This window comes from Lampetra fluviatilis, chromosome 71, assembly GCF_964198595.1.
Source record: "Lampetra fluviatilis chromosome 71, kcLamFluv1.1, whole genome shotgun sequence".
Lineage (NCBI taxonomy): Eukaryota > Metazoa > Chordata > Hyperoartia > Petromyzontiformes > Petromyzontidae > Lampetra > Lampetra fluviatilis.
In genome coordinates, this window is record NC_136345.1 from 2,995,990 (window position 1) to 3,068,078 (window position 72,089).

The following is a 72,089-nucleotide window of genomic DNA, read 5'->3' on the forward strand; positions in this document are numbered from 1 at the left end:
GACTCATCACCACACAGAGACCCATAGACTCACCACCACACAGAGACCCATAGACACCACCATACAGAGACCCACAGACTCACCACCACACAGAGACCCATAGACTCACCACACAGAGACCCATAGACTCACCACCACACAGAGACCCATAGACTCACCACCACATAGAGACCCATAGACTCACCACCACACAGAGACCCATAGACTCACCACCACACAGAGACCCACAGACTCATCACCACACAGAGACCCATAGACTCACCACCACACAGAGACCCATAGACTCACCACCACACAGAGACCCACAGACTCACCACCACACAGAGACCCATAGACTCACCACACAGAGACCCATAGACTCACCACCACACAGAGACCCATAGACTCACCACCACATAGAGACCCATAGACTCACCACCACACAGAGACCCATAGACTCACCACCACACAGAGACCCACACACTCATCACCACACAGAGACCCATAGACTCACCACCACACAGAGACCCATAGACTCACCACCACACAGAGACCCACAGACTCACCACCACACAGAGACCCATAGACTCACCACACAGAGACCCATAGACTCACCACCACACAGAGACCCATAGACTCACCACCACACAGAGACCCACAGACTCATCACCACACAGAGACCCATAGACTCACCACCACACAGAGACCCATAGACTCACCACCACACAGAGACCCACAGACTCACCACCACACAGAGACCCATAGACTCACCACACAGAGACCCATAGACTCACCACCACACAGAGACCCATAGACTCACCACCACATAGAGACCCATAGACTCACCACCACACAGAGACCCATAGACTCACCACCACACAGAGACCCACAGACTCATCACCACACAGACACCCACAGACTCACCACCACATAGAGACCTATAGACTCATCACCACACAGAGACCCATAGACTCACCACCACACAGAGACCTATAGACTCATCACCACACAGAGACCCATAGACTCACCACCACACAGAGACCCATAGACTCACCACCACACAGAGACCCATAGACTCATCACCACACAGAGACCCACAGACTCACCACCACACAGAGACCCATAGACTCACCACCACACAGAGACCCATAGACTCACCACCACACAGAGACCCACAGACTCACCACAACACAGAGACCCATAGACTCACCACCACACAGAGACCCACAGACTCACCACCACACAGAGACCCATAGACTCACCACCACACAGAGACCCATAGACTCACCACCACACAGAGACCCACAGACTCACCACAACACAGAGACCCATAGACTCACCACCACACAAAGACCCATAGACTCACCACCACACAGAGACCCACAGACTCACCACAACACAGAGACCCACAGACTCACCACCACACAGAGACCCATAGACTCACCACCACACAGAGACCCATAGACTCACCACACAGAGACCCATAGACTCACCACCACACAGAGACCCATAGACTCACCACCACACAGAGACCCATAGACTCACCACCACACAGAGACCCATAGACTCACCACCACACAGAGACCCATAGACTCACCACCACACAGAGACCCACAGACTCACCACCACACAGAGACCCACAGACTCACCACCACACAGAGACCCATAGACTCATCACCACACAGAGACCCATAGACTCACCACCACACAGAGACCCATAGACTCACCACCACACAGAGACCCATAGACTCACCACCACACAGAGACCCATAGACTCACCACCACACAGAGACCCATAGACTCATCACCACACAGAGACCCATAGACTCACCACCACACAGAGACCCATAGACTCACCACCACACAGAGACCCACAGACTCACCACCACACAGAGACCCATAGACTCACCACCACACAGAGACCCACAGACTCATCACCACACAGAGACCCACAGACTCACCACCACACAGAGACCCATAGACTCACCACCACACAGAGACCCATAGACTCACCACCACACAGAGACCCATAGACTCACCACCACACAGAGACCCATAGACTCACCACCACACAGAGACCCATAGACTCACCACCACACAGAGACCCATAGACTCACCACCACACAGAGACCCATAGACTCATCACACAGAGACCCATAGACTCACCACCACACAGAGACCCATAGACTCACCACCACACAGAGACCCATAGACTCATCACACAGAGACCCATAGACTCACCACCACACAGAGACCCATAGACTCACCACCACACAGAGACCCATAGACTCACCACCACACAGAGACCCATAGACTCATCACACAGAGACCCATAGACTCACCACCACACAGAGACCCATAGACTCACCACCACACAGAGACCCACAGACTCACCACCACACAGAGACCCATAGACTCACCACCACACAGAGACCCATAGACTCACCACCACACAGAGACCCATAGACTCACCACCACACAGAGACCCAAGAACTCAAAGACCATATCTAGCTACTTTCATTCTTTATTTAAGCAGAGGTTGTGGTTGTTCTGGTGGTTGTTGGCGTGGTTGTTGTGGTTGTTGTGGTGTTATTGTGATTGTTGTTGTTGTGGTGGTTGTTGTTGTGGTTGTAGTGTTGTTGTGATGTTGTTGTCGTGGTTGTTGTTGTTGTGGTTGTTGTCGTGGTTGTTGTCGTGGTTGTTGTGGTGTTGTTGTGATGTTGTTGTGGTGGTTGTGGTGGTTGTTGTGGTGGTTGTCTTGGTTGTTGTTGTGGTTGTTGTGATGTTGTTGTTGTGATGGTTGTCGTGGTTGTTGTTGTGGTTGTTGTGGTGTTATTATGATTGTTGTTGTTGTGGTGGTTGTCGTGGTTGTTGTGGTGTTATTATGATTGTTGTTGTTGTTGTGGTGGTTGTCGTGGTTGTTGTCGTGGTTGTTGTGGTGTTATTATGATTGTTGTTGTTGTTGTGGTGGTTGTCGTGGTTGTTGTTGTGGTTGTTGTGGTGTTATTATGATTGGTGTTGTTGTTGTGGTGGTTGTCGTGGTTGTTGTTGTGGTTGTTGTGGTGTTATTATGATTGTTGTTGTTGTGGTGGTTGTCGTGGTTGTTGTTGTGGTTGTTGTGGTGTTGTTGTGATTGTTGTTGTTGTGGTGGTTGTTGTGGTTGTTGTTTTGGTTGTTGTGGTGTTATTGTGATGTTGTTGTTGTTGTGGTTGTTGTGGTGTTGTTGTGATTGTTGTTGTTGTTGTGGTTGTCGTGGTTGTTGTTGTGGTTGTTGTGGTGTTATTATGATTGTTGTTGTTGTGGTTGTCTTGGTTGTTGTGGTGGTTGTTGTGGTGTTATTGTGATGTTGTTGTTGTGGTGGTTGTTGTGGTGGTTGTCGTGGTTGTTGTCGTGGTTGTCGTTGTGGTTGTTGTGGTGTTATTGTGATGTTGTTGTTGTGATTGTTGTTGTTGTGGTGGTTGTCGTGGTTGTTGTTGTGGTTGTTGTGGTGTTGTTGTGATTGTTGTTGTTGTGGTGGTTGTTGTGGTTGTTGTTGTGGTTGTTGTGGTGTTATTGTGATGTTGTTGTTGTGGTTGTCGTGGTTGTTGTTGTGGTTGTTGTGGTGTTATTGTGATGTTGTTGTTGTGGTTGTTGTGCTGTTATGGTTGCTGTTTTGTTGTTGCGTGGTTGTGTGTTTGTTGATTGGTTGTTGTTAATGGATGTTGTTGTTGTTGTGGTGGTTGTTGATAATTGTTGTTGTGGTGGTGGTGGTCAGGACTCCAGTTTGAGTTCCTCCATCGCCTCCTTCAGAACCAACTCCGGATTCTGCAACTCCAACTTCAACAACAACGGCAACAACATTAACAACAACAACAACAACCACAATAACAACAACCACAATAACAACAACCACATCAAAAACAACCACAACATTAACAACAACATTAACAACAACCACAACATTAACAACAACCACAACAACATTAACAACAACCACAACAACAACCACAACAATCCCACTCTCCCACTCCTCAGTCACTCAGTCACTCAGTCACTTACTCACTCACTCACCAACTCTCCCACTCACTCACCCACCAACTCACCCACTCACTCACCCACCAACCCACTCACCCACTCACTCACCCACTCACTCACCCACCAACTCTCCCACTCACTCACCCACTCGCTCGCTCTCCCACTCACCCACCCACTCTCCCACTCACTCACTTTCTCACCCACTCACTCACCCACCAACTCACCCACTCACTCACCCACCAACCCACTCACCCACTCACTCACCCACTCACTCACCCACCAACTCTCCCACTCACTCACCCACTCGCTCGCTCTCCCACTCACCCACCCACTCTCCCACTCACTCACTTTCTCACCCACTCACTCACCCACCAACTCACCCACTCACTCACCCACCAACCCACTCACCCACTCACTCACCCACTCACTCACTCACCAACTCTCCCACTCACTCACACACTCACCAACTCTCCCACTCACTCACTCAGTCACCCACTCACTCACTTTCTCACCCACTCACTCACCCACCAACTCACCCACTCACTCACCCACCAACCCACTCACCCACTCACTCACCCACTCACTCACTCACCAACTCTCCCACTCACTCACACACTCACCAACTCTCCCACTCACTCACTCAGTCACCCACTCACTCACTTTCTCACCCACTCACTCACCCACCCACTCACCCACTCACTCACCCACCAACTCTCCCACTCACTCACCCACTCACTCTCCCACTCACTCACTTTCTCACCCACCCACTCACCCACTCACTCACCCACTCACTCACCCACCAACTCTCCCACTCACTCACTCAGTCACTCTCCCACTCACTCACTCTCCCACTCACTCACTCACTCACTCGCTCTCCCACTCACCCACCCACTCCTCACTCTCCCACTCACTCACTCAGTCACTCTCCCACTCACTCACTCTCCCACTCACTCACTCACTCACTCGCTCTCCCACTCACCCACCCACTCACCCACTCACTCACTCACCAACTCTCCCACTCACTCACACACTCACCAACTCTCCCACTCACTCACTCAGTCACCCACTCACTCACTTTCTCACCCACTCACTCACCCACCCACTCACCCACTCACTCACCCACTCACTCACTCACAAACTCTCCCACTCACTCACTCAGTCACCCACTCACTCACTTTCTCACCCACTCACTCACCCACCCACCCACTCACCCACTCACTCACCCACTCACTCACCCACCAACTCTCCCACTCACTCACTCAGTCACTCTCCCACTCACTCACTCTCCCACTCACTCACTCACTCGCTCTCCCACTCACCCACCCACTCCTCACTCTCCCACTCACTCACTCACTCACTCACTCTCCCACTCACTCACTCACTCACTCACTCGCTCGCTCTCCCACTCACCCACCCACTCCTCACTCTCCCACTCACTCACTCAGTCACTCTCCCACTCACTCACTCTCCCACTCACTCACTCACTCACTCGCTCGCTCTCCCACTCACCCACCCACTCCTCACTCTCCCACTCACTCACCCACTCACTCACCCACCAACTCTCCCACTCACTCAGTCACTCTCCCACTCACTCACTCTCCCACTCACTCACTCGCTCGCTCTCCCACTCACCCACCGACTCCTCACTCTCCCACCCACTCACTCTCCTACTCTCTTACCCACTCTACCACTCTTCCATTCACTCACTCACTCACTCACCCACTCTCCCACTCACTCTCCCACTCACTCACCCACGCTCTCACGATCTCACTCACCCACTCACTTTCTCACCCACTCACTCACCCACACACTCACCCACTCACTCACCCACCAACTCTCCCACTCACTCTCCCACTCACTCACTCACCCACTCTCCCACTCACTCTCCCACTCACTCACCCACGCTCTCACTATCTCACTCACCCACTCACTTTCTCACCCACTCACTCACCCACCAACTCTCCCACCCACTCTTCCACTCTCTAACTCACTCGCTCGCTCGCTCCCCCACTCACTCTCCCACTCACTCACCCACTCACTCACCCACCAACTCTCCCACTCACTCACTCAGTCACTCTCCCACTCACTCACTCTCCCACTCACTCACTCACTCACTCTCCCACTCACTCTCCCACTCACTCTCCCACTCACTCTCCCACTCACTCACTATTTCACTCTCCCACTCACTCTCCCACTCACTCACCCACTCACTCTCCCACTCACTCACTATTTCACTCTCCCACTCACTCTCCCACTCACTCACCCACTCACTCACTATTTCACTCTCCCACTCACTCTCCCACTCACTCTCCCACTCACTCACTATTTCACTCACCCACTCACTCTCCCACTCACTCACCCACTCACCAACTCACTCTCCCACTCACCCACCCACTCAGCCACTCACTCCCCAACTCACTCTCCCACTCACTCACCCACTCTCTCACTATCTCACTCACCCACTCACTCACCCACTCACCAACTCACTCTCCCACTCACCCACCCACTCAGCCACTCACTCACCAACTCACTCTCCCACTCACTCACTCACCCACTCTCTCACTATCTCACTCACCCACCCACTCACTCACCCACCCACTCACTCAGTCACTCTCCCACTCACTCACTCGCTCACTCTCCCACTCACCCACCCACTCTCCCACTCACTCACCCACTCTCTCACTATCTCACTCACTCTCCCACTCACCCACTCACTCTCCCACTCTCCCACTATCTCACTCTCCCACTCACTCACCCACTCACTCACCCACCCACTCACTCACTCAGTCACTCTCCCACTCATTCACTCTCCCACTCACTCTCCCACTCACTCTCCCACTCACTCTCCCACTCACTCTTCCAATCACTCACCCAATCACCCACCCACTCACTCACTCAGTCACTCTCCCACTCACTCACTCGCTTACTCTCCCACTCACTCTCCCACTCACTCACCCACGCTCTCACTATCTCACTCACCCACTCACTTTCTCACCCACTCACTCACCCACCAACTCTCCCACTCACTCACCCACTCACTCTCCCACCCACTCTTCCACTCTCTAACTCACTCGCTCGCTCGCTCCCCCACTCACTCTCCCACTCACTCACCCACTCACTCACCCACCAACTCTCCCACTCACTCACTCAGTCACTCTCCCACTCACTCACTCTCCCACTCACTCACTCACTCACTCACTCTCCCACTCACTCTCCCACTCACTCTCCCACTCACTCTCCCACTCACTCACTATTTCACTCTCCCACTCACTCTCCCACTCACTCACCCACTCACTCTCCCACTCACTCACTATTTCACTCTCCCACTCACTCTCCCACTCACTCACCCACTCACTCACTATTTCACTCTCCCACTCACTCTCCCACTCACTCTCCCACTCACTCACTATTTCACTCACCCACTCACTCTCCCACTCACTCACCCACTCACCAACTCACTCTCCCACTCACCCACCCACTCAGCCACTCACTCCCCAACTCACTCTCCCACTCACTCACCCACTCTCTCACTATCTCACTCACCCACTCACTCACCCACTCACCAACTCACTCTCCCACTCACCCACCCACTCAGCCACTCACTCACCAACTCACTCTCCCACTCACTCACTCACCCACTCTCTCACTATCTCACTCACCCACCCACTCACTCACCCACCCACTCACTCAGTCACTCTCCCACTCACTCACTCGCTCACTCTCCCACTCACCCACCCACTCTCCCACTCACCCACCCACTCACTCACTCAGTCACTCTCCCACTCATTCACTCTCCCACTCACTCTCCCACTCACTCTCCCACTCACTCTCCCACTCACTCTTCCAATCACTCACCCAATCACCCACCCACTCACTCACTCAGTCACTCTCCCACTCACTCACTCGCTTACTCTCCCACTCACTCACTCACCCACTCACTCTCCCACTCACCCACCCACTCTCTCACTATCTCACTATCTCACTCTCCCACTCACTCTCCCACTCACTCACCCACTCACTCACCCACTCACTCACCCACTCACTCACTCGCTTACTCTCCCACTCACTCACCCACTCACTCTCCCACTCACCCACCCACTCTCCCACTCTCTCACTATCTCACTCTCCCACTCACTCTCCCACTCACTCACCCACTCACTCACCCACTCACTCACTCGCTTACTCTCCCACTCACTCACCCACTCACTCTCCCACTCACCCACCCACTCTCCCACTCTCTCACTCACTCACTCTCCCACTCACTCTCCCACTCACCCACCCACTCTCCCATTCACTCACCCACTCTCTCACTATCTCACTCACTCTCCCACTCACCCACTCACTCTCCCACTCACTCACCCACTCACTCACCCACTCTCTCTCCCACTCACTCACTCACTCTCCCACTCTCTCACTATCTCACTCTCCCACTCACTCACCCACTCACTCACCCACTCACTCACTCTCCCACTCACTCTCCCACTCACCCACCCACTCTCCCATTCACTCACCCACTCTCTCACTATCTCACTCACTCTCCCACTCACCCACTCACTCTCCCACTCACTCACTCACCCACTCACTCTCCCACTCACTCACTCACCCACTCACTCTCCCACTCTCTCACTATCTCACTCTCCCACTCACTCACCCACTCTCTCTCCCACTCACTCACTCTCCCACTCACCCACCCACCGACCCACCCACTCTCCCACTCACCCACCCACCGACCCACCCACTCTCCCATTCACTCACCCACTCTCTCACTATCTCACTCACTCTCCCACTCACCCACTATCTCACTCTCCCACTCACTCACCCACTCACTCACCCACCCACTCACTCACTCAGTCACTCTCCCACTCACTCACTCTCCCACTCACTCACTCTCCCACTCACTCTCCCACTCACTCTCCCACTCACTCTTCCAATCACTCACCCAATCACCCACCCACTCACTCACTCAGTCACTCTCCCACTCACTCACTCTCCCACTCACTCACTCTCCCACTCACTCTCCCACTCACTCTCCCACTCACTCTTCCAATCACTCACCCAATCACCCACCCACTCACTCACTCAGTCACTCTCCCACTCACTCACTCGCTTACTCTCCCACTCACTCACCCACTCACTCTCCCACTCACCCACCCACTCTCCCACTCTCTCACTATCTCACTCTCCCACTCACTCACCCACTCACTCACCCACTCACTCACTCTCCCACTCACTCTCCCACTCACCCACCCACTCTCCCATTCACTCACCCACTCTCTCACTATCTCACTCACTCTCCCACTCACCCACTCACTCTCCCATTCACTCTCCCACTCACCCACCCACTCTCCCATTCACTCACCCACTCTCTCACTATCTCACTCACTCTCCCACTCACCCACCCACTCTCCCATTCACTCACCCACTCACTCACTCTCCCACTCACTCTCCCACTCACCCACTCACTCTCCCACTCTCTCACTATCTCACTCTCCCACTCACTCACCCACTCACTCTCCCACTCTCTCACTATCTCACTCTCCCATTCACTCACCCACTCTCTCACCCACCCACTCACTCACTCAGTCACTCTCCCACTCACTCACTCTCCCACTCACTCTCCCACTCACCCACCCACTCTCCCATTCACTCACCCACTCTCTCACTATCTCACTCACTCTCCCACTCACCCACTCACTCTCCCACTCACTCACCCACTCACCCACTCACTCACCCACTCTCTCTCCCACTCACTCACTCTCCCACTCACCCACCCACCGACCCACTCTCTCAGTGTGCGCTGTGGGCACCGTCAGTGAGCGGAGCGAGCGGGCAGAGAACAACACACCGTGAACACACAGAGAACACACCAGGAACACACAGAGAACACACAGAGAACACACAGAGAACACACAGAGAACACACCAGGAACACACAGAGAACACACAGAGAACACACAGAGAACACGCAGAGAACACACCAGGAACACACAGAGAACACACCAGGAACACACAGAGAACACGCAGAGAACACGCAGAGAACACGCAGAGAACACACAGAGAACACACAGAGAACACGCAGAGAACACGCAGAGAACACGCAGAGAACACGCAGAGAACACGCAGAGAACACGCAGAGAACACGCAGAGAACACGCAGAGAACACGCAGAGAACACGCAGAGAACACGCAGAGAACACGCAGAGAACACGCAGAGAACACACAGAGAACACGCAGAGAACACACAGAGAACACGCAGAGAACACACAGAGAACACGCAGAGAACACACCAGGAACACACAGAGAACACACCAGGAACACACCAGGAACACACAGAGAACACACAGAGAACACACCAGGAACACACAGAGAACACACAGAGAACACACCAGGAACACACCAGGAACACACAGAGAACACGCCAGGAACACACAGAGAACACACCAGGAACACACCGAGAACACACAGAGAACACACCAGGAACACACAGAGAACACACCAAGAACACACAGAGAACACGCAGAGAACACACAGAGAACACACAGAGAACACGCCAGGAACACACAGAGAACACACCAGGAACACACAGAGAACACACAGAGAACACACCAGGAACACACAGAGAACACGCAGAGAACACACAGAAAACACACCAGGAACACACAGAGAACACACAGAGAACACACCAGGAACACACAGAGAACACGCAGAGAACACGCAGAGAACACACCAGGAACACACAGAGAACACACAGAGAACACACCAGGAACACACAGAGAACACGCAGAGAACACACAGAGAACACACCAGGAACACACAGAGAACACACCAGGAACACACAGAGAACACACCAGGAACACACAGAGAACACGCAGAGAACACACAGAGAACACACAGAGAACACACCAGGAACACACAGAGAACACACAGAGAACACACCAGGAACACACAGAGAACACACAGAGAACACACCAGGAACACACAGAGAACACACAGAGAACACACAGAGAACACACAGAGAACACACAGAGAACACACAGAGAACACGCAGAGAACACACAGAGAACACGCAGAGAACACACCAGGAACACACAGAGAACACACAGAGAACACGCAGAGAACACACCAGGAACACACAGAGAACACGCAGAGAACACACAAAGAACACGCAGAGAACACACAGAGAACACACCAGGAACACACAGAGAACACGCAGAGAACACACCAGGAACACACAGAGAACACACAGAGAACACGCAGAGAACACACCAGGAACACACAGAGAACACACAGAGAACACGCAGAGAACACACCAGGAACACACAGAGAACACACCGAGAACACACAGAGAACACGCAGAGAACACACAGAGAACACACCAGGAACACACAGAGAACACACAGAGAACACGCCTGGAACACACAGAGAACACGCAGAGAACACACAGAGAACACGCAGAGAACACACAGAGAACACACCAGGAACACACAGAGAACACACAGAGAACACACCAGGAACACACAGAGAACACGCAGAGAACACGCCTGGAACACACAGAGAACACGCAGAGAACACACAGAGAACACGCAGAGAACACACCGTGAACACACCGTGAACACACCAGGAACACACAGAGAACACACAGAGAACACACCAGGAACACACAGAGAACACGCAGAGAACACGCCTGGAACACACAGAGAACACACAGAGAACACGCAGAGAACACGCAGAGAACACGCAGAGAACACACAGAGAACACACAGAGAACACGCAGAGAACACACAGAGAACACACAGAGAACACACAGAGAACACGCAGAGAACACGCAGAGAACACGCAGAGAACACACAGAGAACACACAGAGAACAGGCAGAGAACACACAGAGAACACACAGAGAACACACAGAGAACACACAGAGAACACGCAGAGAACACACAGAGAACACGCAGAGAACACACCAGGAACACACAGAGAACACACAGAGAACACACCGAGAACACACAGAGAACACACAGAGAACACACCGAGAACACACCAGGAACACACAGAGAACACGCAGAGAACACACCGAAAACACACCAGGAACACACAGAGAACACACAGAGAACACACCAGGAACACACAGAGAACACGCAGAGAACACACAGAGAACACGCAGAGAACACACGAGGAACACACAGAGAACACGCAGAGAACACACCAGGAACACACAGAGAACACACAGAGAACACACCAGGAACACACAGAGAACACGCAGAGAACACGCAGAGAACACACAGAGAACACGCAGAGAACACACAGAGAACACACAGAGAACACACCAGGAACACACAGAGAACACGCAGAGAACACACAGAGAACACGCAGAGAACACACCAGAAACACACCAGGAACACACAGAGAACACACAGAGAACACGCAGAGAACACACAGTGAACACACAGAGAACACACAGAGAACACACCAGGAACACACAGAGAACACGCAGAGAACACGCAGAGAACACGCAGAGAACACACCAGAAACACACCAGGAACACACAGAGAACACACAGTGAACACACAGAGAACACACCAGGAACACACCAGGAACACACAGAGAACACGCAGAGAACACACAGAGAACACGCAGAGAACACACAGAGAACACACAGAGAACACACAGAGAACACACAGAGAACACGCAGAGAACACACAGAGAACACACCAGGAACACACAGAGAACACACCAGGAACACACCAGGAACACACAGAGAACACACCAGGAACACACCTGGAACACGCAGAGAACACACCAGGAACACACAGAGAACACGCAGAGAACACGCAGAGAACACACCGAGAACACACCAGGAACACACAGAGAACACACCAGGAACACACAGAGAACACGCAGAGAACACGCAGAGAACACACAGAGAACACACAGAGAACACACCAGGAACACACCAGGAACACACAGAGAACACACAGAGAACACACAGAGAACACACAGAGAACACACAGAGAACACACCAGGAACACACCAGGAACACACAGAGAACACACAGAGAACACACCAGGAACACACAGAGAACACACAGAGAACACGCAGAGAACACGCAGAGAACACACAGAGAACACACCAGGAACACACCAGGAACACGCAGAGAACACGCAAAGAACACGCAGAGAACACACAGAGAACACACAGAGAACACACCAGGAACACACAGAGAACACACAGAGAACACACCAGGAACACACAGAGAACACACAGAGAACACGCAGAGAACACGCAGAGAACACACAGAGAACACACCAGGAACACACCAGGAACACACAGAGAACACGCAGAGAACACACAGAGAACACGCAGAGAACACACAGAGAACACGCAGAGAACACACCAGGAACACACAGAGAACACACAGAGAACACACCAGGAACACACAGAGAACACACCGAGAACACGCAGAGAACACACCAGGAACACACAGAGAACACACAGAGAACACGCAGAGAACACACAGAGAACACGCAGAGAACACACAGAGAACACGCAGAGAACACACAGAGAACACACCAGGAACACACAGAGAACACGCCTGGAACACAGAGAACACACCAGGAACACACAGAGAACACACCAGGAACACACAGAGAACACACCAGGAACACACAGAGAACACACAGAGAACACACAGAGAACACACAGAGAACACACAGAGAACACACCAGGAACACACAGAGAACACGCAGAGAACACACAGAGAACACACCAGGAACACACAGAGAACACGCCAGGAACACACAGAGAACACGCCTGGAACACACAGAGAACACACCAGGAACACACAGAGAACACACCAGGAACACACAGAGAACACACCAGGAACACACAGAGAACACACAGAGAACACACAGAGAACACACCAGGAACACACAGAGAACACGCCAGGAACACACAGAGAACACACCAGGAACACGCAGAGAACACACCAGGAACACACAGAGAACACACAGAGAACACACAGAGAACACACAGAGAACACACAGAGAACACGCAGAGAACACACCAGGAACACACAGAGAACACACCAGGAACACGCAGAGAACACACCAGGAACACACAGAGAACACACAGAGAACACACCAGGAACACACAGAGAACACGCCAGGAACACACAGAGAACACACCAGGAACACGCAGAGAACACACCAGGAACACACAGAGAACACACAGAGAACACACCAGGAACACACAGAGAACAAACAGAGAACACACAGAGAACACACCAGGAACACACAGAGAACACGCCAGGAACACACAGAGAACACACCAGGAACACGCAGAGAACACACCAGGAACACACAGAGAACACACAGAGAACACACCAGGAACACACCAGGAACACACCAGGAACACACAGAGAACACGCCACGAACACACCAGGAACACACAGAGAACACGCCACGAACACACCAGGAACACACAGAGAACACACCAGGAACACACCAGGAACACACAGAGAACACACCAGGAACACACCAGGAACACACAGAGAACACACAGAGAACACACAGAGAACACGCCTGGAACACGCCTGGAACACGCCACGAACACGCCACGAACACGCTTGGAACACGCCTGGAACACACCAGAAACACACAGAGAACACACAGAGAACACACAGAGAACATGCCGTAAACACGCCTGGAACACGCCTGGAACACGCCTGGAACACGCCTGGAACACACAGAGAACACACAGGGAACACACCAGGAACACACCAGGAACACACCAGGAACACACAGAGAACACACAGAGAACACACCAGGAACACACCAGGAACACACAGAGAACACACCAGGAACACACCAGAAACACACAGAGAACACACAGAGAACACACCAGGAACACACCAGGAACACACAGAGAACACACCAGGAACACACAGAGAACACGCAGAGAACACACAGAGAACACACAGAGAACACACCAGGAACACACAGAGAACACGCAGAGAACACACCAGGAACACACAGAGAACACACCAGGAACACACAGAGAACACACAGAGAACACACAGAGAACACGCAGAGAACACACCAGGAACACACAGAGAACACACCAGGAACACGCAGAGAACACACCAGGAACACGCAGAGAACACACCAGGAACACACAGAGAACACACAGAGAACACACCAGGAACACACAGAGAACACACAGAGAACACACAGAGAACACACCAGGAACACACAGAGAACACGCCAGGAACACACAGAGAACACACCAGGAACACGCAGAGAACACACCAGGAACACACAGAGAACACACAGAGAACACACCAGGAACACACAGAGAACAAACAGAGAACACACAGAGAACACACCAGGAACACACAGAGAACACGCCAGGAACACACAGAGAACACACCAGGAACACGCAGAGAACACACCAGGAACACACAGAGAACACACAGAGAACACACCAGGAACACACCAGGAACACACCAGGAACACACAGAGAACACGCCACGAACACACCAGGAACACACAGAGAACACGCCACGAACACACCAGGAACACACAGAGAACACACCAGGAACACACCAGGAACACACAGAGAACACACCAGGAACACACCAGGAACACACAGAGAACACACAGAGAACACACAGAGAACACGCCTGGAACACGCCTGGAACACGCCACGAACACGCCACGAACACGCTTGGAACACGCCTGGAACACACCAGAAACACACAGAGAACACACAGAGAACACACAGAGAACATGCCGTAAACACGCCTGGAACACGCCTGGAACACGCCTGGAACACGCCTGGAACACGCCTGGAACACACAGAGAACACACAGGGAACACGCCAGAAACACACAGAGAACACACAGAGAACACACCAGGAACACACCAGGAACACACAGAGAACACACCAGGAACACACAGAGAACACGCAGAGAACACACAGAGAACACACAGAGAACACACCAGGAACACACAGAGAACACGCAGAGAACACACCAGGAACACACCAGGAACACACAGAGAACACACAGAGAACACGCAGAGAACACACCAGGAACACACCAGGAACACACCAGGAACACACAGAGAACACACCAGGAACACACAGAGAACACACCTGGAACACACAGAGAACACACCTGGAACACACAGAGAACACACCAGGAACACACAGAGAACACACCAGGAACACACAGAGAACACACAGAGAACACACCAGGAACACACCAGGAACACACCAGGAACACGCAGAGAACACACAGAGAACACGCCACGAACACACCAGGAACACACAGAGAACACGCCACGAACACACCAGGAACACACAGAGAACACACCAGGAACACACAGAGAACACACCTGGAACACACAGAGAACACACCTGGAACACACAGAGAACACACCAGGAACACACAGAGAACACACCAGGAACACACAGAGAACACACAGAGAACACACCAGGAACACACCAGGAACACACCAGGAACACGCAGAGAACACACAGAGAACACACCACGAACACACCAGGAACACACAGAGAACACACAGAGAACACACAGAGAACACACAGAGAACACACCAGGAACACACAGAGAACACACAGAGAACACACAGAGAACACACAGAGAACACACAGAGAACACACCAGGAACACACAGAGAACACACAGAGAACACGCAGAGAACACACAGAGAACACACAGAGAACACACCAGGAACACACAGAGAACACACAGAGAACACACAGAGAACACACAGAGAACACGCAGAGAACACACAGAGAACACACAGAGAACACACCAGGAACACACAGAGAACACACCAGGAACACACAGAGAACACGCAGAGAACACACAGAGAACACGCAGAGAACACACAGAGAACACACCAGGAACACACAGAGAACACACAGAGAACACACAGAGAACACACCAGGAACACACAGAGAACACGCAGAGAACACACCGAGAACACACCAGGAACACACAGAGAACACACAGAGAACACACCAGGAACACACAGAGAACACGCAGAGAACACACAAAGAACACGCAGAGAACACACCAGGAACACACAGAGAACACACAGAGAACACACCAGGAACACACAGAAAACACACAGAGAACACGCAGAGAACACACCAGGAACACACAGAGAACACGCAGAGAACACACAGAGAACACACAGAGAACACGCAGAGAACACACAGAGAACACGCAGAGAACACACCAGGAACACACAGAGAACACGCAGAGAACACACAGAGAACACGCAGAGAACACACAGAGAACACACCAGGAACACACAGAGAACACGCAGAGAACACACCAGGAACACACAGAGAACACACAGAGAACACGCAGAGAACACACCAGGAACACACAGAGAACACGCAGAGAACACACAGAGAACACGCAGAGAACACACAGAGAACACACCAGGAACACACAGAGAACACGCAGAGAACACACCAGGAACACACAGAGAACACACAGAGAACACGCAGAGAACACACCAGGAACACACAGAGAACACACCGAGAACACACAGAGAACACGCAGAGAACACACAGAGAACACACCAGGAACACACAGAGAACACACAGAGAACACACCAGGAACACACAGAGAACACGCAGAGAACACGCCTGGAACACACAGAGAACACGCAGAGAACACACAGAGAACACGCAGAGAACACACCGTGAACACACCGTGAACACACCAGGAACACACAGAGAACACACAGAGAACACACCAGGAACACACAGAGAACACGCAGAGAACACGCCTGGAACACACAGAGAACACGCAGAGAACACACAGAGAACACACAGAGAACACGCAGAGAACACGCAGAGAACACACAGAGAACACACAGAGAACACGCAGAGAACACACAGAGAACACACAGAGAACACACAGAGAACACACAGAGAACACGCAGAGAACACACAGAGAACACGCAGAGAACACACCAGGAACACACAGAGAACACACAGAGAACACACCGAGAACACACAGAGAACACACAGAGAACACACCGAGAACACACCAGGAACACACAGAGAACACGCAGAGAACACACCGAAAACACACCAGGAACACACAGAGAACACACAGAGAACACACCAGGAACACACAGAGAACACGCAGAGAACACACAGAGAACACGCAGAGAACACACCAGGAACACACAGAGAACACGCAGAGAACACACCAGGAACACACAGAGAACACACAGAGAACACACAAGGAACACACAGAGAACACGCAGAGAACACGCAGAGAACACACAGAGAACACGCAGAGAACACACAGAGAACACACAGAGAACACGCAGAGAACACACAGAGAACACACAGAGAACACACCAGGAACACACAGAGAACACGCAGAGAACACACCAGAAACACACCAGGAACACACAGAGAACACACAGAGAACACGCAGAGAACACACAGTGAACACACAGAGAACACACAGAGAACACACCAGGAACACACAGAGAACACGCAGAGAACACACAGAGAACACGCAGAGAACACACCAGAAACACACCAGGAACACACAGAGAACACACAGTGAACACACAGAGAACACACCAGGAACACACCAGGAACACACAGAGAACACGCAGAGAACACACAGAGAACACGCAGAGAACACACAGAGAACACACAGAGAACACGCAGAGAACACACAGAGAACACACAGAGAACACACAGAGAACACGCAGAGAACACACAGAGAACACACCAGGAACACACAGAGAACACACAGAGAACACACAGAGAACACGCAGAGAACACACAGAGAACACACAGAGAACACACCAGGAACACACAGAGAACACACCAGGAACACACAGAGAACACACCAGGAACACACCAGGAACACACAGAGAACACACCAGGAACACACCTGGAACACGCAGAGAACACACCAGGAACACACAGAGAACACGCAGAGAACACGCAGAGAACACACCGAGAACACACCAGGAACACACAGAGAACACACCAGGAACACACAGAGAACACGCAGAGAACACACAGAGAACACACAGAGAACACGCAGAGAACACACAGAGAACACACCAGGAACACACAGAGAACACGCAGAGAACACACAGAGAACACGCAGAGAACACACAGAGAACACACCAGGAACACACCAGGAACACACAGAGAACACACAGAGAACACACCAGGAACACACAGAGAACACACAGAGAACACACAGAGAACACACAGAGAACACACAGAGAACACACAGAGAACACACCAGGAACACACCAGGAACACACAGAGAACACACAGAGAACACACCAGGAACACACAGAGAACACACAGAGAACACACAGAGAACACGCAGAGAACACGCAGAGAACACACAGAGAACACACCAGGAACACACCAGGAACACGCAGAGAACACGCAGAGAACACGCAGAGAACACACAGAGAACACACAGAGAACACACCAGGAACACACAGAGAACACACAGAGAACACACCAGGAACACACAGAGAACACACAGAGAACACGCAGAGAACACGCAGAGAACACACAGAGAACACACCAGGAACACACCAGGAACACGCAGAGAACACGCAGAGAACACACAGAGAACACACAGAGAACACGCAGAGAACACACAGAGAACACGCAGAGAACACACAGAGAACACGCAGAGAACACACCAGGAACACACAGAGAACACACAGAGAACACACCAGGAACACACAGAGAACACACCGAGAACACGCAGAGAACACACCAGGAACACACAGAGAACACACAGAGAACACGCAGAGAACACACAGAGAACACGCAGAGAACACACAGAGAACACACAGAGAACACGCAGAGAACACACCAGGAACACACAGAGAACACGCAGAGAACACACAGAGAACACACCAGGAACACACAGAGAACACGCCAGGAACACACAGAGAACACGCCTGGAACACACAGAGAACACACCAGGAACACACAGAGAACACACCAGGAACACACAGAGAACACACCAGGAACACACAGAGAACACACAGAGAACACACAGAGAACACACAGAGAACACACAGAGAACACACCAGGAACACACAGAAAACACGCAGAGAACACACAGAGAACACACCAGGAACACACAGAGAACACGCCAGGAACACACAGAGAACACGCCTGGAACACACAGAGAACACACCAGGAACACACAGAGAACACACCAGGAACACACAGAGAACACACCAGGAACACACAGAGAACACACAGAGAACACACAGAGAACACACCAGGAACACACAGAGAACACGCCAGGAACACACAGAGAACACACCAGGAACACGCAGAGAACACACCAGGAACACACAGAGAACACACAGAGAACACACAGAGAACACACAGAGAACACGCAGAGAACACGCAGAGAACACACAGAGAACACGCAGAGAACACACAGAGAACACACAGAGAACACGCAGAGAACACACAGAGAACACACAGAGAACACACAGAGAACACACCAGGAACACACAGAGAACACGCAGAGAACACACCAGAAACACACCAGGAACACACAGAGAACACACAGAGAACACGCAGAGAACACACAGTGAACACACAGAGAACACACAGAGAACACACCAGGAACACACAGAGAACACGCAGAGAACACACAGAGAACACACCAGGAACACACCAGGAACACACAGAGAACACACAGTGAACACACAGAGAACACACCAGGAACACACCAGGAACACACAGAGAACACACAGTGAACACACAGAGAACACACAGAGAACACACCAGGAACACACAGAGAACACGCAGAGAACACGCAGAGAACACACCAGGAACACACAGAGAACACACAGAGAACACACCAGGAACACACAGAGAACACACAGAGAACACGCAGAGAACACGCAGAGAACACACAGAGAACACACCAGGAACACACCAGGAACACACAGAGAACACGCAGAGAACACACAGAGAACACGCAGAGAACACACAGAGAACACGCAGAGAACACACCAGGAACACACAGAGAACACACAGAGAACACACCAGGAACACACAGAGAACACACCGAGAACACGCAGAGAACACACCAGGAACACACAGAGAACACACAGAGAACACGCAGAGAACACACAGAGAACACGCAGAGAACACACAGAGAACACGCAGAGAACACACAGAGAACACACCAGGAACACACAGAGAACACGCCTGGAACACAGAGAACACACCAGGAACACACAGAGAACACACCAGGAACACACAGAGAACACACCAGGAACACACAGAGAACACACAGAGAACACACAGAGAACACACAGAGAACACACAGAGAACACACCAGGAACACACAGAGAACACGCAGAGAACACACAGAGAACACACCAGGAACACACAGAGAACACGCCAGGAACACACAGAGAACACGCCTGGAACACACAGAGAACACACCAGGAACACACAGAGAACACACCAGGAACACACAGAGAACACACCAGGAACACACAGAGAACACACAGAGAACACACAGAGAACACACCAGGAACACACAGAGAACACGCCAGGAACACACAGAGAACACACCAGGAACACGCAGAGAACACACCAGGAACACACAGAGAACACACAGAGAACACACAGAGAACACACAGAGAACACACAGAGAACACGCAGAGAACACACCAGGAACACACAGAGAACACACCAGGAACACGCAGAGAACACACCAGGAACACACAGAGAACACACAGAGAACACACCAGGAACACACAGAGAACACGCCAGGAACACACAGAGAACACACCAGGAACACGCAGAGAACACACCAGGAACACACAGAGAACACACAGAGAACACACCAGGAACACACAGAGAACAAACAGAGAACACACAGAGAACACACCAGGAACACACAGAGAACACGCCAGGAACACACAGAGAACACACCAGGAACACGCAGAGAACACACCAGGAACACACAGAGAACACACAGAGAACACACCAGGAACACACCAGGAACACACCAGGAACACACAGAGAACACGCCACGAACACACCAGGAACACACAGAGAACACGCCACGAACACACCAGGAACACACAGAGAACACACCAGGAACACACCAGGAACACACAGAGAACACACCAGGAACACACCAGGAACACACAGAGAACACACAGAGAACACACAGAGAACACGCCTGGAACACGCCTGGAACACGCCACGAACACGCCACGAACACGCTTGGAACACGCCTGGAACACACCAGAAACACACAGAGAACACACAGAGAACACACAAAGAACATGCCGTAAACACGCCTGGAACACGCCTGGAACACGCCTGGAACACGCCTGGAACACGCCTGGAACACACAGAGAACACACAGGGAACACACCAGGAACACACCAGGAACACACCAGGAACACACAGAGAACACACAGAGAACACACCAGGAACACACCAGGAACACACAGAGAACACACCAGGAACACACCAGAAACACACAGAGAACACACAGAGAACACACCAGGAACACACCAGGAACACACAGAGAACACACCAGGAACACACAGAGAACACGCAGAGAACACACAGAGAACACACAGAGAACACACCAGGAACACACAGAGAACACGCAGAGAACACACCAGGAACACACAGAGAACACACCAGGAACACACAGAGAACACACAGAGAACACACAGAGAACACGCAGAGAACACACCAGGAACACACAGAGAACACACCAGGAACACGCAGAGAACACACCAGGAACACGCAGAGAACACACCAGGAACACACAGAGAACACACAGAGAACACACCAGGAACACACAGAGAACACACAGAGAACACACAGAGAACACACCAGGAACACACAGAGAACACGCCAGGAACACACAGAGAACACACCAGGAACACGCAGAGAACACACCAGGAACACACAGAGAACACACAGAGAACACACCAGGAACACACAGAGAACAAACAGAGAACACACAGAGAACACACCAGGAACACACAGAGAACACGCCAGGAACACACAGAGAACACACCAGGAACACGCAGAGAACACACCAGGAACACACAGAGAACACACAGAGAACACACCAGGAACACACCAGGAACACACCAGGAACACACAGAGAACACGCCACGAACACACCAGGAACACACAGAGAACACGCCACGAACACACCAGGAACACACAGAGAACACACCAGGAACACACCAGGAACACACAGAGAACACACCAGGAACACACCAGGAACACACAGAGAACACACAGAGAACACACAGAGAACACGCCTGGAACACGCCTGGAACACGCCACGAACACGCCACGAACACGCTTGGAACACGCCTGGAACACACCAGAAACACACAGAGAACACACAGAGAACACACAGAGAACATGCCGTAAACACGCCTGGAACACGCCTGGAACACGCCTGGAACACGCCTGGAACACGCCTGGAACACACAGAGAACACACAGGGAACACGCCAGAAACACACAGAGAACACACAGAGAACACACCAGGAACACACCAGGAACACACAGAGAACACACCAGGAACACACAGAGAACACGCAGAGAACACACAGAGAACACACAGAGAACACACCAGGAACACACAGAGAACACGCAGAGAACACACCAGGAACACACCAGGAACACACAGAGAACACACAGAGAACACGCAGAGAACACACCAGGAACACACCAGGAACACACCAGGAACACACAGAGAACACACCAGGAACACACAGAGAACACACCTGGAACACACAGAGAACACACCTGGAACACACAGAGAACACACCAGGAACACACAGAGAACACACCAGGAACACACAGAGAACACACAGAGAACACACCAGGAACACACCAGGAACACACCAGGAACACGCAGAGAACACACAGAGAACACGCCACGAACACACCAGGAACACACAGAGAACACGCCACGAACACACCAGGAACACACAGAGAACACACCAGGAACACACAGAGAACACACCTGGAACACACAGAGAACACACCTGGAACACACAGAGAACACACCAGGAACACACAGAGAACACACCAGGAACACACAGAGAACACACAGAGAACACACCAGGAACACACCAGGAACACACCAGGAACACGCAGAGAACACACAGAGAACACACCACGAACACACCAGGAACACACAGAGAACACACAGAGAACACACAGAGAACACACAGAGAACACACCAGGAACACACAGAGAACACACAGAGAACACACAGAGAACACACAGAGAACACACCAGGAACACACAGAGAACACACAGAGAACACGCAGAGAACACACAGAGAACACACAGAGAACACACCAGGAACACACAGAGAACACACAGAGAACACACAGAGAACACACAGAGAACACGCAGAGAACACACAGAGAACACACAGAGAACACACCAGGAACACACAGAGAACACACCAGGAACACACAGAGAACACGCAGAGAACACACAGAGAACACGCAGAGAACACACAGAGAACACACCAGGAACACACAGAGAACACACAGAGAACACACAGAGAACACACCAGGAACACACAGAGAACACGCAGAGAACACACCGAGAACACACCAGGAACACACAGAGAACACACAGAGAACACACCAGGAACACACAGAGAACACGCAGAGAACACACAAAGAACACGCAGAGAACACACCAGGAACACACAGAGAACACACAGAGAACACACCAGGAACACACAGAAAACACACAGAGAACACGCAGAGAACACACCAGGAACACACAGAGAACACGCAGAGAACACACAGAGAACACACAGAGAACACGCAGAGAACACACAGAGAACACGCAGAGAACACACCAGGAACACACAGAGAACACGCAGAGAACACACAGAGAACACGCAGAGAACACACAGAGAACACACCAGGAACACACAGAGAACACGCAGAGAACACACCAGGAACACACAGAGAACACACAGAGAACACGCAGAGAACACACCAGGAACACACAGAGAACACGCAGAGAACACACAGAGAACACGCAGAGAACACACAGAGAACACACCAGGAACACACAGAGAACACGCAGAGAACACACCAGGAACACACAGAGAACACACAGAGAACACGCAGAGAACACACCAGGAACACACAGAGAACACACCGAGAACACACAGAGAACACGCAGAGAACACACAGAGAACACACCAGGAACACACAGAGAACACACAGAGAACACACCAGGAACACACAGAGAACACGCAGAGAACACGCCTGGAACACACAGAGAACACGCAGAGAACACACAGAGAACACGCAGAGAACACACCGTGAACACACCGTGAACACACCAGGAACACACAGAGAACACACAGAGAACACACCAGGAACACACAGAGAACACGCAGAGAACACGCCTGGAACACACAGAGAACACGCAGAGAACACACAGAGAACACACAGAGAACACGCAGAGAACACGCAGAGAACACACAGAGAACACACAGAGAACACGCAGAGAACACACAGAGAACACACAGAGAACACACAGAGAACACACAGAGAACACGCAGAGAACACACAGAGAACACGCAGAGAACACACCAGGAACACACAGAGAACACACAGAGAACACACCGAGAACACACAGAGAACACACAGAGAACACACCGAGAACACACCAGGAACACACAGAGAACACGCAGAGAACACACCGAAAACACACCAGGAACACACAGAGAACACACAGAGAACACACCAGGAACACACAGAGAACACGCAGAGAACACACAGAGAACACGCAGAGAACACACCAGGAACACACAGAGAACACGCAGAGAACACACCAGGAACACACAGAGAACACACAGAGAACACACAAGGAACACACAGAGAACACGCAGAGAACACGCAGAGAACACACAGAGAACACGCAGAGAACACACAGAGAACACACAGAGAACACGCAGAGAACACACAGAGAACACACAGAGAACACACCAGGAACACACAGAGAACACGCAGAGAACACACCAGAAACACACCAGGAACACACAGAGAACACACAGAGAACACGCAGAGAACACACAGTGAACACACAGAGAACACACAGAGAACACACCAGGAACACACAGAGAACACGCAGAGAACACACAGAGAACACGCAGAGAACACACCAGAAACACACCAGGAACACACAGAGAACACACAGTGAACACACAGAGAACACACCAGGAACACACCAGGAACACACAGAGAACACGCAGAGAACACACAGAGAACACGCAGAGAACACACAGAGAACACACAGAGAACACGCAGAGAACACACAGAGAACACACAGAGAACACACAGAGAACACGCAGAGAACACACAGAGAACACACCAGGAACACACAGAGAACACACAGAGAACACACAGAGAACACGCAGAGAACACACAGAGAACACACAGAGAACACACCAGGAACACACAGAGAACACACCAGGAACACACAGAGAACACACCAGGAACACACCAGGAACACACAGAGAACACACCAGGAACACACCTGGAACACGCAGAGAACACACCAGGAACACACAGAGAACACGCAGAGAACACGCAGAGAACACACCGAGAACACACCAGGAACACACAGAGAACACACCAGGAACACACAGAGAACACGCAGAGAACACACAGAGAACACACAGAGAACACGCAGAGAACACACAGAGAACACACCAGGAACACACAGAGAACACGCAGAGAACACACAGAGAACACGCAGAGAACACACAGAGAACACACCAGGAACACACCAGGAACACACAGAGAACACACAGAGAACACACCAGGAACACACAGAGAACACACAGAGAACACACAGAGAACACACAGAGAACACACCAGGAACACACCAGGAACACACAGAGAACACACAGAGAACACACCAGGAACACACAGAGAACACACAGAGAACACACAGAGAACACGCAGAGAACACGCAGAGAACACACAGAGAACACACCAGGAACACACCAGGAACACGCAGAGAACACGCAGAGAACACGCAGAGAACACACAGAGAACACACAGAGAACACACCAGGAACACACAGAGAACACACAGAGAACACACCAGGAACACACAGAGAACACACAGAGAACACGCAGAGAACACGCAGAGAACACACAGAGAACACACCAGGAACACACCAGGAACACGCAGAGAACACGCAGAGAACACACAGAGAACACACAGAGAACACGCAGAGAACACACAGAGAACACGCAGAGAACACACAGAGAACACGCAGAGAACACACCAGGAACACACAGAGAACACACAGAGAACACACCAGGAACACACAGAGAACACACCGAGAACACGCAGAGAACACACCAGGAACACACAGAGAACACACAGAGAACACGCAGAGAACACACAGAGAACACGCAGAGAACACACAGAGAACACACAGAGAACACGCAGAGAACACACCAGGAACACACAGAGAACACGCAGAGAACACACAGAGAACACACCAGGAACACACAGAGAACACGCCAGGAACACACAGAGAACACGCCTGGAACACACAGAGAACACACCAGGAACACACAGAGAACACACCAGGAACACACAGAGAACACACCAGGAACACACAGAGAACACACAGAGAACACACAGAGAACACACAGAGAACACACAGAGAACACACCAGGAACACACAGAAAACACGCAGAGAACACACAGAGAACACACCAGGAACACACAGAGAACACGCCAGGAACACACAGAGAACACGCCTGGAACACACAGAGAACACACCAGGAACACACAGAGAACACACCAGGAACACACAGAGAACACACCAGGAACACACAGAGAACACACAGAGAACACACAGAGAACACACCAGGAACACACAGAGAACACGCCAGGAACACACAGAGAACACACCAGGAACACGCAGAGAACACACCAGGAACACACAGAGAACACACAGAGAACACACAGAGAACACACAGAGAACACGCAGAGAACACGCAGAGAACACACAGAGAACACGCAGAGAACACACAGAGAACACACAGAGAACACGCAGAGAACACACAGAGAACACACAGAGAACACACAGAGAACACACCAGGAACACACAGAGAACACGCAGAGAACACACCAGAAACACACCAGGAACACACAGAGAACACACAGAGAACACGCAGAGAACACACAGTGAACACACAGAGAACACACAGAGAACACACCAGGAACACACAGAGAACACGCAGAGAACACACAGAGAACACACCAGGAACACACCAGGAACACACAGAGAACACACAGTGAACACACAGAGAACACACCAGGAACACACCAGGAACACACAGAGAACACACAGTGAACACACAGAGAACACACAGAGAACACACCAGGAACACACAGAGAACACGCAGAGAACACGCAGAGAACACACCAGAAACACACCAGGAACACACAGAGAACACACAGTGAACACACAGAGAACACACCAGGAACACACCAGGAACACACAGAGAACACGCAGAGAACACACAGAGAACACGCAGAGAACACACAGAGAACACGCAGAGAACACACAGAGAACACACAGAGAACACGCAGAGAACACACAGAGAACACACAGAGAACACACAGAGAACACGCAGAGAACACACAGAGAACACACCAGGAACACACAGAGAACACACAGAGAACACACAGAGAACACGCAGAGAACACACAGAGAACACACAGAGAACACACCAGGAACACACAGAGAACACACCAGGAACACACAGAGAACACACCAGGAACACACCAGGAACACACAGAGAACACACCAGGAACACACCTGGAACACGCAGAGAACACACCAGGAACACACAGAGAACACGCAGAGAACACGCAGAGAACACACCGAGAACACACCAGGAACACACAGAGAACACACCAGGAACACACAGAGAACACGCAGAGAACACACAGAGAACACGCAGAGAACACACAGAGAACACACCAGGAACACACCAGGAACACACAGAGAACACACAGAGAACACACCAGGAACACACAGAGAACACACAGAGAACACACAGAGAACACACAGAGAACACACAGAGAACACACAGAGAACACACCAGGAACACACCAGGAACACACAGAGAACACACAGAGAACACACCAGGAACACACAGAGAACACACAGAGAACACACAGAGAACACGCAGAGAACACGCAGAGAACACACAGAGAACACACCAGGAACACACCAGGAACACGCAGAGAACACGCAGAGAACACGCAGAGAACACACAGAGAACACACAGAGAACACACCAGGAACACACAGAGAACACACAGAGAACACACCAGGAACACACAGAGAACACACAGAGAACACGCAGAGAACACGCAGAGAACACACAGAGAACACACCAGGAACACACCAGGAACACGCAGAGAACACGCAGAGAACACACAGAGAACACACAGAGAACACGCAGAGAACACACAGAGAACACGCAGAGAACACACAGAGAACACGCAGAGAACACACCAGGAACACACAGAGAACACACAGAGAACACACCAGGAACACACAGAGAACACACCGAGAACACGCAGAGAACACACCAGGAACACACAGAGAACACACAGAGAACACGCAGAGAACACACAGAGAACACGCAGAGAACACACAGAGAACACACAGAGAACACGCAGAGAACACACCAGGAACACACAGAGAACACGCAGAGAACACACAGAGAACACACCAGGAACACACAGAGAACACGCCAGGAACACACAGAGAACACGCCTGGAACACACAGAGAACACACCAGGAACACACAGAGAACACACCAGGAACACACAGAGAACACACCAGGAACACACAGAGAACACACAGAGAACACACAGAGAACACACAGAGAACACACAGAGAACACACCAGGAACACACAGAGAACACGCAGAGAACACACAGAGAACACACCAGGAACACACAGAGAACACGCCAGGAACACACAGAGAACACGCCTGGAACACACAGAGAACACACCAGGAACACACCAGGAACACACCAGGAACACACAGAGAACACACCAGGAACACACAGAGAACACACAGAGAACACACAGAGAACACACCAGGAACACACAGAGAACACGCCAGGAACACACAGAGAACACACCAGGAACACGCAGAGAACACACCAGGAACACACAGAGAACACACAGAGAACACACAGAGAACACACAGAGAACACGCAGAGAACACACCAGGAACACACAGAGAACACACCAGGAACACGCAGAGAACACACCAGGAACACGCAGAGAACACACCAGGAACACACAGAGAACACACAGAGAACACACCAGGAACAAGGAACACACAGAGAACACACAGAGAACACACAGAGAACACACCAGGAACACACAGAGAACACGCCAGGAACACACAGAGAACACACCAGGAACACGCAGAGAACACACCAGGAACACACAGAGAACGCACAGAGAACACACCAGGAACACACAGAGAACAAACAGAGAACACACAGAGAACACACCAGGAACACACAGAGAACACGCCAGGAACACACAGAGAACACACCAGGAACACGCAGAGAACACACCAGGAACACACAGAGAACACACAGAGAACACACCAGGAACACACCAGGAACACACCAGGAACACACAGAGAACACGCCACGAACACACCAGGAACACACAGAGAACACGCCACGAACACACCAGGAACACACAGAGAACACACCAGGAACACACCAGGAACACACAGAGAACACACCAGGAACACACCAGGAACACACAGAGAACACACAGAGAACACACAGAGAACACGCCTGGAACACGCCTGGAACACGCCACGAACACGCCACGAACACGCTTGGAACACGCCTGGAACACACCAGAAACACACAGAGAACACACAGAGAACACACAGAGAACATGCCGTAAACACGCCTGGAACACGCCTGGAACACGCCTGGAACACGCCTGGAACACGCCTGGAACACACAGAGAACACACAGGGAACACGCCAGAAACACACAGAGAACACACAGAGAACACACCAGGAACACACCAGGAACACACAGAGAACACACCAGGAACACACAGAGAACACGCAGAGAACACACAGAGAACACACAGAGAACACACCAGGAACACACAGAGAACACGCAGAGAACACACCAGGAACACACAGAGAACACACCAGGAACACACAGAGAACACACAGAGAACACACAGAGAACACGCAGAGAACACACCAGGAACACACAGAGAACACACCAGGAACACGCAGAGAACACACCAGGAACACGCAGAGAACACACCAGGAACACACAGAGAACACACAGAGAACACACCAGGAACACACAGAGAACACACAGAGAACACACAGAGAACACACCAGGAACACACAGAGAACACGCCAGGAACACACAGAGAACACACCAGGAACACGCAGAGAACACACCAGGAACACACAGAGAACACACAGAGAACACACCAGGAACACACAGAGAACAAACAGAGAACACACAGAGAACACACCAGGAACACACAGAGAACACGCCAGGAACACACAGAGAACACACCAGGAACACGCAGAGAACACACCAGGAACACACAGAGAACACACAGAGAACACACCAGGAACACACCAGGAACACACCAGGAACACACAGAGAACACGCCACGAACACACCAGGAACACACAGAGAACACGCCACGAACACACCAGGAACACACAGAGAACACACCAGGAACACACCAGGAACACACAGAGAACACACCAGGAACACACCAGGAACACACAGAGAACACACAGAGAACACACAGAGAACACGCCTGGAACACGCCTGGAACACGCCACGAACACGCCACGAACACGCTTGGAACACGCCTGGAACACACCAGAAACACACAGAGAACACACAGAGAACACACAGAGAACATGCCGTAAACACGCCTGGAACACGCCTGGAACACGCCTGGAACACGCCTGGAACACGCCTGGAACACACAGAGAACACACAGGGAACACGCCAGAAACACACAGAGAACACACAGAGAACACACCAGGAACACACCAGGAACACACAGAGAACACACCAGGAACACACAGAGAACACGCAGAGAACACACAGAGAACACACAGAGAACACACCAGGAACACACAGAGAACACGCAGAGAACACACCAGGAACACACCAGGAACACACAGAGAACACACAGAGAACACGCAGAGAACACACCAGGAACACACCAGGAACACACCAGGAACACACAGAGAACACACCAGGAACACACAGAGAACACACCTGGAACACACAGAGAACACACCTGGAACACACAGAGAACACACCAGGAACACACAGAGAACACACCAGGAACACACAGAGAACACACAGAGAACACACCAGGAACACACCAGGAACACACCAGGAACACGCAGAGAACACACAGAGAACACGCCACGAACACACCAGGAACACACAGAGAACACGCCACGAACACACCAGGAACACACAGAGAACACACCAGGAACACACAGAGAACACACCTGGAACACACAGAGAACACACCTGGAACACACAGAGAACACACCAGGAACACACAGAGAACACACCAGGAACACACAGAGAACACACAGAGAACACACCAGGAACACACCAGGAACACACCAGGAACACGCAGAGAACACACAGAGAACACGCCACGAACACACCAGGAACACACAGAGAACACGCCACGAACACACCAGGAACACACAGAGAACACACCAGGAACACACAGAGAACACACCAGGAACACACCAGGAACACACAGAGAACACACAGAGAACACACAGAGAACACGCCTGGAACACGCCTGGAACACGCCACGAACACGCCACGAACACGCTTGGAACACGCCTGGAACACACCAGAAACACACAGAGAACACACAGAGAACACACAGAGAACATGCCGTAAACACGCCTGGAACACGCCTGGAACACGCCTGGAACACGCCTGGAACACGCCTGGAACACACAGAGAACACACAGAGAACACACAGAGAACACGCCTGGAACACGCCTGGAAAACACCAGGAACACGCTAGCAACACTCCGTAAACGCGCCGGTCATGAGTGTCAAGCGTCGCGTCTCACTGTGGGCATAGCGAAGGGCAGTCGGCCCGGTGAGGCTGCTGCTGCCCCCCCCTCCTCCTCCCCCCCCGCTGCCCCCTCCTCGTGCTCCCAGGTGCCACAACGCGGCTGCCCTTGCCGCCACTGCCCCCTCAGCACGACCCCCCTGTGGGGCACGTGCAGGGCCCCGGGGCCATGACGCTGACCGGCCTGCCAGCCGCCCTCGTACCAGCTGCTGCTGCTGCTGCTGCTGCTATTGCTGCTGCCCTCAGCTGCTGCCCACGTTCACAGAGAGGGTGGGGGGGGGGCATTGGGGGGTGAGGGGGGGGGAGAGGGGGGTGAGGGGGGGTAAGGGGGGGGGCATTGAGGGGTGAGGGGGGGTAAGGGGGGGGCATTGGGGGGTGAGGGGGAGGATTGGGGGGTAAGGGGGGGGCATTGGGGGGTGAGGGGGGTGATGGGGGGGGGGCATTGGGGGGTGAGGGGGGGTAAGGGGGGGGCATTGGGGGGTGAGGGGGGGATGCGTGAGTGCAGCATGCCCTGTCCACGTGTCTACCCCCCCCCATGTCCCCCCCCCCCTTGTCTCTCCCCCACCGTGTCTCTCCCCCCCCCACGTTTCCCCCCCCCCCAGCGTCTCCCCGTGTCTCCCAAACCCCCCCGTGTCTCCGACCCCACCCCCCGTGTCTCCCCCTGTCTCCCCGTGTCTCACCCACCCCCCCGTGTCTCCCCGTGTCTCCACTCCCCGCGTGGTGACCTACGGTAGTGCATCACGCCCTGTCCCCGTGTCTCCCCGTGTCTCCGACCCCACCCCCCGTGTCTCCCCCTGTCTCCCCGTGTCTCACCCACCCCCCCGTGTCTCCCCGTGTCCCCCTCTTCGCGTGGTGACCTACGGTAGTGCATCACGCCCTGTCCCCATGTCTCGCCGTGTCTCCACTCCCCGTGGTAGAGTCCGCCGTTCCGGTACCGCGCCCTCCCCCAGCCGCTCCGCTCGCCTCTCTCCCAGCTCCCCTCGTACCAGCAGTCCGCAGTGAACTCTGACCCCTGACCCTGGGGGGCACGGGGGGAGGGGGGTGGTGGGGGGGAGGGGGGGGTGGGGGGAGGGGGGGGGTGGGGGGAGAGGGGGGGGTGGGGGGAGAGGGGGTGGGGGGAGAGGGGGGCTGAAGGGAGAGGGAGGGGGGTGGGGGGAGTGGGGGGGTGGGGGAGAGGGAGGGGTGGGGGGAGAGGGGAGAGAAGGGGGGGGGTGGGGGGAGAGGGGGTGGGGGGAGAAGGGGGGGAGAGGGGGTGGGGGGAGAGGGGAGAGAAGGGGGGGGTGGGGGGAGAGGGGGTGGGGGGAGAAGGGGGGAGGGAGGGGGGGAGGGAGGGGGGGTGGGGGGAGAGGGGGGGGTGGGGGGAGAGGGGGGGGGGGGTGGGGGGAGAGGGGGGGTGGGGGGAGAGGGGGGGTGGGGGGAGAGGGGGTGGGGGGAGAGGGGGAGGAGAGGGGGGGGCTGAAGGGGAGAGGACGGGGGTGGAGGGAGAGGGGGGGTGGGGGAGAGGGAGGGGTGGGGGGAGAGGGGGGGGTGGGGGGAGAGGGGGTGGGGGGAGAAGGGGGGGAGAGGGGGGGTGGAGGGAGAGGGAGGGGTGGGGGGAGAGGGGGGGGTGGGGGGAGAGGGGGTGGGGGGAGAAGGGGGGGAGAGGGGGAGTGGAGGGAGAGGGAGGGGTGGGGGGAGAGGGGGGGGTGGGGGGAGAGGGGGTGGGGGGAGAAGGGGGGGAGAAAGGGGGTGGAGGGAGAGGGGGTGGGGGGAGAGGGGAGAGAAGGGGGGGGTGGGGGGAGAGGGGGTGGGGGTGGGGGGAGATGGGGGGAGGGAGGGGGGGAGGGAGGGGGGGTGGGGGGAGAGGGGGGAGAGGGGGGGACACAGTCGGATGATGGATGTGGTAATCTTTGACACGGTGGGAGACACGGGGGGGTATGTGGGGAGACACGGGAGACACGGGGGGAGACACGGGGGGAGACACGGGGGGAGACACGGGGGGAGACACGGGAGACACGGGGGGAGATGTGAGGAGACACGGGAGACACGGGAGACACGGGGGGAAACACGGGGGGAGACACGTGGGAGACACGGGGGAGACACGGGGGAGACACGGGGGGAGACACGTGGGAGACACGGGGGAGACACGGGGGAGACACGGGGGGAGACACGGGGGGAGATGTGGGGAGACACGGGAGACACGGGGGAGACACGGGGGGAGATGTGGGGAGACACGGGAGACACGGGGGAGACACGGGGGGAGATGTGGGGAGACACGGGAGACACGGGGGAGACACGGGAAGAGATGTGGGGAGACACGGGGGAGACACGGGGGAGACACGGGGGGAGACACGGGGGAGACACGGGGGAGACACGGGGGGATATGTGGGGAGACAAGGGAGACACGGGGGGAGACACGGGGGGAGACACGGGAGACACGGGGGGAGATGTGAGGAGACACGGGAGACACGGGGGAGACACGGGGGAGACACGGGGGGAGACACGGGGGAGACACGGGGGGAGATGTGGGGAGACACGGGAGACACGGGGGAGACACGGGGGGAGATGTGGGGAGACACGGGAGACACGGGGGAGACACGGGGGGAGATGTGGGGAGACACGGGAGACACGGGGGAGACACAGGGGGAGATGTGGGGAGACACGGGGGAGACACGGGGGAGACACGGGGGGAGACACGGGGGAGACACGGGGGAGACACGGGGGAGACACGGGGGGAGACACGGGGGAGACACGGGGGGAGATGTGGGGAGACACGGGAGACACGGGGGAGACACGGGGGGAGATGTGGGGAGACACGGGAGACACGTGGGAGACACGGGGGGAGATGTGGGGAGACACGGGGGAGACACGGGGGAGACACGGGGGGAGATGTGGGGAGACACGGGAGACACGGGGGAGACACGGGGGGAGATGTGGGGAGACACGGGAGACACGGGGGAGACACGGGGGGAGATGTGGGGAGACACGGGGGAGACACGGGGGGAGATGTGGGGAGACACGGGAGACACGGGGGAGACACGGGGGGAGATGTGGGGAGACACGGGAGACACGTGGGAGACACGGGGGGAGATGTGGGGAGACACGGGGGAGACACGGGGGAGACACGGGGGAGAGACGGGGGGAGACATGGGGGAGACACGGGGGAGACACGGGGGGAGATGTGGGGAGACACGGGGGGAGACACGGGGGAGACACGGGGGAGACACGTGGGAGACACGGGGGGAGATGTGGGGAGACACGGGGGAGACACGGGGGAGACACGGGGGAGAGACGTGGGAGACACGGGGGGAGGTGTGGGGAGACACGGGGGAGACACGGGGGAGACACGGGGGGAGAGACGGGGGGATATGTGGGGAGACACGGGGGAGACACGGGGGAGACACGGGGGGAGACACGGGGGAGACACGGGGGGAGAGACGGGGGAGACACGGGGAAAGATGTGGAGAGACACGGGGGAGACACGGGGGAGACACGGGGGGAGAGACGGGAGGATATGTGGGGAGACACGGGGGAGACACGGGGGAGACACGGGGGGAGATGTGGGGAGACACGGGGGAGACACGTGGGAGACACGGGGGGATATGTGGAGAGACACGGGGGAGACACGGGGGAGACACGGGGGGAGAGACGGGGGGATATGTGGGGAGACACGGGAGACAAGTGGGAGACACGGGGGGAGATGTGGGGAGACACGGGGGAGACACGGGGGAGACACGGGGGAGACACGGGGGGAGATGTGAGGAAACACGGGAGACACGTGGGAGACACGGGGGGAGAGATGGAAGAGACACGGGGGAGACACGGGGGAGACACGGGGGGAGATGTGGGGAGACACGGGGGAGACACGGGGGAGACACGGGGGGAGAGACGGGGGGATATGTGGGGAGACACGGGGGAGACACGGGAGGAGACACGGGGGAGACACGGGAGACATGGGGGAGACACGGGGGGATATGTGGAGAGACACGGGGGAGACATGGGGGAGACACGGGGGGAGACACGGGGGGATATGTGGGGAGACACGGGGGAGACACGGGGGAGACACGGAGGGAGACACGGGGGGATATGTGGGGAGACACGGGGGAGACATGGGAGAGACACGGGGGGAGACACGGGGGGATATGTGGGGAGACACGGGGGAGACACGGGGGGAGATGTGGGGAGACACGGGAGACACGTGTTAGACACGGGGGGAGATGTGGGGAGACACGGGGGAGACACGGGGGAGACACGGGGGAGAGACGTGGGAGACACGGGGGGAGATGTGGGGAGACACGGGGGAGACACGGGGGAGACACGGGGGGAGATGTGGGGAGACACGGGGGAGACACGGGGGGAGAGACGGGGGGATATGTGGGGAGACACGGGGGAGACACGGGGGAGACACGGGGGAGAGACGGGGGGATATGTGGGGAGACACGGGGGAGACACGGGGGAGACACGGGGGGAGAGACGGGGGGATATGCGGGGAGACACGGGAGACACGTGGGAGACACGGAGGGAGATGTGGGGAGACACGGGGGAGACACGGGGGAGACACGGGGGAGTCACGGGGGGAGATGTGGGGAGACACGGGAGACACGTGGGAGACACGGGGAGAGATGTGGGGAGACACGGGGGAGACATGGGGGAGACACGGGGGGAGAGACGGGGGGATATGTGGGGAGACACGGGAGACACGTGGGAGACACGGGGGGAGATGTGGGGAGACACAGGAGACACGTGGGAGACACGGGGGGAGATGTGGGGAGACACGGGGGAGACACGGGGGAGACACGGGGGGAGATGTGGGGAGACACGGGGGAGACACGGGGGAGACACGGGGGGAGAGACGGGGGGATATGTGGGGAGACACGGGGGAGACACGGGGGGAGAGACGGGGGGAGACACGGGAGACATGGGGGAGACACGGGGGGATATGTGGAGAGAAACGGGGGAGACATGGGGGAGACACGGGGGGAGACACGGGGGGATATGTGGGGAGACACGGGGGAGACATGGGGGAGACACGGGGGGAGAGACGGGGGGATATGTCGGGAGACATGGGGGAGACACGGGGGGAGACACGGGGGGATATGTGGGGAGACACGGGGGAGACACGGGGGGAGAGATGGGGGAGACACGGGAGGAGATGTAGGGAGACACGGGTGGAGACACGGGTGGAGACACGGGGGAGACATGGGGGAGACATGGGGGAGACACGGGGGGAGATGTTGGGAGACACGGGGGAGACACGGGGGAGACATGGGGGAGACATGGGGGAGAGACGGGGGGATATGTGGGGAGACACGGGGGAGACACGGGGGGAGAGACGGGGGGAGACACGGGAGACATGGGGGAGACACGGGGGGATATGTGGAGAGACACGGGGGAGACATGGGGGAGACACGGGGGGAGACACGGGGGGATATGTGGGGAGACACGGGGGAGACATGGGGGAGACACGGGGGGAGAGACGGGGGGATATGTGGGGAGACATGGGGGAGACACGGGGGGAGACACGGGGGGATATGTGGGGAGACACGGGGGAGACACGGGGGGAGAGATGGGGGAGACACGGGGGGAGATGTAGGGAGACACGGGTGGAGACACGGGTGGAGACACGGGGGAGACATGGGGGAGACATGGGGGAGACACGGGGGGAGATGTTGGGAGACACAGGGGAGACACGGGGAGAGACACGGGGGAGACACGGGGGGAGACACGGGGGAGACACGGGTGGAGACACGGGGGAGACACGGGGGAGACACGGGTGGAGACACGGGGGAGACACGGGGGAGACACGGGGGGAGATGTTGGGAGACACGGGGGAGACACGGGGAGAGACACGGGGGAGACACGGGGGGAGACACGGGTGGAGACACGGGGGAGACACGGGAGTAGATGTGGGGAGACACGAGACACGGGGGAGACACGGGGGAGACACGGGGGGAGACACGGGGGAGACACGGGTGGAGACACGGGGGAGACACGGGGGAGACACGGGTGGAGACACGGGGGAGACACGGGGGGAGATGTTGGGAGACACGGGGGAGACACGGGGAGAGACACGGGGGAGACACGGGGGGAGACACGGGTGGAGACACGGGGGAGACACGGGAGTAGATGTGGGGAGACACGAGACACGGGGGAGACACGGGGGGAGAGACGGGGGGACACACAGGGAGAGACACGGGGTGACACAGGGGAGACACGGGGGGAGAGACACGGGAGACACAGGGGAGACACGGGGGGAGAGACACGGGAGAGACGGGGGGAGACACGGGGAGACGCAGGGTCTCCCAGCGTCTCCCCCGTGTCTCCCCGTGTCTCTCCCCGTGTCTCCCCCGTGTCTCCCCTGTACCCCCCGTGTCTCCCAGCGTCTCCACCCGTGTCTCCCAGCGTCTCCCCGTGTCTCCCCGTGTCTCCCCGTCTCCCCGTGTCTCCCCCGTGTCTCCCCTGTACCCCCCGTGTCTCCCAGCGTCTCCCAGCGTCTCCCCCGTGTCTCCTAGCGTCTCCCCCGTGTTTCCCCGTGTCTCCCCGTGTCTCCCCCGTGTCTCCCCGTGTCTCCCCGTGTCTCCCCCGTGTCTCCCCTGTACCCCCCGTGTCTCCCAGCGTCTCCCAGCGTCTCCCCCGTGTCTCCTAGCGTCTCCCCCGTGTTTCCCCGTGTCTCCCCTGTGTTTCCCCCCACCCCAGTGTCTCCCCGTGTCTCCCAGCGTCTCCCCCGTGTCTCCCAGCGTCTCCCCCGTGTCTCCCAGGGTCTCCCCCGTGTCTCCCCGTGTCTCCCCCGTGTCTCCACGTGTCTCCCAGCGTTTCCCCCGTGTCTCCCAGCGTCTCCCCCGTGTTTCCCAGTGTCTCCCCCGTGTCTCCCCGTGTCTCCCAGTGTCTCCCCCGTGTCTCCCAGCGTCTCCCCCGTGTCTCCCAGCATCTCCCCCGTGTTTCCCAGTGTCTCCCCCGTGTCTCCCCCGTGTCTCCCAGCATCTCCCCGTGTCTCCCCCGTGTCTCCCCCGTGTCTCCCCGCATCTCCCCGTGTCTCCCCGTGTCTCCCCCGTGTCTCCCCCGTGTCTCCCCGTGTCTCCCCCGTGTCTCCCCATGTCTCCCCCGTGTCTCCCAGCGTCTCCCCGTGTCTCCCCGCGTCTCCCCCGTGTCTCCCAGCGTCTCCCCCGTGTCTCCCAACGTCTCCCCAGTGTCTCCCAGCGTCTCCCCCGTGTCTCCCAGCGTCTCCCCCGTGTCTCCCCGTGTCTCCCCGCATCTCCCCCGCGTCCCCCCGTGTCTCCCAGCGTCTCCCCCGTGTCTCCTCGCGTCTCCCCCGTGTCTCCCTGTGTCTCCCCATGTCTCCCCCGTGTCTCCCCCGTGTCTCTCCCCGTGTCTCCCCGTGTCTCTCCCCGTGTCTCCCCGTGTCTCCCCCGTGTCTCCCCTGTACCCCCCGTGTCTCCCAGCGTCTCCCAGCGTCTCCCCCGTGTCTCCTAGCGTCTCCCCCGTGTCTCCCCGTGTCTCCACTGTGTCTCCCCCCACCCCAGTGTCTCCCCGTGTCTCCCCCTCACCCCCGTGTCTCCCAGCGTCTCCCAGCGTCTCCCCCGTGTCTCCCAGCGTCTCCCCCGTGTCTCCCCGTGTCTCCCCCGTGTCTCCCAGCGTCTCCCCCGTGTCTCCCCGTGTCTCCCCGCGTCTCCCCCGTGTCTCCCCGTGTCTCCCCCGTGTCTCCCCGTGTCTCTCCGTGTCTCCCCGTGTCTCCCCCGTGTCCCCCCGTGTCCCCCCCCCCCGTGTCTCCCAGCGTCTCCCAGCGTCTCCCCCGTGTCTCCTAGCGTCTCCCCCGTGTTTCCCCGTGTCTCCCCTGTCTCCCCCCACCCCAGTGTCTCCCCGTGTCTCCCCCTCACCCCCGTGTCTCCCAGCGTCTCCCAGCGTCTCCCCCGTGTCTCCCAGCGTCTCCCCCGTGTCTCCCCGTGTCTCCCCCGTGTCTCCCCCGTGTCTCCCCGTGTCTCCACGCGTCTCCCCCGTGTCTCCCCGTGTCTCCCCCGTGTCTCCCCGTGTCTCTCCGTGTCTCCCCGTGTCTCCCCCGTGTCCCCCCGTGTCCCCCCCCCGTGTCTCCCAGCGTCTCCCAGCGTCTCCCCCGTGTCTCCTAGCGTCTCCCCCGTGTTTCCCCGTGTCTCCCCTGTCTCCCCCCACCCCAGTGTCTCCCCGTGTCTCCCAGCGTCTCCCAGCGTCTCCCCCGTGTCTCCCAGCGTCTCCCCCGTGTCTCCCCCGTGTCTCCCAGCGTCTCCCCCGTGTCTCCCAGCGTCTCCCCCGTGTCTCCCCGTGTCTCCCCCCCACCCCCGTGTCCCCCCGTGTCTCCCCCGTGTCTCCCAGTGTCAAGGCGAATGGATACTCAGACCGCTCTATTCGCAAAGCTGTGTCTCCCAGCGTCTCCCAGCGTCTCCCCCGTGTCTCCCAGCGTCTCCCCCGTGTCTCCCCGTGTCTCCCCCGTGTCTCCCAGCGTCTCCCCCGTGTCTCCCCGTGTCTCCACGCGTCTCCCCCGTGTCTCCCCGTGTCTCCCCCGTGTCTCCCCGTGTCTCTCCGTGTCTCCCCGTGTCTCCCCCGTGTCCCCCCGTGTCCCCCCCCCGTGTCTCCCAGCGTCTCCCAGCGTCTCCCCCGTGTCTCCTAGCGTCTCCCCCGTGTTTCCCCGTGTCTCCCCTGTCTCCCCCCACCCCAGTGTCTCCCCGTGTCTCCCCCTCACCCCCGTGTCTCCCAGCGTCTCCCAGCGTCTCCCCCGTGTCTCCCAGCGTCTCCCCCGTGTCTCCCCCGTGTCTCCCCCGTGTCCCCCCGTGTCTCCCCGTGTCTCCCAGTGTCAAGGTGAATGGATACTCAGACCGCTCTATTCACAAAGCTGTTTCTCCAACCACGGAGAGACTGAGAATCCAATCAAAACCATCACGTTGCCATACCTAGCAGGTGTTACCGAAAAGATTTCCAACATCTTAAACAAAACACGAGATCCAGGTGTTATTCAGTACGGTACACAAAATCCGTGATCTCATCCCATCTCCATTTAAAGCTTTCGTGACTGCAGCAGGGATTCATCTTCTTGGTTCTTTCGGTAAAGTCGTCACGTAGAAGGGAAAATAATAAAATAATGAAAATAAAACAAAATAAAATACAATTCTCACGACGTTTCGGCCACAACGCAAGTAGCCGTCCTCAGGTGAAGAACAGCGTCTGTCGGAAAGACAGCGTCTGAATGAAACACCACCAGGCTTGGCAGCGTATATTTAAGCTGCTGGGTTGGAGGGGGAAGAGCGCCTTGACAAAGGAAATTGCATATCACGGCTGCTTGCGCTGTGGCCAAAACGTCGTGAGAATTGTATTTTATTATGTTTTATTTTTATTATTTTATTATTTCCCTTCTACGTGAAGACTTTACCGAAAGAACCAAGAAGATGAATCCCTGCAGTCACGAAAGCTTTAAATCGAAATTTAATGTATTTCTTTCAATGATTGCTGAGCCTAGAATCCATTAAATATACGCTGCCAAGCTTGGTGGTGTTTCATTCAGACGCTGTCTTTCCGACAGACCTGTTCTTCACCTGAGGACGGCTGCTTGCGTTGTGGCCGAAACGTCGTGAGAATTGTATTTTATTATGTTTTATTTTTATTATTTTATTATTTCCCTTCTACGTGACGACTTTACCGAAAGAACCAAGAAGATGAATCCCTGCTGCAGTCACGAAAGCTTTACATCGAAATATAATCCCATCTGTGATGTTGATCTATTCCTGACATGCAATGCCCTGGAGTCTACAAACTGAGTCGTGCCTGCGCTGGCCGTTACATCGGGGAAACGAAACGGCATGGAATAGATGAGAAAATTCTAACAATATGAGTTATTCTTACTATATTTATGGGCTATATTGTATATACCATAAATTAGATGCAGGTAATTATATTCAATGTATACTACGGCTGTTTACTGTAATGGGTATGTCCATGATTGCATTTTAAATAGAGCTGTTATGTATTAAAAATATAATTACCAATATATCACTACTTAAAATTGCCACTCTATTCGGAATGTTTTACTGGTAGGAACGAAGTGAACCAGCCTACAATAGATTATACCGTCCGTCCGTCCGTCCGTCCGTCCGTATAGCAACATCGCCCCCTACTGCAAACACTTGGCAGGACCCTACAAAAACCTTTAGACTCAGTGAGGCTTTCCTGGCTAAACAAGTGTAACATTCCCTTATAATTCCCTGAGATAATTTTTAATTTAAATGTTTTAATTAAAAGCTAACTCACAGCAGCCTAAAGCCTACAGCTAGGCCTAAAGCCTAGAACTAGGCCTCAAACTCTCCCTTCGTATCGTCCGATTAGGTGAAGCAACATCGCCCCCTACTGCAAACACTTGGCAGGACCCTACAAAAACCTTGAGACTCAGTGAGGCTTTCCTGGCTAAACAAGTGTAACATTCCCTTATAATTCCCTGAGATAGATTTTAATTAAAACATTTAAGTTAAAAATTAACTCACAGCGAGGCCTAAAGCCTACAGCTAGGCCTAAAGCCTAGAACTAGGCCTCAAACTCTCCCTTCGTATCGTACCCCCGCGTGTGTGAAAGGGAGTTAATGTTTAACAATGTTACATTCCCTGATGTTTTTTTTAAATAGAAACATTTACATTTAAAGCTTTTACATTAATAATTAAAACATTTAAATTAAAAATTTACTCACAGCGGCCTAAAGCCTACAGCTAGGCCTAAAGCCGAGAACTAGGCCTCAAACTCTCCCTTCGTATCGTACCCCCGCGTGTGTGAAAGGGAGTTAATGTTTAACAATGTTACATTCCCTGATGTTTTTAAATAGAAACATTTACATTTAAAGCTTTTACATTAATAATTAAAAATTAACTCACAGCGGCCTAAAGCCTACAGCTAGGCCTAAAGCCTAGAACTAGGCCTCAAACTCACCCTTCGTATCGTACCCCCGCCATCTCATTTTATTATAGCCATTCATTTGTTCATTCCTACCAGCCCACCCCGCAGGGACCTGTTTAGTTCCTGTATTAAGAATTAGTAATATTTTATGTATTACGTACTAATTCATTGACTGTGTATTTTATCACTGATTTCGCTGTATTATAATAATAAAAAACTACAATATTTTACTGCATTTTTGTATCGGCTGCCCTCCCGTTCAAAAACATAGCTATCATTTTAGTCAATTAAAATAAGTTAACATTATCATCATTAGCGCATTAATCCCTACACTGCATTACCACCATCATGTCTCCGTGAGCACAAGGCAGATCTGAAACACGGCAGAACCAATACCTCTGCCGTAGGCAACCATTGCTATAGCGCTGTAGGCTCGCACAATATTGGCTTTTACCGAGACCAAGGTGCTCTGTAAACTGCCGGGCTACCTTCAAAGATTTGTGCATGAAGCCATCATCCGGATGTATAAACACAGAGATAATACTGGTAGGAACCTCTGGTTATACCAGCCCACAGGGGATTCTTTTGTCCGTCCAAATATGGGAGGGGTGGGTGGAGCTGGGTGGGGAGGGTGGGGCTGGGTGGGACTGGGTGGGGAGGGTGGGGCTGGGTGGGGGCTGGTGGGGAGGGTGGGGAGGGACTGGGTGGGGAGGGGAGGGTGAGTGGGGCTGGGTGGAGAGGGGAGGGTGGGGAGGGGCTGGGTGGGGAGGGGAGGATTGGGAGGGACTGGGTGGGGAGGGGAGGGTGGGGAGGGACTGGGTGGGGAGGGGAGGGTTGGGAGGGGCTGGGTGGGGAGGGTGGGGCTGGGGGTGGGAGGGGTGGGGCTGGGTGGGGAGGGGCTGGTCACCCCGTGGTGCCCTTATAAAACTCAACGTTTCACCTACTCACGCCGGCTTGTGCCCGCCCTCACAGTCGGCCATATTTGCGGAATACACCACGCCCTGGCCGTTGACCCTGCAGGCCATTGACCGAGCAACCCAACAACGTTCCTACCAGCTCCCTGTGTTTTCAAACGGGAAGATGTGTACGAGCTGAGCAACCATTGGAAGGATGTTATTAACCAGGTTGGTCGGAATTCGCTGTGATGCTTCCATCCTGCCTGCCGTTTGTGATTTCTCACATTGACAGGGCGACCTTCCCCATCCTCATCCTGTTAGATTCCCAAGAACACAGGATGAGATGTTACTATCCTTTGTGCAAGCACTTCCAAGAGTTCATGAACAGTGAGCCTGGTGACATTTGGGGAGCGCATCGTCAGTAGTGAACCTTTGGTTCCTGGGGTGTTTCGGCCTTTCACACGATACACCCTCCCCAAAGGCGGCCAGCGACAGGCTGATCAATCCTACGCTTGCGTCCCATTCCCAATTAGTCATAGGAGTTGCCTTGTTGTTGATACCTACGTGACTTTACCGAAAGAACCATAGAGTATGTGCACGCTCATTCGCGTGCAATACCCCCGGCGTCTACAAACTAAGCACCTGCCTGGGTATTTTGTACCATCGAGCACTCCACCCCCACAACTCCCAATCGGTGATGGGGCAGTTGTGGAGAGAGTGGAGAGTTTCCCATACCTGGGCAGTGTGCTCATGACCGGCTCCAGTTTGACAGCAGAGGTCTCACTCCGAATCAGTCGAGCGGCATTATCTTTTCATCGGTTGCGTAACGCTGCTGTGTGGAAGCTGCCTGGTCTGTCGCTCCGCACGAAGCTTCGGGTCTTCTCGGCCACGGTCATTCCCTCCCTTCTCTACGCTTGCGAAACGTGGACCCCCCTAGTGGAGCATCTTCGCCGCTTGGAAACATTTAGGCTGGCCTGCCTACGATCCATCCTGGGTTTAACCAGGCTGGATTGTGTGAGGAGCTCACAAATCCTGGAAAGATCTGGACAAAGTCCCATCGGTGAGCTCCTCCCCGTGTCTCCATGTCTCCCTCCCCATGTCCCCGTGTCTCCCTCCCCGTGTCTCCATGTCTCCCTCCCCGTGTCTCCCTCCCCGTGTCTCCCTCCCCGTGTCTCCCTCCCCGTGTCTTCGTCTCTCCCTCCCCGTGTCCCCGTGTCTCTCTCCCCGTGTCTCTCTCCCCGTGTCCCCGTGTCTCCCTCCCCGTGTCCCCGTGTCTCCCTCCCCGTGTCTCCCTCCCCGTGTCTCCGTGTCTCCCTCCCCGTGTCTCCCTCCCCGTGTCTCTCTCCCCGTGTCTCCCTCCCCGTGTCCCCGTGTCCCCGTGTCTCCCTCCCCGTGTCTCCGTGTCTCTCTCCCCGTGTCTCCATGTCTCCCTCCCCGTGTCTCCCTCCCCGTGTCCCCGTGTCTCCCTCCCCGTGTCCCCGTGTCTCCCTCCCCGTGTCCCCGTGTCTCTCTCCCCGTGTCCCCGTGTCTCTCTCCCCGTGTCTCCGTGTCCCCCTCCCCGTGTCAACGTGTCTCTCTCCCCGTGTCCCCGTGTCTCCCCGTGTCTCTCTCGTCACGTGTCTCTCACGTGTCTCTTGCCGTCCTTCCACTCCCCCGAGTAGATGCGGCGCCACTGCACCGCCCCCTTTCCCACAAGCCCCGCCTCCTTCCTCACAAGCTCCTCCCCCTTCTCAACAAGCCCCGCCTCCTTCCCGCCAGGCCACGCCCCCTTCCCCACAAGCTCCTCCCCCTTCCCGCCAGGCCACGCCTCCCTGACGCTGAGCGTGCCGAAGCCGCAGCGTCGCCCGTGACGCCACTCGCCGTCGTAGACGAGGCCCTGCTGGGCCCACACCTGGGTGCCTCGCCCTGCGACGGGGGGGAGGGGCACGGGGGGGGGGGGATGAGGGGAGGGGCATGAGGGGGAGGGGCATGAGGGGGGGGGGGCAGAGGGGGAGGGGGGTGGTGACCAGTGGCGGCTCCTGCAAAATCTCTCAGGGGGGGCAAATGTCTGGATGATTGATAAGGATAAGGTCCACCCATGCAATGGATAAATTAACAGCTTAAGCATGTAAAGGCGACTTCACTTCTTTAATATTAATGCAAAATAACGTGACTCTTACAATATACATCTTGTTCGTTTCTATACTCACTATTATTACAATCCACTCAAGTTTCTTTTATCAAAGATTCCACTAGGTGGCGACACATTATATTGTTGACTGAAACGTGCTTACGTATGATGACGTAGGCACGTTAGTGCGAGCCCTCCCGGAAGCCATAGAGAATGCATTGGAGCGCCCCCCGTTCGAAAAAAAACATCTTTGAATGTAAGTCTACGGGAACACTCGGGGCGATTCTCAGCCGGAGTGAAATCGCCCAAAAAGAGGCGGTACTCCACAGAACGTGACATGACGCTGATTGGACTATATCCAGAGGCACAGTAACGGCTAGCGTGACTCTGTGGTTGAATGACATTGGTGGTGCGTCGCCCAATCGCCCTAATGAAGAAACCGCCCTGGTGGTGACGATGAAAGGCGAATTTTAGAGGGTCAAGTTCGGAGTGATTTTGCTTGATGATGGTCACTCACCCACGTGGCCAGTCCATCTAAGCTGTTCCTTCGCAAGCAAAGGTGTAGACGCTGGGGATATTGGCCTTGCCGAGGACTTCCCCGTGTCAGGGATTCTGTCTTGCCATTTGATTCCCAGCAGTTTCCTCAGACAGCTCAAGTGGAGATGGTTCAATTTCTTTCCATGGTGCTACCCTTATCCCCTCCCTTTGATGCTGCTAATCCTGCATAATGCACGGGCATAATATGACTTTGAAACCCCCCCGCCCACCTCCTACGCATTCCACAAGTAGTGACTAATCCCATATCTGCATTTCCCATAAATATGCTAAATTCCTGTTGATATGCTAATTATTTTGTCAAGGCGCTCTTCCCCCTCCAACCCAGCAGCTTAAATAGACGCTGCCAAGCCTGGTGGTGTTTCATTCAGACGCTGTCTTCCCGACAGACCTGTTCTTCACCTGAGGACGGCTGCTTGCGTTGTGGCCGAAACGTCGTGAGAATGATTATATTGTGTTTTATTTTCATTATTTTATTATTTCCCTTCTACGTGACGACTTTACCGAAAGAACCAAGAAGATGCACTTGGTGTTGTTACTGTCAGCGTAGGATTGAATCTCCTCGGCTTTTGCGCACAGCCAGGCGTCTTGCATGACTCTGAGTCTCCGCTGGACAATTCTGCGAACGTTGAGGAAGGCAGTTTTCTTTAAGCTTGAGCTGCTGTCATTCAGATGTGCTTCGTGCAGGCGGTGTTTGTCGGCAAGGAGTGCTGCATCGTTGTCATCAAACCAATCTCGATGTTAAATTTCGATGTGAAGCTTTCGTGACTGCAGCAGGGATTCATCTTCTCGGTTCTTTCGGTAAAGTCGTCACGTAGAAGGGAAATAATAAAACATAATAAAATAATTCTCACGACGTTTCGGCCACAACACAAGCAGCCGTCCTCAGGTGAAGAACAGGTCTGTCGGAAAGACAGCGTCTGAATAAACACCACCAGGCTTGGCAGCGTATCTGTTGATATGCAAATTCCTTTGTCAAGGCGCTCTTCCCCCTCCAACCCAGCTGAAATATACGCTCCAAGCCTGGTGGTGTTTCATTCAGACGCTGTCTTCCCGACAGACCTGTTCTTCACCTGAGGACGGCTGCTTGCGTTGTGGCCGAAACGTCGTGAGAATTATTCTATAATGTTTTATTTGTATTATTTTATTATTTCCCTTCTACGTGATGACTTTACCGAAAGAACCAAGAAGATCAACCTTGATGTAGAATGCAGCACGGTCTTGAGAGCAATCCAGTCTGCCTCAGCGTCTGTCTGCCCGAAGCTTAGAGACTCCAGGTGATGGTCTAGACTTCTAGAGCCTCAACAAAGGCCCAGTCTGGTGTGTTCCTGTTGTAAGGCGAGTGACGTTAAGACGCTTGACACGTCTTTTTCCTTGCGGGCGTCTGGGAGGCTGTTAAGTTTGGAGATGGTGAGACGATGGTCCGTCCAACATTCAGCACCACACATTGACTTGGTCACCTTTTTTAATCCTTTATATTAAGTTCACTTGCTTGCTTGCTTGCGCTTACGACCGTGCAAATCTTTCGGTCGTTTTTTAACCCACTTCCCTTGATCCAATCGAGCTGACATTTTGCACACAGTCTCGTTGTGCGTGACAATGTATTTTCGTGAAAATTTTTTTCCAAAATTTTACACCTTTTAGGATTTTTTTTTAAAATATTTAATTACCAATTGCTTAATGGTGCCAGGCAATCATCTGACCCATAAGTGGCAGCCATCTCAAGCCAGAGGACGAGAGGACTCTAGCCGCCCGTTTCAAAGACCAATGTGGGCTGGGTTGTGGCCCATTGAACACGCATATAAAGGATTTATAGTGAAAAACTTTGTTTTTACGGGTTAATTTTTTATGGCTTCATTTTGGTGATTTCGAAAAGTTTACTGGTTTAGCCATGTTTGTGTTGTTGTAGTACAGAGTTAGACTGGTGGCCTTAATCTAAGTTGTCTTGTGGTTGTTGTTGTTGTTGTTTGACTTTCATGGCTTTATTTTGGTGATTTCGAAAAGTGTATTGGTTTAGCCATGTTTGTGTTGTTGTAGTACAGAGTTAGAATGATGGCCTTAATCTAAGTTGTCTTGTGGTTGTTGTTGTTGTTGTTTGACTTTCATGGCTTTATTTTGGTGATTTCGAAAAGTGTATTGGTTTAGCCATGTTTGTGTTGTTGTAGTACAGAGTTAGACTAATGGCCTTAATCTAAGTTGTCTTGTGGTTGTTGTTGTTTGACTTTCATGGCTTTATTTTGGTGATTTCAAAAAGTTTTTTGGTTTGGCCATGTTTGTGTTGTTGTAGTACAGAGTTAGACTAATGGCCTTAATCTAAGTTGTCTTGTGGTTGTTGTTGTTGTTGTTGTTTGACTTTCATGGCTTTATTTTGGTGATTTCGAAAAGTGTATTGGTTTAGCCATGTTTGTTTGTTCTAGTACAGAGTTAGAATGATGGCCTTAATCTAAGTTGTCTTGTGGTTGTTGTTGTTGTTGTTGTTTGACTTTCATGGCTTTATTTTAGTGATTTCGAAAAGTTTTTTGGTTTGGCCATGTTTGTGTTGTTGTAGTACAGAGTTAGACTAATGGCCTTAATCTAAGTTGTCTTGTGGTTGTTGTTGTTTGACTTGCATCCCACTGGGATTTTTGCACACAGTGTTGGTGTACGGTGCTTTTTCTGCAATATTTTTCTGTCTTTTCTTGGATTTGCTATTTGCACTCAGTCACATATTCACTTTAAGATGTTTTCTGTTCATGTTTTTGTTTTTGTTTGTTGCGGTTGCACCCGATTCAAGAGCCGAATGGCTCACAGGGCTACACCTAATAAATGAAATTGAACTTCTAGATTTGAAGCTTGATACAGCTATCGTGCTGTGACTGTTCCACCTGAAGACGGAAGCTTGTGTTGCCTCCGAAACGTCGTGATTAAATCCTTTATATTAAGTTCGCTTGCTTGCTTAGGACCGTGCAAATCTTTCGGTCGTTTTTTAACCCACTTCCCGTGATCCAATCGAGCTGACATTTTCCACACAGACTCGTTGTGCGTGACAATTATTGTTCGTGAAAATTTTTTTTCAAACATTTTACACTTTTTAGGACAAAAATATTACATTTAATTACCAATTGCTTAATGGTGCAATGCAATCATCTGACCCATAGGTGGCAGCCATCTCAAGCCAGAGGACGAGAGGACTCTAGCCGCCACGCATATAAAGGATTTATAGTGAAAAACTTTGTTTTTACGGGTTATACTTGTTTTTATTTTATTTTTATTAATTTTACATTTTTTACCTACGTGACTTTACCGAAAAAAACCTAAGAATTTGAACTTCAACATCGTGCCGGTCGCTCCTCCTCATGACGACGTAGTCAATCAAGTGCCAGTGGTGTGTGAACGAGGATGCATCTGTAATAAAGCTCGTTGTGGCGACTTCTGAAATCCGGTCTTTTATTCACTTTGTATTACAGCTTTCCTTCACACTGCTGACAGGCAGCGTGAGAGGGATAGATAGAGAGACACGCACCGCCACGTGGCAGCCTGGACCACGTGGTGCAGCCTGGACCACGTGGTGCAGCCTGGACCACGTGGGGCAGCCTGGACCACGTGGTGCAGCCTGGACCACGTGGTGCAGCCTGGACCACGTGGTGCAGCCTGGACCACGTGGTGCAGCCTGGACCACGTGGCAGCCTGAACCACGTGGTGCAGCCTGGACCACGTGGTGCAGCCTGGACCACGTGGCAGCCTGGACGACGTGGTGCAGCCTGAACCACGTGGTGCAGCCTGGACCACGTGGTGCAGCCTGGACCACGTGGCAGCCTGGACCACATGGGCAACCTGGACCACGTGGTGCAGCCTGGACCACGTGGTGCAGCCTGGACCACGTGGTGCAGCCTGGACCACGTGGGGCAGCCTGGACCACGTGGTGCAGCCTGGACCACGTGGTGCAGCCTGGACCACGTGGTGCAGCCTGGACCACGTGGTGCAGCCTGGACCACGTGGTGCAGCCTGGACCACGTGGTGCAGCCTGGACCACGTGGTGCAGCCTGGACCACGTGGTGCAGCCTGGACCACGTGGTGCAGCCTGGACCACGTGGTGCAGCCTGAACCACGTGGTGCAGCCTGGACCACGTGGTGCAGCCTGGCCCACGTGGTGCAGCCTGGACCACGTGGCAGCCTGGACCACGTGGTGCAGCCTGGACCACGTGGTGCAGCCCGGACCACGTGGCAGCCTGGACGACGTGGTGCAGCCTGAACCACGTGGTGCAGCCTGGACCACGTGGTGCAGCCTGGACCACGTGGCAGCCTGGACCACATGGGCAACCTGGACCACGTGGTGCAGCCTGGACCACGTGGTGCAGCCTGGACCACGTGGTGCAGCCTGGACCACGTGGGGCAGCCTGGACCACGTGGTGCAGCCTGGACGACGTGGTGCAGCCTGGACCACGTGGTGCAGCCTGGACCACGTGGTGCAGCCTGGACCACGTGGCAGCCTGGACCACGTGGCAGCCTGGACCACGTGGCAGCCTGGACCTCCGCTCCAGCGTGGCCTCACCCTCCGTTCGTTCCAGTTCTGACCACGTGTCATCCGTCTCCACCCCTATTTAATAGCCGGGTCACGTGGTACCTTTCCACCAATCCTGGTTAGCCTCCGTGGAATCTTCCAGACTCCACCGTAGGCTCCCGGGACCACGCCCCTGACTCGTCTCCCCATTGGCTGTGGCCAAAGTCAGCAGAACCAATCATCTACTTGCAGCTGTCACCTTCCCGTGACGTCAGAGCCACGCCCCCTAGGCTTCCCCCCATTGGCTGTGGCCAAAGTCAGCAGAACCAATCATCTACTTGCAGCTGTCACCTTCCCGTGACGTCAGAGCCACGCCCCCTAGGCTTCCCCCCATTGGCTGTGGCCAAAGCCAGCAGAACCAATCATCTACTTGCAGCTGTCACCTTGCATGACGTCAGGGCCACGCCCCCTAGGCTTCCCCCCATTGGCTGTGGCCAAAGTCAGCAGAACCAATCATCTACTTGCAGCTGTCACCTTGCATGACGTCAGGGCCACGCCCCCTAGGCTTCCCCCCATTGGCTGTGGCCAAAGCCAGCAGAACCAATCATCTACTTGCAGCTGTCACCTTCACCATGACGTCAGGGCCACGCCCCCTAGGGTTCTCCCCATTGGCTGTGGACCAGGACCGGCAGAGCCAATCATCGTGACGAGTTGTGATCCGTCAACGACCCGGATAGAACCTCACATTACACATCCATGACGTTCTCTTGCGCTTTCGTAGTTGGAATATCGTGTTGGTGACGAGCAGGTCAAATTCAGAGCATGTTTTCAGACAGCAGAAGACCGTTGCTGTTACATTTTCCAATGCCGTGTTGCACCCATGACTCCATTCCATGATTGATGGTCACTTCCAACTCTGGCGTTGAAGTCACCAAGTATCAGGAGTTTGTCACAGCTGGCTGTGGCAGCGATAATGACTTCCCCAACTCTCCCCGTGTCTTCCAGTGTCTCCCTAAGTCTCCCGGTGTCTCACCAGGTCAACCAGTGTCTCCTCGTGTCCCCCCGTGTCTCCCCAAGTCTCCCAGTGTCTCCCCAAGTCCCCCAGTGTCTCCCCGTGTCTCCCCAAGTCTCCCGGTGTCTCACCAGGTCAACCAGTGTCTCCTCGTGTCCCCCCGTGTCTCACCGTGTGTGTGTCTCACCGTATCTCAGCGTGTGTGTCTCACTGTGTGTCTCACCGTGCCTTTTGTCCGCGTGCCACTCCCCTGTGTACGAGTCCCCGAGGTGCGACACGACGAGGTGCCGGAGGCCTTCCCTCTGCGCCCGCCGCTCCCGCTCCTTCCACGGGGCCGCTGGGCGCGCAGCGTCCATCACACTCTTCAGGCGAGGCATCGTCACCCCCTCGCGCTCGCTCTCGCTTAACTCTCGCTCTCTCTTAACTCTCGCTTAACTCTTTTTCTCTTAACTCTCTCTCTCTTAACTCTCTCTTAACTCTCTCTTTCTTTGTTAACTCTCTTAACTCTCTCTCTCTTAACTCTCTCTTTCTTTGTTAACTCTCTTAACTCTCTTTCTTGACTCTCTGTCTCTCTTAACTCTCTCTTGAATCTATCTCTCTCTCAACTCTCTCTTTCTCTCAACTCTCTCTCTCTCTTAACTATCTCTTAACTCTCTTTCTCTTCACTCTCTCTCTCTCTTAACTCTCTCTCTTAACTCTCTCTCTCTTAACTATCTTCCTCTCTTAACGCTCTTTCTCTTCACTCTCTCTCTCTCTTAACTCTCTCTCTTAACTCTCTTTCTCTTAACTATCTTCCTCTCTTAACTCTCTTTCTCTTCACTCTCTCTTTCTCTTAACTCTCTCTCTTAACTCTCTTTCTCTTCACTCTCTCTTAACTCTCTCTTAACTCTCTCTTAACTCTCTCTTTCTTTGTTAACTCTCTTAACTCTCTCTCTTAACTCTCTCTTAACTCTGTTTCTCTCAACTCTCTATCTCTCTTAACTATCTCTTAACTCTCTTTCTCTTCACTCTCTCTCTCTTAACTCTCTCTATCTCTCTTAACTCTCTCTTAACTCTCTCTTAACTCTCAACTATCTTCCTCTCTTAACTCTCTTTCTCTTTACTCTTTCTCTTAACTCTCTCTTGACTCTCTCTCTCTCTCTTGAACCTATCTCTCTCGCTTGGCTCTCTCTCAACTCTCTCTCTCCTGAATCTCTGTTATTTCTCTCTGTTTCTCTCTCTCTTGATTCTCTCTGTGTCTCTCTCTGTTATCTCTGTGTCTCTCTCTCTGTTATCTCTGTGTCTCTCTCTCTGTTATCTCTGTGTCTCTCTCTCTGTTATCTCTGTCTCTCTCTCTCTGTTATCTCTGTGTCTCTCTCTGTTATCTCTCTTGGCTCTCTCTGTTATCTCTGTGTCTCTCTCTGTTATCTCTGTGTCTCTCTCTGTTATCTCTGTGTCTCTCTCTGTTATCTCTGTGTCTCTCTCTGTTATCTCTCTTGGCTCTCTCTGTTATCTCTGTGTCTCTCTCTGTTATCTCTGTGTCTCTCTCTGTTATCTCTGTGTCTCTCTCTGTTATCTCTCTTGGCTCTCTCTGTTATCTCTGTGTCTCTCTCTGTTATCTCTGTGTCTCTCTCTGTTATCTCTGTGTCTCTCTCTCTGTTATCTCTGTGTCTCTCTCTGTTATCTCTGTGTCTCTCTCTCTGTTATCTCTGTGTCTCTCTCTGTTATCTCTGTGTCTCTCTCTCTGTTATCTCTGTGTCTCTCTCTGTTATCTCTGTGTCTCTCTCTCTGTTATCTCTGTGTCTCTCTCTGTTATCTCTGTGTCTCTCTCTGTTATCTCTGTGTCTCTCTCTTCTCTCTCTCTTGGCTCTCTCTTCTCTCTGCCCTCTCTGAGACAGGGGAATGAGAGATCATCGCTGTAGAACAACGCAGAGCGGTCTACCGAGATACAAACAAAAAGTGTTGGTCTCGAGGAGTATGAGTCTCTGTGGGTGTCTATGAGTGTGGGTCTCTGTGGGTCTCTATGAGTGTGGGTCTCTGTGGGTCTCTATGAGTGTGGGTCTCTGTGGGTCTCTATGAGTGTGGGTCTCTGTGGGTCTCTATGAGTGTGGGTCTCTGTGGGTCTCTATGAGTATGGGTCTCTGTGGGTCTCTATGAGTGTGGGTCTCTGTGGGTGTCTATGAGTGTGGGTCTCTGTGGGTCTCTATGAGTATGAGTCTCTGTGGGTCTCTATGAGTGTGGGTCTCTGTGGGTCTCTATAAGTGTGGGTCTCTGTGGGTCTCTATGAGTGTGGGTCTCTGTGGGTCTCTATGAGTGTGGGTCTCTGTGGGTCTCTATGAGTGTGTCTCTATGAGTGTGGGTCTCTGTGGGTGTCTATGAGTGTGGGTCTCTGTGGGTCTCTATGAGTGTGGGTCTCTGTGGGTCTCTATGAGTATGAGTCTCTGTGGGTCTCTATGAGTGTGGGTCTCTGTGGGTCTCTATGAGTGTGGGTCTCTGTGGGTCTCTATGAGTGTGGGTCTCTGTGGGTCTCTATGAGTGTGGGTCTCTGTGGGTCTCTATGAGTGTGTCTCTATGAGTATGGGTCTCTGTGGGTCTCTATGAGTGTGGGTCTCTGTGGGTGTCTATGAGTGTGGGTCTCTGTGGGTCTCTATGAGTGTGGGTCTCTGTGGGTCTCTATGAGTATGAGTCTCTGTGGGTCTCTATGAGTGTGGGTCTCTGTGGGTCTCTATGAGTGTGGGTCTCTGTGGGTCTCTATGAGTGTGGGTCTCTGTGGGTCTCTATGAGTGTGGGTCTCTGTGGGTCTCTATGAGTGTGTCTCTATGAGTGTGGGTCTCTGTGGGTGTCTATGAGTGTGGGTCTCTGTGGGTCTCTATGAGTGTGGGTCTCTGTGGGTCGTCTCTATGAGTATGAGTCTCTGTGGGTCTCTATGAGTGTGGGTCTCTGTGGGTCTCTATGAGTGTGGGTCTCTGTGGGTCTCTATGAGTGTGGGTCTCTGTGGGTCTCTATGAGTGTGGGTCTCTGTGGGTCTCTATGAGTGTGTCTCTATGAGTATGGGTCTCTGTGGGTCTCTATGAGTGTGTCTCTATGAGTGTGGGTCTCTGTGGGTGTCTATGAGTGTGGGTCTCTGTGGGTCTCTATGAGTGTGGGTCTCTGTGGGTCTCTATGAGTGTGGGTCTCTGTGGGTCTCTATGAGTGTGGGTCTCTGTGGGTCTCTACGAGTGTGGGTCTCTGTGGGTCTCTATGAGTGTGGGTCTCTGTGGGTCTCTATGAGTGTGGGTCTCTGTGGGTCTCTATGAGTGTGTGTCTCTATGAGTATGGGTCTCTGTGGGTCTCTATGAGTGTGGGTCTCTGTGGGTCTCTATGAGTGTGGGTCTCTGTGGGTCTCTATGAGTATGAGTCTCTGTGGGTGTCTATGAGTATGGGTCTCTGTGGGTCTCTATGAGTGTGGGTCTCTGTGGGTCTCTATGAGTATGAGTCTCTGTGGGTCTCTATGAGTGTGGGTCTCTGTGGGTCTCTATGAGTGTGGGTCTCTGTGGGTCTCTATGAGTGTGGGTCTCTGTGGGTCTCTATGAGTGTGGGTCTCTGTGGGTCTCTATGAGTGTGTGTCTCTATGAGTATGGGTCTCTGTGGGTCTCTATGAGTGTGGGTCTCTGTGGGTCTCTATGAGTGTGGGTCTCTGTGGGTCTCTATGAGTGTGGGTCTCTGTGAGTATGGGTCTCTGTGGGTCTCTATGAGTGTGGGTCTCTGTGGGTCTCTATGAGTATGGGTCTCTGTGGGTCTCTGTGAGTGTGGGTCTCTGTGGGTCTCTATGAGTATGGGTCTCTATGAGTGTGGGTCTCTGTGAGTGTGGGTCTCTGTGGGTCTCTATGAGTATGGGTCTCTGTGGGTCTCTATGAGTGTGGGTCTCTATGAGTGTGGGTCTCTATGAGTATAGGTCTCTGTGGATCTATGAATCTCAATTAGTATGGATCTCTGTGGGTCTCTGAGTATGAGTCTCTGTGAATGTGGGTCTCTGTGGGTCTCTATGAGTGTGGGTCTCTATGAGTATGGATCTCTGTGGGTCTCTATGAGTATGGGTCTCTATGAGTATGGATCTCTATGTGTCTCTATGAGTATGGGTCTCTATGAGTATGGATCTCTGTGTGTCTCTATGAGTATGGGTCTCTATGAGTATGGATCTCTGTGGGTCTCTATGAGTGTGGGTCTCTGTGGGTCTCTATGAGTATGGATCTCTGTGTGTCTCTATGAGTATGGATCTCTGTGGGTCTCTATGAGTGTGGGTCTCTGTGGGTCTCTATGAGTATGGGTCTCTATAAGTATGGATCTCTGTGGGTCTCTGAGTATGGATCTCTGTGGGTCTCTATGAGTGTGGGTCTCTGTGGGTCTCTGAGTGTGGGTCTCTGTGGGTCTCTGTGAGTGTGGGTCTCTGTGAGTATGTGTCTCTGTGGGTCTCTGAGTATGGATCTCTGTGGGTCTCTAAGAGTATGGATCTCTGTGGGTCTCTATGAGTGTGGGTCTCTGTGGGTCTCTATGAGTGTGGGTCTCTGTGGGTCTCTATGAGTGTGGGTCTCTGTGGGTCTCTATGAGTATGGATCTCTGTGGGTCTCTATGAGTATGGATCTCTGTGGGTCTCTATGAGTGTGGGTCTCTGTGGGTCTCTATGAGTGTGGATCTCTGTGGGTCTCTATGAGTGTGTGTCTCTGTGGGTCTCTATGAGTATGGGTCTCTGTGGGTCTCTGTGAGTGTGGGTCTCTGTGGGTCTCTATGAGTGTGGGTCTCTGTGGGTCTCTATGAGTGTGGGTCTCTGTGGGTCTCTATGAGTATGGGTCTCTGTGGGTCTCTATGAGTGTGGGTCTCTGTGTGTCTCTATGAGTGTGGGTCTCTATGAGTATGGGTCTCTGTGGGTCTCTATGAGTGTGGGTCTCTGTGTGTCTCTATGAGTATGGGTCTCTGTGTGTCTCTATGAGTGTGGGTCTCTGTGGGTCTCTATGAGTGTGGGTCTCTGTGGGTCTCTATGAGTGTGGGTCTCTGTGTGTCTCTATGAGTGTGGGTCTCTATGAGTATGTGTCTCTGTGGGTCTCTTATGAGTGTGGGTCTCTGTGGGTCTCTATGAGTATGGGTCTCTATAAGTATGGATCTCTGTGGGTCTCTATGAGTATGGATCTCTGTGGGTCTCTATGAGTGTGGGCCTCTGTGGGTCTCTATGAGTGTGGGTCTCTGTGGGTCTCTGTGAGTGTGGGTCTCTGTGAGTATGTGTCTCTGTGGGTCTCTGTGAGTATGGATCTCTGTGGGTCTCTATGAGTATGGATCTCTGTGGGTCTCTATGAGTGTGGGTCTCTGTGGGTCTCTATGAGTGTGGATCTCTGTGGGTCTCTATGAGTGTGGGTCTCTGTGGGTCTCTATGAGTGTGGGTCTCTGTGGGTCTCTATAAGTGTGGGTCTCTGTGGGTCTCTATGAGTATGGATCTCTGTGGGTCTCTATGAGTATGGATCTCTGTGGGTCTCTATGAGTGTGGGTCTCTGTGGGTCTCTATGAGTGTGGGTCTCTGTGGGTCTCTCTGAGTGTGGGTCTCTGTGAGTATGTGTCTCTGTGGGTCTCTATGAGTATGGATCTCTGTGGGTCTCTATAAGTGTGAATCTCTGTGGGTCTCTATGAGTGTGTGTCTCTGTGGGTCTCTATGAGTATGGGTCTCTGTGGGTTTCTGTGAGTGTGGGTCTCTGTGGGTCTCTATGAGTGTGGGTCTCTGTGGGTCTCTATGAGTGTGGGTCTCTGTGGGTCTCTATGAGTATGGGTCTCTGTGGGTCTCTATGAGTGTGGGTCTCTGTGTGTCTCTATGAGTGTGGGTCTCTATGAGTATGGGTCTCTGTGGGTCTCTATGAGTGTGGGTCTCTGTGTGTCTCTATGAGTGTGGGTCTCTGTGAGTCTCTATGAGTGTGGGTCTCTGTGTGTCTCTATGAGTGTGGGTCTCTATGAGTGTGGGTCTCTACGAGTATGGGTCTCTGTGGGTCTCTATGAGTGTGGGTCTCTGTGTGTCTCTATGAGTGTGGGTCTCTATGAGTGTGGGTCTCTGTGGGTCTCTATGAGTGTGGGTCTCTGTGGGTCTCTATGAGTGTGGGTCTCTGTGGGTCTCTGTGAGTGTGGGTCTCTGTGGGTCTCTATGAGTGTGGGTCTCTATGAGTGTGGGTCTCTGTGGGTCTCTATGAGTGTGGGTCTCTGTGTGTCTCTATGAGTGTGGGTCTCTATGAGTGTGGGTCTCTACGAGTATGGGTCTCTGTGGGTCTCTATGAGTGTGGGTCTCTGTGTGTCTCTATGAGTGTGGGTCTCTATGAGTGTGGGTCTCTGTGGGTCTCTATGAGTGTGGGTCTCTGTGTGTCTCTATGAGTGTGGGTCTCTATGAGTGTGGGTCTCTACGAGTATGGGTCTCTGTGGGTCTCTATGAGTGTGGGTCTCTGTGTGTCTCTATGAGTGTGGGTCTCTATGAGTGTGGGTCTCTGTGGGTCTCTATGAGTGTGGGTCTCTGTGGGTCTCTATGAGTGTGGGTCTCTGTGGGTCTCTGTGAGTGTGGGTCTCTGTGGGTCTCTATGAGTGTGGGTCTCTGTGTGTCTCTATGAGTGTGGGTCTCTATGAGTGTGGGTCTCTGTGGGTCTCTATGAGTGTGGGTCTCTGTGTGTCTCTATGAGTGTGGGTCTCTATGAGTGTGGGTCTCTACGAGTATGGGTCTCTGTGGGTCTCTATGAGTGTGGGTCTCTGTGTGTCTCTATGAGTGTGGGTCTCTATGAGTGTGGGTCTCTGTGGGTCTCTATGAGTGTGGGTCTCTGTGGGTCTCTATGAGTGTGGGTCTCTGTGGGTCTCTGTGAGTGTGGGTCTCTGTGGGTCTCTATGAGTATGAGTAAATATACATTCGTTTTTCGTATGTATACTAATGTGCATGTATAAGTACACGGTATAGATATGTGTGTATGTTTATGCATACTAACAATAACACCTTTACACGTAAAGCTCTATAATAAATAGATTGTTTAATAATAATTGCTAGTATTAGTGTATACATAATACACCTGTACCGATATAAAATCTATTGATGCGTGCGTGTTTGATAATTGGCAGATGCAAACACGCAAACACTCGATAATTGGTTTATTACCCTTCTATCTGGCAACAAAACTGACACCTTTTTTACAAGGAGTCATGCTTGCATAGACCACAATACCTGCGGTCATAATGTAAAAAAAAACATAACTCTGTATGAACTGTCCTTGAAGTTGATTGGTCCACACCCGAGACAGCTTTCCTTAGAGCCTAGTCTCACATGGTGTTGGACCAGATGACGCCAAAAGGCGCACAACTCAAAGACAACGCACCATCAGAGTACGAGAGCTCGGGGTAAAGCATTTACACCATTGGAACCTCATTTGCCAGTAAAAAATATGATAATTGTTTTTTTACCCTTCTATCTGGCAACAAAACTGACACCTTTTTTACAAGGAGTCATGTTTGCATAGACCACAATACCTGCGGTCATAATGCAAACAAAAAACATAACTCTGATAATGTATGTGCACTGTCCTTGAAGTTGATTGGTCCACACCCGAGACAGCTTTCCTTAGAGCCTAGTCTCACATGGTCCTTGAAGTTGATTGGTCCACACCCGAGACAGCTTTCCTTAGAGCCTAGTCTCACATGGTCCTTGAAGTTGATTGGTCCACACCCGAGACAGCTTTCCTTAGAGCCTAGTCTCACATGGTCCTTGAAGTTGATTGGTCCACACCCGAGACAGCTTTCCTTAGAGCCTAGTCTCACATGGTCCTTGAAGTTGATTGGTCCACACCCGAGACAGCTTTCCTTAGAGCCTAGTCTCACATGGTCCTTGAAGTTGATTGGTCCACACCCGAGACAGCTTTCCTTAGAGCCTAGTCTCACATGGTCCTTGAAGTTGATTGGTCCACACCCGAGACAGCTTTCCTTAGAGCCTAGTCTCACATGGTCCTTGAAGTTGATTGGTCCACACCCGAGACAGCTTTCCTTAGAGCCTAGTCTCACATGGTCCTTGAAGTTGATTGGTCCACACCCGAGACAGCTTTCCTTAGAGCCTAGTCTCACATGGTCCTTGAAGTTGATTGGTCCACACCCGAGACAGCTTTCCTTAGAGCCTAGTCTCACATGGTCCTTGAAGTTGATTGGTCCACACCCGAGACAGCTTTCCTTAGAGCCTAGTCTCACATGGTCCTTGAAGTTGATTGGTCCACATCCGAGACAGCTTTCCTTAGAGCCTAGTCTCACATGGTCCTTGAAGTTGATTGGTCCACACCCGAGACAGCTTTCCTTAGAGCCTAGTCTCACATGGTCCTTGAAGTTGATTGGTCCACACCCGAGACAGCTTTCCTTAGAGCCTAGTCTCACATGGTCCTTGAAGTTGATTGGTCCACACCCGAGACAGCTTTCCTTCGAGCCTAGTCTCACATGGTCCTTGAAGTTGATTGGTCCACACCCGAGACAGCTTTCCTTAGAGCCTAGTCTCACATGGTCCTTGAAATTGATTGGTCCACACCCGAGACAGCTTTCCTTAGAGCCTAGTCTCACATGGTCCTTGAAGTTGATTGGTCCACACCCGAGACAGCTTTCCTTAGAGCCTAGTCTCACATGGTCCTTGAAATTGATTGGTCCACACCCGAGACAGCTTTCCTAGAGCCTAGTCTCACATGGTCCTTGAAGTTGATTGGTCCACACCCGAGACAGCTTTCCTTAGAGCCTAGTCTCACATGGTCCTTGAAATTGATTGGTCCACACCCGAGACAGCTTTCCTTAGAGCCTAGTCTCACATGGTCCTTGAAGTTGATTGGTCCACACCCGAGACAGCTTTCCTTAGAGCCTAGTCTCACATGGTCCTTGAAGTTGATTGGTCCACACCCGAGACAGCTTTCCTTAGAGCCTAGTCTCACATGGTCCTTGAAGTTGATTGGTCCACACCCGAGACAGCTTTCCTTAGAGCCTAGTCTCACATGGTCCTTGAAATTGATTGGTCCACACCCGAGACAGCTTTCCTTAGAGCCTAGTCTCACATGGTCCTTGAAGTTGATTGGTCCACACCCGAGACAGCTTTCCTTAGAGCCTAGTCTCACTTGGTGTTGGACCAGATGACGCCAAAAGGCGCACAACTCAAAGACAACGCACCATCAGAGTATGAGAGCTCGGGGTAAAGCATTTACACCATTGGAACCTCATTTGCCAGTAAAAAATATGATAATTGGTTTTTACCCTTCTATCTGTAAACATGACTCCTTGTAAAAAAAGGTGTCAGTTTTGTTGCCAGATAGAAGGGTAAAAAACCAATTATCATATTTTTTTACTGGCAAATGAGGTTCCAATGGTGCGTGCGTGTTTGTTATGGACAATGCACACGGGTGAATATAACATTTGTAAGCGTATAGGATGTTTGACTAAATGTAAACTTAGTTAAAATAAAATTTACATTTTTATTGTTTAAAAGAATTCCCGCCAAAAATCGTGAGCAGTCGTTGAGCTTGAAACATTTTAAAATGTTCTCATTAAACTTTTAAAGTGTTCTCACGAAACTTTTGTTTTACATTCCGTGTTTGTTCGTTACATTTTTTTTGTGTGAAAGATTTAAACGAGGTTAAGTTAAATTTAATTAAAATTTGTTTTTTAACACGTACACACACTCACTCACATCACACCGGACCTGTCTAAACAAACATTTTAAATATCGTGACACTATCTCACACTTCATAGTTATATGTAGTTAATACACAGACGCAGAGAGACAGAGGAAAGCGATGTTAATAGTTAGTCTGTTGTTATTTAAATTCTGTAATTAATCATTAATTTCACACCTGTGGTGGGCTGATGTTGTTAAGTGTTGAACGTAGGTTATGGATTAAATAAATCGTAACCGACCACGACACAACAACTTTCATCGTTAACGAACTCCAAACATTTAAACTTCTTTAAGGTAAAAAAAAATAAACTTTTAAGCGGTTAAGACAAGGATTGCAGTGATTTCACCACTACCACCACCACGTAACTTTAGCCACCTCTTATTCTCTCTGACATCAGCCGGTGTCGAACAAGCGACTGAAATCTACGACAAACCTTGCTCTTTGATGCAACTTAAATCGTTTAAAGTTGGGCCTCCTTACCGATTATAACACAAACGTCGCCTCGCCTGGTCACAGCCTCGGGCCTAGCGTCTCGGTAGCCATGGAGACCGCCCCCACCACAAACCCCCCCCCCCCCCTGGGTAGGACCCCAACCCCCACCCTCAACCTCCCCCCCAACCCCAACCCCCACCCCCCTCCAACCGCCACTCCCCCCCACCCCCTCCAACCCCCACCCCCCCTCCACAACCCCCCTCCCACTCTCAAACCCCCACTCCCCCCCACCCCCTCCAACCCCCACCCCCCTCCAACCCACACTCCCCCACCAACCCACACTCCCCCCCAACCCCCTCCAACCCACACTCCCCTCCAACCCCCACTCCCCTCCAACCCCCACTCCCCCCCACCCCCTCCAACCCCCACCCCCTCTAACCCCCACCCCCCTCCAACCAACACTCCCCCCCAACCCCCTCCAACCCCCACCCCCCCTCCACAACCCCCCACTCTCAAACCCCCACTCCCCCCCACCCCCTCCAACCCCCACCCCCCTCCAACCCACACTCCCCCCCACCCCCTCCAACCCCCACCCCCCTCCAACCCCCACTCCCCCCCACCCCCTCCAACCCCCACCCCCCTCCAACCCCCACTCCCCCCCACCCCCTCCAACCCCCACCCCCCTCCAACCCACACTCCCCCCCACCCCCTCCAACCCCCACCCCCCTCCAACCCACACTCCCCCCCACCCCCTCCAACCCCCACCCCCCTCCAACCCCCACTCCCCCCCACCCCCTCCAACCCCCACCCCCCTCCAACCCCCACCCCCCCTCCACAACCCCCCACTCTCAAACCCCCACTCCCCCCCACCCCCTCCAACCCCCACCCCCCTCCAACCCCCACCCCCCCTCCACAACCCCCCACTCTCAAACCCCCACTCCCCCCCACCCCCACCCCCCTCCAACCCCCACTCCCCCCCACCCCCTCCAACCCCCACCCCCCCTCCACAACCCCCCATTCTCAAACCCCCACTCCCCCCCACCCCCTCCAACCCCCACCCCCCTCCAACCCACACTCCCCCCCACCCCCTCCAACCCCCACCCCCCTCCAACCCCCACTCCCCCCCACCCCCTCCAATCCCCACCCCCCTCCAACCCACACTCCCCCCCCACCCCCTCCAACCCCCACCCCCCTCCAACCCCCACTCCCCCCCACCCCCTCCAACCCCCACCCCCCTCCAACCCCCACTCCCCCCCACCCCCTCCAACCCCCACCCCCCTCCAACCCACACTCCCCCCCACCCCCACCCCTCCAACCCCCACCCCCCTCCAACCCCCACTCCCCCCACCCCCTCCAACCCCCACCCCCCTCCAACCCCCACTCCCCTTCACCCCCTCCAACCCCCACCCCCCTCCAACCCACACTCCCCCCCACCCCCTCCAACCCCCACCCCCCTCCAACCCACACTCCCCCCCACCCCCTCCAACCCCCACCCCCCCCTCCACAACCCCCCACTCTCAACCCCCACTCCCCCCCCACCCCCTCCAACCCCCACCCCCTCTAACCCCCACCCCCCCTCCAACCCACACTCCCCCCCAACCCCCTCCAACCCCCACCCCCCTCCAACCCCCACTCCCCCCCCACCCCTCCAACCCCCACCCCCTCTACCCCCACTCCCCCCCACCCCCTCCAACCCCCCACACCCCCTCCAACCCCCACTCCCCCCCAACCCCCTCCAACCCCCACCCCCTCTAACCCCCACCCCCCTCCAACCCACACTCCCCCCCAACCCCCTCCAACCCCCACCCCCCCTCCAACCCCCACTCCCCCCACCCCCTCCAACCCCCACCCCCTCTAACCCCCACTCCCCCCCACCCCCTCCAACCCCCACCCCCCTCCAACCCCCACACCCCCTCCAACCCCCACCCCCTCTAACCCCCACCACCCTCCAACCCACACTCCCCCCCAACCCCCTCCAACCCCCACACCCTCTAACCCACACTCCCCCCCACCCCCTCCACAACCCCCGACCCCTTCCATCTCCAACCCCCTCGACCCTCCACCCCCCCCACCGACCACCCCCAAACCCCCACCCCCCTCCAACCCCCACTAGACCTCCCCCCACCCCCCCCACCTTTAACCCCCCCCCTCGACCCTACCTGTATGAGTATGGGTCTCTGTGGGTCTCTATGAGTGTGGGTCTCTGTGGGTCTCTGTATGGGTCTCTGTGGGTCTCTATGAGTATGGGTCTCTGTGGGTCTCTATGAGTGTGGGTCTCTGTGGGTCTCTGTATGGGTCTCTGTGGGTCTCTATGAGTATGGGTCTCTGTGGGTGTCTATGAGTGTGGGTCTCTGTGGGTGTCTATGAGTGTGGGTCTCTGTGGGTGTCTATGAGTGTGGGTCTCTGTGGGTGTCTATGAGTGTGGGTCTCTGTGGGTGTCTATGAGTGTGGGTCTCTGTGGGTGTCTATGAGTGTGGGTCTCTGTGGGTGTCTATAAGTGTGGGTCTCTGTGGGTGTCTATGAGTGTGGGTCTCTGTGGGTCTCTATGAGTATGGGTCTCTGTGGGTGTCTATGAGTATGGGTCTCTGTGGGTCTCTATGAGTGTGGGTCTCTGTGGGTCTCTATGAGTGTGGGTCTCTGTGGGTCTCTATGAGTGTGGGTCTCTGTGGGTCTCTGTGGGTGTCTATGAGTGTGGGTCTCTGTGGGTCTCTATGAGTGTGGGTCTCTGGGTCTCTATGAGTGTGGGTCTCTGTGGGTCTCTGTGGGTCTCTGTGGGTGTCTATGAGTGTGGGTCTCTGTGGGTCTCTATGAGTATGGGTCTCTGTGGGTCTCTGAGTGTGGGTCTCTGTGGGTGTCTATGAGTGTGGGTCTCTGTGGGTCTCTATGAGTGTGGGGTCTCTGTGGGTCTCTATGAGTGTGGGTCTCTGTGGGTCTCTATGAGTGTGGGTCTCTGTGGGTGTCTATGAGTGTGGGTCTTCTGTGGGTGTCTATGAGTGTGGGTCTCTGTGGGGTGTCTATGAGTGTGGGTCTCTGTGGGTGTCTATGAGTGTGGGTCTCTGTGGGTGTCTATGAGTGTGGGTCTCTGTGGGTCTCTATGAGTGTGGGTCTCTGTGGGTCTCTATGAGTGTGGGTCTCTGTGGGTCTCTATGAGTGTGGGTCTCTGTGGGTCTCTGTGGGTGTCTGAGTGTGGGTCTCTGTGGGTCTCTATGAGTGTGGGTCTCTGTGGGTCTCTATGAGTGTGGGTCTCTGTGGGTCTCTGTGGGTGTCTATGAGTGTGGGTCTCTGTGGGTCTCTGAGTATGGGTCTCTGTGGGTCTCTGAGTGTGGGTCTCTGTGGGTGTCTATGAGTGTGGGTCTCTGTGGGTCTCTATGAGTGTGGGTCTCTGTGGGTCTCTATGAGTGTGGGTCTCTGTGGGTCTCTATGAGTATGAGTCTCTGTGGGTATCTGTGAGTGTGGGTCTCTGTGGGTCTCTGAGTGCGGGTCTCTGTGGGTCTCTATGAGTGTGGGTCTCTGTGGGTCTCTGTGAGTGTGTGTCTCTGTGGGTCTCTGTGGGTCTCTGTGAGTGTGAGTCTCTGTGGGTCTCTATGAGTGTGGGGTCTCTGTGAGTCTCTATGAGTGTGGGTCTCTGTGGGTCTCTGTGAATGTGGGTCTCTGTGGGTCTCTATGAGTATGGGTCTCTGTGGGTCTCTGTGAATGTGGGTCTCTGTGGGTCTCTATGAGTATGAGTCCTCTGTGGGTATCTGTGAGTGTGGGTCTCTATGAGTGTGGGTCTCTGTGGGTCTCTGAGTGCGGGTCTCTGTGGGTCTCTATGAGTGTGAGTCTCTGTGGGTCTCTATGAGTGTGAGTCTCTGTGGGTCTCTATGAGTGTGGGTCTCTGTGGGTCTCTATGAGTGTGGGTCTCTGAGTCTCTATGAGTGTGGGTCTCTGTGGGTCTCTATGAGTGTGGGTCTCTGTGGGTGTCTATGAGAGTGGGTCTCTGTGGGTGTCTGTGAGTGTGGGTCCTCTGTGGGTGTCTGTGAGTGTGGGTCTCCGTGGGTCTCTATGAGTGTGGGTCTCTGTGGGTGTGTGTGTGTGAGTGGGTCTCTGTGGGTGTCTGTGAGTGTGGGTCTCTTGGGTGTCTGTGAGTGTGGGTCTCCGTGGGTCTCTATGAGTGTGGGTCTCTGTGGGTGTCTGTGAGTGTGGGTCTCTGTGGGTCTCTGTGAGTGTGGGTCTCTGTGGGTGTGTGTGAGTGTGGGTCTCTGTGGGTGTCTGTGAGGGTGGGTCTCTGTGGGTCTCTATGAGTGTGTGGTCTCTGTGGGTGTGTGTGAGTGTGGGTCTCTGTGGGTGTCTGTGAGTGTGGGTCTCTGTGGGTCTCTATGAGTGTGGGTCTCTGTGGGTGTCTGAGTGTGGGTCTCTGTGGGTGTCTGTGAGTGTGGGTCTCTGTGGGTGTCTGAGTGTGGGTCTCTGTGGGTGTCTGTGAGTGTGGGTCTCTGTGGGTGTCTGTGAGTGTGGGTCTCTGTGGGTCTCTATGAGTGTGGGTCTCTGTGGGTCTCTATGAGTGTGGGTCTCTGTGGGTGTCTGTTAGTGTGGGTCTCCGTGGTCTCTATGAGTGTGGGTCTCTGTGGGTGTCTGTGAGTGTGGGTCTCTGTGGGTGTCTGTGAGTGTGGGTCTCTGTGGGTCTCTGTGAGTGTGGGTCTCTGTGGGTGTGTGTGTGTGTGGGTCTCTGTGGGTGTCTGTGAGTGTGGGTCTCTGTGGGTCTCTATGAGTGTGGGTCTCTGTGGGTGTGTGTGAGTGTGGGTCTCTGTGGGTGTCTGTGAGTGTGGGTCTCTGTGGGTCTCTATGAGTGTGGGTCTCTGTGGGTGTCTGAGTGTGGGTCTCTGTGGGTGTCTGTGAGTGTGGGTCTCTGTGGGTCTCTATGAGTGTGGGTCTGTGGGTGTCTGTGAGTGTGGGTCTCTGTGGGTGTCTGTGAGTGTGGGTCTCTGTGGGTCTCTATGAGTATGGGTCTCTGTGGGTGTCTGAGTGTGGGTCTCTATGAGTGTGGGTCTCTGTGGGTGTCTGAGTGTGGGTCTCTGTGGGTCTCTATTAGTGTGGGTCTCTGTGAGTGTGGGTCTCTGTGGGTCTCTATGAGTGTGGGTCTCTGTGGGTGTCTGTGAGTATGGGTCTCTGTGGGTCTCTATGAGTGTGGGTCTCTGTGGGTCTCTATGAGTGTGGGTCTCTGTGGGTCTCTATGAGTATGGGTCTCTGTGGGTCTCTGTGGGTCTCTATGAGTGTGGGTCTCTGTGGGTCTCTGTGAGTGTGGGTCTCTGTGAGTGTGGGTCTCTGTGAGTGTGGGTCTCTGTGGGTCTCTATGAGTATGGGTCTCTGTGGGTCTCTGTGAGTGTGGGTCTCTATGAGTGTGGGTCTCTGTGGGTCTCTATGAGTGTGGGTCTCTGTGGGTCTCTATGAGTGTGGGTCTCTGTGGGTCTCTGTGAGTGTGGGTCTCTGTGGGTCTCTATGAGTATGGGTCTCTGTGGGTCTCTATGAGTATGGGTCTCTGTGGGTCTCTATGGGTGTGGGTCTCTGTGGGTGTCTGTGAGTGTGGGTCTCTGTGGGTGTCTATGAGTGTGGGTCTCTGTGGGTGTCTATGAGTATGGGTCTCTATGAGTGTGGGTCTCTGTGGGTGTCTATGAGTATGGGTCTCTCTGAGTGTGGGTCTCTGTGGGTGTCTATGAGTGTGGGTCTCTGTGGGTGTCTGTGAGTGTGGGTCTCTGTGGGTGTCTATGAGTGTGGGTCTCTGTGGGTGTCTATGAGTATGGGTCTCTATGAGTGTGGGTCTCTGTGGGTGTCTATGAGTGTGGGTCTCTGTGGGTGTCTGAGTGTGGGTCTCTGTGGGTGTCTATGAGTGTGGGTCTCTGTGGGTGTCTGTGAGTGTGGGTCTCTGTGGGTGTCTGTGAGTGTGGGTCTCTGTGGGTCTCTATGAGTGTGGGTCTCTGTGGGTCTCTGTGGGTGTCTATGAGTATGGGTCTCTGTGGGTGTCTGTGAGTGTGGGTCTCTGTGGGTGTCTGTGAGTGTGGGTCTCTGTGGGTGTCTATGAGTGTGGGTCTCTGTGGGTGTCTAGGAGTGTGGGTCTCTGTGGGTGTCTGTGGGTCTCTATGAGTGTGGGTCTCTATGGGTCTCTGTGGGTCTCTATGAGTGTGAGTCTCTGTGGGTCTCTATGAGTGTGGGTCTCTGTGGGTCTCTATGAGTGTGGATCTCTGTGGGTCTCTATGAGTGTGGGTCTCTGTGGGTCTCTATGAGTATGGGTCTCTGTGGGTCTCTATGAGTATGGGTCTCTGTGGGTGTCTATGAGTGTGGGTCTCTGTGGGTGTCTATGAGTATGGGTCTCTATGAGTGTGGGTCTCTGTGGGTCTCTATGAGTATGGGTCTCTGTGGGTCTCTATGAGTATGGGTCTCTGTGGGTGTCTATGAGTGTGGGTCTCTGTGGGTGTCTAGGAGTGTGGGTCTCTAGGAGTGTGGGTCTCTAGGAGTGTGGGTCTGAGTCTCTGTGGGTCTCTGAGTATGGGACTGTTTGGGTCTCTGTGGGTGTCTCCCACCAAATGAAACAGACAGAACTGCCCCACCAGTGATAGGCAACATTTATGTTTTATTCTCAACATCATCAACTTCGACATCGTCGTCGACATCGTCAACAACAACATCTTCGTCATCATCATCAACATCGTCAACATCTTCGTCAACATCTTCGTCAACATCATCATCATCATCTCCACGGAATCTTCCCAGAGAATTATGGAAACCCAGACGGCCACCACGACACCCACACACCTCAGCGTCACCCACCCAGAGTCACCCACGCAGAGTCACCCACGCAGAGTCACCCACGCAGAGTCACCCACGCAGAGTCACCCACGCAGAGTCACCCACGCAGAGTCACCCACGCAGAGTCACCCTCCCCGTGTCTCCCTCCCTGCATCTCCCTCCCCGCGTCTCCCTCCCCGTGTCTCCCTCCCCGTGTCACCCTCCCCGCGTCTCCCTCCCCGTGTCTCCCTCCGTGTCTCCCTCCCAGTGTCTCCCTCCCCGTGTCACCCTCCCCGTGTCACCCACCCCGTGTCTCCCTCCACGTGTCACCCACCCCGTGTTTCCCTCCCCGTGTCTCCCTCCCCGCATCTCCCTCCCCGCGTCTCCCTCCCCGCGTCTCCCTCCCCGTGTTTCTCTCCCCGCGTCTCCCTCCCCGCGTCTCCCTCCCCGCGTCTCCCTCCCCGCGTCTCCCTCCCCGTGTTTCCCTCCCCGCGTCTCCCTCATCGTGTCTCCCTCCCCGCGTCTCCCTCCCCGTGTCTCCCTCCCCGCGTCACCCTCCCCGCGTCTCCCTCCCCGTGTCTCCCTCCCAGTGTCTCCCTCCCCGTGTCTCCCTCCCCGTGTCTCCCTCCCCGTGTCTCCCTCCCCGCGTCTCCCTCCCCGTGTCACCCACCCCGTGTCTCTCCCCACTTCTCCCTCCGTGTCTCTCCCCCCGTGTCTCCCTCTCCGTGTCACCCACACACACACACACACGCCGCGTCTCCCATCGTAGCGTCACCCATGCCGTGGCTCACCCCCACCACCCACCACGTCACGGTCTCCCCGCAGGGTCCATCACCACGCGACACCACCGAGGGAGGGAGGGTGAGAGAGAGAGTGAGTGAGTGTGAGAGTGAGTGAGTGAGTGTGAGAGTGAGTGTGAGTGAGGGTGAGCGAGTGAGAGAAAGATTGTGAGGGTGAGAGAGTGCGAGAGTGAGTGCGTGTGAGCGAGTGAGAGAAAGAGAGTGAGTGAGTGAGTGTGAGAGGGTGAGAGTGAGTGAGTGAGGGTAAAGGTGAGTGAGGGTGCGTGAGTGTGAGCGAGAGAGTGAGGGTGAGAGAGTGAGTGAGAGCGAGTGTGAGTGAGTGCGAGTGAGTGCGAGTGAGTGTGAGGGAGGGTGAGAGTGAGTATGTGTGTGTGTGAGAGTGAGTGAGAGAGAGTGTGAGTGAGTGAGAGTGAGTGTGTGTGTGAGAGTGAGTGTGTGTGAGAGTGAGTGAGAGAGAGTGTGAGTGAGTGAGTGAGAGCGAGTGTGAGTGAGTGTGAGTGAGTGTGAGAGTGAGTGTGTGTGTGAGAGTGAGTGAGAGTGAGTGTGTGTGTGAGAGTGAGTGAGTGTGAGAGCGAGTGTGAGTGAGTGTGAGAGAGTGTGAGTGAGTGAGTGAGAGCGAGTGTGAGTGAGTGAGAGCGAGTGTGAGTGAGTGTGAGTGAGTGAGTGTGAGAGCGAGTGTGAGTGAGTGTGAGTGAGTGAGAGCGAGTGTGAGTGAGTGTGAGTGTGTGAGAGTGAGTGTGAGTGTGAGAGTGAGTGTGAGAGTGTGTGTGTGAGAGTGTGTGTGTGAGAGTGAGTGAGTGTGAGAGTGAGTGTGAGAGTGAGTGTGTGAGTGAGAGTGTGTGTGTGTGTGAGAGTGAGTGAGGGTGAGAGTGTGTGTGTGAGAGTGAGTGAGGGTGAGAGTGTGTGTGTGAGAGTGAGTGAGTGTGAGAGCGAGTGTGAGTGAGTGAGGGTGAGAGTGTGAGAGTGAGTGAGTGTGAGAGTGTGTGTGTGAGAGTGAGTGTGAGAGTGAGTGTGTGTGAGTGAGTGAGGGTGAGAGTGTGAGAGTGAGTGAGTGTGAGAGTGTGTGTGTGAGAGTGAGTGTGAGAGTGAGTGTGTGAGAGTGAGTGAGTGTGAGAGCGAGTGTGAGTGAGTGAGGGTGAGAGTGTGAGAGTGAGTGAGTGTGAGAGTGAGTGAGTGTGAGAGTGTGTGTGTGAGAGTGAGTGAGTGTGAGTGAGTGAGGGTGAGAGTGTG

General features: G+C 53.9%; 1 protein-coding gene across 1 annotated transcript; it reads right to left on the reverse strand.

Annotated features, from left to right (window-relative positions):
* Positions 1-3,403: 3,403 nt before the first annotated feature.
* On the reverse strand, positions 3,404-53,624 carry MORN3 (MORN repeat containing 3). The gene is made up of 6 exons (XM_078883435.1): positions 53,439-53,624; positions 46,851-46,963; positions 46,686-46,805; positions 34,143-34,299; positions 33,280-33,530; positions 3,404-3,795 (listed from the first exon to the last, which is right to left on the reverse strand). The coding sequence occupies exons 1-6, from the start codon at positions 53,590-53,592 to the stop codon at positions 3,730-3,732; spliced, it is 861 nt and encodes a 286-aa protein (XP_078739561.1). The 5' UTR covers positions 53,593-53,624; the 3' UTR covers positions 3,404-3,729.
* Between the last annotated feature and the right edge of the window lie 18,465 nt (positions 53,625-72,089).

Coding starts and splice junctions, on each gene's coding strand:
- MORN3 (XM_078883435.1), bottom strand. CDS start 53,592: ATGCCTCGCCTGAAGAGTGTGATGGACGCTGCGCGCCCAGCGGCCCCG. Junction 34,300..46,685: donor GGAAGGACGGCAAGAGACAC/GTGAGAGACACG, acceptor CGTGCCCCCCAG/GGTCAGGGGTCAGAGTTCAC. Junction 33,531..34,142: donor ACAGGGCGTGATGCACTACC/GTAGGTCACCAC, acceptor GAACGTGGGCAG/CAGCTGAGGGCAGCAGCAAT.